The 72,089-nt window shown below is 47.3% G+C and overlaps 1 protein-coding gene across 2 annotated transcripts; it reads right to left on the reverse strand.

The window, feature by feature from the left end:
• Positions 1–28,540: 28,540 nt before the first annotated feature.
• LOC109740982 (homeobox-leucine zipper protein HOX16) lies at positions 28,541–30,713 on the reverse strand. 2 transcript variants are annotated; one of them, XM_020300053.4, is made up of 4 exons: positions 30,102–30,713; positions 29,826–29,965; positions 29,496–29,735; positions 28,541–29,393 (listed from the first exon to the last, which is right to left on the reverse strand). In XM_020300053.4, the coding sequence occupies exons 1-4, from the start codon at positions 30,211–30,213 to the stop codon at positions 28,863–28,865; spliced, it is 1,023 nt and encodes a 340-aa protein (XP_020155642.1). In that variant the 5' UTR covers positions 30,214–30,713; the 3' UTR covers positions 28,541–28,862. The 2 variants fall into 2 exon arrangements, with proteins under 2 accessions (XP_020155642.1, XP_073358388.1); XM_073502287.1 differs by having other exon boundaries at positions 29,826–29,973; positions 30,102–30,699.
• Positions 30,714–72,089: the final 41,376 nt, after the last annotated feature.

Here is a 72,089-nt window from a genome sequence, read left to right on the forward strand (position 1 = left end):
CATCCATCTGCCAGATTTCATAAATGCAGCTAATGCTAACATGATTCCGACGGACCTAAGCATCGCTACGGATGAGAAAAACTCATCGTAGTCAACTCCTTAAACTTGTGAAAATACTCTTTGCCACAAGTCGAGCTTCATAGACGGTAACATTACCGTCCATGTCCGTCTTCTTCTTAAAGATCCATTTATCTCAATGGCTTGCCGATCATCGGGCAAGTTCACCAAAGTCCATGCTTTGTTCTGATACATGGATTCTATCTCGGATTTCATGGCCTCGAGCCATTCGTCAGAATATGGGCCCACCATCGCTTCTCCATAGCTCGTAGGTTCATTGTTGTCTAGCAACATGACTTCCAAGACAGGATCACGCATTACTCTGAAGTAGTGCGCATCCTCGTCGTCCTAGGAGGTTTGGTAGTGACTTGATCCGAAGTTTCATGATCACTATCATAAGCTTCCACTTCAATTGGTGTAGGTGCTACAGGAACAACTTCCTGTGCCCTGCTACACACTAGTTGAAGCGACGGTTCAATAACCTTATCAAGTCTCCACCATCCTCCCACTCAATTCTTTCGAGAGAAACTTTTCCTCGAGAAAGGACTCGTTTCTAGAAGCAATTACTTTTGCTTCCAGATCTGAAATAGGAGGTATACCCAACTGTTTTGGGTATTCCATGAAGATGTATTTATCCGCTTTGGGTTCCTTATTAGCCTGAAACTTTTTCACATAAGCATCGCAGCCCCAAACTTTTAAGAAACGACAACTTAGGTTTCTCTAAACGGTGTCGTCTCAACGGAATTGGGTGGTGCCCCTTTTAAAGTGAATGCGGTTGTCTCTAATGCCTAACCCATAAACGATAGTGGTAATTCGATAAGAGACATCATGGTATGCACCATATCCAATAGGGTGCAGTTATGATGTTCGGACACACCATCACACTATGGTGTTCCAGGCGGTATTAATTGTGAAACACTTTCCACAATGTCTTAATTGTGTGCCAAACTCGTAACTCAGATACTCATCTCTATGATCATATCACAGACATTTTATCCTCTTGTCACGACGATCTTCAACTTCACTCTGAAATTACTTGAACCTTTCAATAATTCAGACTTGTGTTTCATCAAGTAAATACACTCAGCATCTACTCAAATCATCTGTGAAGTAAGAACATAACGATATCCACTGCATGCCTCAGCACTCATTGGACTGTATACATCAAAATGTATTACTTCCAATAAGTTGCTCTCTTGTTCCATCTTACTGAAAACGAGGACTTTCAGTCATCTTGCCCATGTGGTATGATTTGCATGTCTCAAGTGATTCAAAATCAAGTGAGTCCAAACGATCCATCTGCATGGAGTTTCTTCATGCATATATACCAATAGACATGGTTCACATGTCTCAATCTTTTCAAAAACGAGTGAGTCCAAAGATCCATCTACATGGAGCTTCTTCACGCGTTTTATCCTAATATGACTCAAATAGCAGTGCCACAAGTATGTGGTACTATCATTACTTTTGGCATGAACATGTGTATCACTACGATCGAGATTCATTTTAGGTGCAAGACCATTGAAGGTATTATTCAAATAAACAGAGTAACCGTTATTCTCCTTAAATGAATAACCGTATTGCGATAAACATAATCCAATCATGCTCAACGCAAACACCAAATCTCGATGGTAGAGGGAGCATGCGATGCTTGATCACATCAACCTTGGAAACACTTCCAACACACATCGTCATCTCACCTTTAGCTAGTCTCCATTTATTCTGCAGCTTTTATTTCGAGTTACTAACACTTAGCAACCGAACCGGTATCTAATACCCTGGTGCTGCTAGGAGTACTAGTAAAGTACACATTCATATAACGTATATCCAATATACTTCTGTCGACCTTGCCTGCCTTCTCATCTACCAAGTATCTAGGGTAGTACTGCTTCAGTGACCGTTCCTCTCATTACAGAAGCACTTAGTCTCGGGTTTGGGTTCAACCTTGGGATTCTTCACTAGAGCAGCAAACCACTTGCTGTTTCATGAAGTATCCCTTTTGCCCTTGCCCTTCTTAAACTAGTGGTTTTACTAACCATCAACAATTGATGCTCCTTCTTGATTTCTACTCTCGCGGTGTCAAACATCGCGAATAGCTCAAGGATCATCATAACTATCCTTGATATGTTATAGTTCATCACGAAGCTCTACTAGCTTGGTGGCAGTGACTATGGAGAACTATCACTATCTCATCTGGGAGATTAACTCCCACTCGATTCAAGCGATTGTGGCACTTAGACAATCTGAGCACATGCTCAACGATTGAGCTTTTCTCCCTTAGTTTGCAGGCTTAAGAAACTTGTGAGAGGTCTCATACCTCTTGACATGGGCACTAGTCTGAAATCCCAATTTCAGTCTTCGGAACATCTCACATGTTCTGCGACGTTTCAAAAACGTCTTTGGTGCCACAATTCTAAACCGCACTGAACTATCACGTAGTCATCAAAACGTGTATGTCAGATGTTTCGTAACATCTACAGACGACGCTGAGGTTCAGCACACCGAGCGGTGCATTAAGGACATAAGCCTTCTGTGCAACAATGAGGACAATCCTCAGTTTACGGACCCAGTCCGCATAATTGCTACTACCAACTTTCAACTAAATTTTCTCTAGGAACATATCTTAATCAGTAGAACTAAAGCGCAAGCTATGACATAATTTGCAAATACCTTTTTGACTATGTTCATGATAATGAAGTTCATATAATCAAATTATTCAATGAACTCCCACTCAGATAGACATCCCTCTAGTCATCTAAGTGAAACATGATCCGAGTTTAACTAGGCCGTGTCCGATCATCACATGAGACGGACTAGTCAAGATCGGTGAACATCTCCATGTTGATCGTATCTTCTATACGACTCATGCTCGACCTTTCGGTCCTCCGTGTTCCGAGGCCATGTCTGTACATGCTAGGCTCGTCAAGTCAACCGAAGTGTATTGCGTGTGTTCCGAGGCCATGTCTGTACATGCTAGGCTCGTCAACACCCGTTGTATTCGAACGTTAGAATCTATCACACCCGATCATCACGTGGTGCTTCGAAACAACGAACCTTCGCAACGGTGCACAGTTAGGGTGAACACTTTCTTGAAATAATTATAAGGGATCATCTTACTTACTACCGTCGTTCTAAGCAAATAAGATGCAAAAACATGATAAACATCACATGCAATCAAATAGTGACATGATATGGCCAATATCATCATGCTCCTTTGATCTCCATCTTCGGGGCACCATGATCACTCGTCACCGGCATGACACCATGATCTCCATCATCATGATCTCCATCATTGTGTCTTCATGAAGTCGTCACGCCAACGATTACTTATACTTCTATGGCTAACGGGTTTAGCAACAAAGTAAAGTAATTTACATGGCGTTATTCAATGACACGCAGGTCATGCAAAATAATAAAGACAACTCCTATGGCTCCTGCCGGTTGTCATACTCATCGACATGCAAGTCGTGATTCCTATTACAAGAATATGATCAATCTCATACATCACATATATCATTCATCACATCTTCTGGCCATATCACATCACATAGCACTTGCTGCAAAAACAAGTTAGACGTCCTCTAATTGTTGTTGCAGGTTTTTACGTGGTTTGTAGGTTTCTAGCAAGAACATTTTCTTACCTACGTATGTCCACAACGTGATTTGCCAATTTCTATTTACCCTTCATAAGGACCCTTTTCATCGAATCCGTTCCGACTAAAGTAGGAGAGACAGACACCCGCTAGCCACCTTATGCATCTAGTGCATGTTAGTCGGTGGAACCTGTCTCACGTAAGCGTACGTGTAAGGTCGGTCCGGGCCGCTTCATCCTACAATGCCGCCGAAACAAGAAACGACTAGTAGCGGCAAGAAGAATTGGCAAACTCAACGCCCACAACTGCTTTGTGTTCTACTCGTGCATAGTAACTACGCATAGACCTGGCTCATGATGCCACTGTTGGGAATCGTAGCATAATTTAAAATTTTCCTACGCTCACCAAGATGCATCTATGGAGTCTACTAGCAACGAGGGGAAAGGAGTGCATCTACATACCCTTGTAGATCGCGAGCGGAAGCGTTCCAATGAACGTAGATGACAGAGTCGTACTCGCCGTGATCCAAATCACCGATGACCGAGTGCCGAACGGACGGCACCTCCGCATTCAACACACGTACGGTGCAGCGACGTCTCCTCCTTCTTGATCCAGCAAGGGTGAAGGAGAGGTTGATGGAGATCCAGCAGCACGACGGCGTGGTGGTGGATGTAGCGGGTCTCCGGCAGGGCTTCGCCAAGCTTCTGCGAGAGAGAGAGAGGTGTTGCAGGGGAGGAGGGAGGCGCCCAAGGCTGTAGGTTGCTGCCCTCCCCCCCTTTATATAGGCCCCCTTGGGAGGGGGGCCGGCCAAAACCCATCTAGGGTTGGGGGGCGGCGGCCAAGGGGTGGAAGGGGTGCCTTGCCCCCCAAGGCAAGGGGGAAGTCCCCCCACCCTAGGGTTCCCAACCCTAGGCGCATGGGGGGAGGCCCATGGGGGGCGCCCAGCCCACTAGGGGCTGGTTCCCTTCCACTTTCAGCCCATGGGGCCGTCCGGGATAGGTGGCCCCACGCGGTGGACCCCCGGGACCCTTCCGGTGGTCCCGGTACAATACCGGTAACCCCCGAAACTTTTCCGGTGACCGAAACTTAACTTCCTATATATAATTCTTCACCTCCGGACCATTCCGGAACCTCTCGTGACGTCCGGGATCTCATCCGGGACTCCGAACAACTTTCGGGTTTCCGCATACATATATCTCTACAACCGTAGCGTCACCGAACCTTAAGTGTGTAGACCCTACGGGTTCGGGAGACATGCAGACATGACCGAGACGCCTCTCCGGTCAATAACCAACAGCAGGATCTGGATACCCATGTTGGCTCCCACATGTTCCACGATGATCTCATCGGATGAACCACAGTGTCGAGGATTCAATCAATCCCGTATGCAATTCCCTTTGTCAAACGGTATGTTACTTGCCCGAGATTCGATCGTCGGTATCCCAATACCTTGTTCAATCTCGTTACCGGCAAGTCTCTTTACTCGTACCGCAATGCATGATCCCGTGACTAACGCCTTAGTCACATTGAGCTCATTATGATGATGCATTACCGAGTGGGCCCAGAGATACCTCTCCGTCACACGGAGTGACAAATCCCAGTCTCGATCCGTGCCAACCCAACAGACACTTTCGGAGATACCCGTAGTGCACCTTTATAGTCACCCAGTTACGTTGTGACGTTTGGCACACCCAAAGCACTCCTACGGTATCCGGGAGTTGCACGATCTCATGGTCTAAGGAAAAGATACTTGACATTGGAAAAGCTCTAGCAAACGAAACTACACGATCTTTTATGCTATGCTTAGGATTGGGTCTTGTCCATCACATCATTCTCCTAATGATGTGATCCCGTTATCAACGACATCCAATGTCCATGGTCAGGAAACCGTAACCATCTATTGATCAACGAGCTAGTCAACTAGAGGCTTACTAGGGACATGGTGTTGTCTATGTATCCACACATGTATCTGAGTTTCCTATCAATACAATTCTAGCATGGATAATAAACGATTATCATGAGCAAGGAAATATAATAATAACCAATTTATTATTGCCTCTAGGGCATATTTCCAACAGGTGTGCCCCTCCCCTTGGCCCATAAGGCCCCCCAACGCTTGCCGGGGCCTCCGAAACACCTTTCGGTCACGCTGGTCATAGCCTGGTACCCCCGGAACAATTCCGGACTCCAATACCCTTCGTCCAATATACCGATCTTCACCTCCGGACCATTCCGGAGCTCCTCGTCATTTTCGGGATCTCATCTGGGACTCCGAACAACCTTCGGTAACCACATACTATTTCCCATAACAACTCTAGCGTCACCGAGCATTAAGTGTGTAGACCCCACGGGTTCGGGAACCATGTAGACATGACCGAGACGTTCTCCGGCCAATAACCAACAGCGGGATCTGGATACCCATGTTGGCTCCCACATGTTCCACGATGATCTCATCAGATGAACCACGATGTCGGGGATTCAATCAATCCCGTATACAATTCCCTTTGTCCAACGGTATGTTACTTGCCCGAGATTCGATCGTCGGTATCCCAATACCTCGTTCAATCTCGTTACCGGCAAGTCTCTTTACTCGTTCCGTAACGCATGATCCCGTGGCTAACTCCTTAGTCACATTGAGCTCATTATGATGATGCATTACCGAGTGGGCCCAGAGATACCTCTCCGTCATACGGAGTGACAAATCCCAGTCTCGATTCGTGCCAACCCAACAGACACTTTCGGAGATACCTGTAGTGCACCTTTATAGCCACCAAGTTACGTTGTGACGTTTGGTACACCCAAAGCATTCCTACGGTATCCGGGAGTTGCACAATCTCATGGTCTAAGGAAACGATACTTGACATTAGAAAAGCTCTTAGCAAACGAACTACACGATCTTGTGCTATGCTTAGGGTTGGGTCTTGTCCATCACATCATTGTCCTAATGATGTGATCCCGTTATCAATGACATCCAATGTCCATGGTCAGGAAACCATAACCATCTATTGATCAACGAGCTAGTCAACTAGAGGCTTACTAGGGACATGTTGTGGTCTATGTATTCACACATGTATTAGGGTTTCCAGTTAGTACAATTATAGCATGAACAATAGACAATTATCATGAACAAGGAAATACAATAATAACCATTTTATTATTGCCTCTAGGACATATTTCCAACAGATTGGAACCTGGGATTTGCAGACACCACGACCACGGCCCTTCCAACTGTTACATCAGATCATATGCTCTTTGCAGTGGATTTCTGCAGAGCGGCACCTAAGTGCCCCTTCTTCAGATTCGAAAATTATTGGCTGCAAATGCACGAGGCACGTGAGCTGATCAGTACAAGTTGGCAAAAGGGCAGTAGAGTGTTTGCTTCAGCGTCCTCTCTTATTAACTTCAAGTTAAGGAGACTTAGGGCTGCAGTAAGGAAGTGGAACAGGGCCAAGAAGCCACTGCACCTCACTCTTGACAACTGTAAACATGTCGTCCAGTTTTTGGATGCAGTAGAGGAAAAGAGACAGCTATCCAAGCTGGAGTGCACGTTGAGGAATCACGCGCGTGAGAAAGCACAACAGCTGATTCTCTGGCAGACTATGGCTTGGAGGCGTCGTGCAAAAATTAGAGGCTGCACCTTGAGTGATGAAAACACAAGGTTCTTCCATGCCGCGGCCAACCAGCATCACAAAAAAACTAAAGTGCGACTGCTGATCAAGGAAGGGATCCAGTTCTTTGGTGAACAGGATAAGATGCGCATCGCAACAGACTATTATCAGGAACTGCTCGGACAGCCATCCCCATCCTTGCCAACGATTGATCTATCAGAGCTCTATGTTTTTTCTGATTTAAGGGGAGCTGTTGAGTTTCTTTCAAGAGTTCCATGAGCTTGGCAGCAACCTGAGTGGCATTAATATTGCCAACATTGTGCTAATCCCCAAGAAAGACAGCCCAACTGACATTAAGGATTTTCGGCCAATCTCACTGGTGCATAGCCTGCCCAAGCTGCTTACCAAGGTGCTCGCTACACGGCTGCAACGCCTCATCCCAGCCATGATTCATCCACTACAATCGGGTTTCTTGCCGGGGAGGTGCATTATTGAAAACTTCGCACTAGCAGCAGAGTTAGTGCAGCAAGCATCCAAGAGAAAGAAGCCTATGATCGTGCTGAAACTTGACTTTCGGAAGGCTTTTGACAACGTCAATTGGGAGGCTCTACAGCAGGTCTTTGCAGCCAGAGGATTCGGAAGTCGTTGGAATCATTGGCTTTCCCACATCTTCACCACCAGCTCCTCTCAAATCCTCCTTAATGGACAGCTAGGAGAGAAGATATACTCCAAGTGTGGCCTCAGGCAAGGCGATGCGATATCGCCGTACCTCTTCATACTACTGGCGGACGTTCTACAGCAAATCTGCCACAAAGAGCACCGAGCTGGTCGGCTTCAACACCCACTCGGAGTAGAGGGACCCTTCCCCGTTCTTCAATACGCCGACGACACTCTTCTGCTGATACAAGGAAATACACAACATGCTAGCATCATCAAGAGGATCCTTGACTCGTTCTCAGCCTTCACAGGCCTCACAATTAACTTCCAAAAGAGCTCCTTTGTTCCCATTTGCATTGATCCGACGGTTTGCCAACAGATTGAACAAGTGTTACAATGTCAGTCTTCTGCCTTCCCATGCACCTACCTGGGATTACCCCTATCCGCACACAAGATTACCCATGGACTGCTAATGCCTGTTATTCACAAAGTAGACAGACGTTTGTCAGGCTGGTTGGCCACTTTTCTATCATGGGCAGGACGGCTCACTCTGATTAATGCCGTTTTAGCGACGATACCCAGCTACTTCATGGGCTGCTTACTATGGCCAAAACAGTCTATACAGCAGCTTGAGCAGATCATAAGGGGCTTCTTATGGCAAGGAAAGAACCAGGCAAAGGGGGGACAGTGTCTTCTGGCATGGGACTATGTGACTATGCCGCAGCAGAACGGAGGATTGGGAGTACGGGATCTCGGAGCACACAACAGGGCAATGATATGCAAAGCAATGACGAAGATACTACAATCCAGCAACGTACCGTGCTACCAGTGGTTCGCATCAACATACTGTCGTACAGAACTGCCACTTACGGTACATAATGCAGATACTGCCATATGGCGATGCTTCAAATCCTCTCTGCAGCTAGTTATTCAGTCAACCAGGTGTGAGCTCGGAGATGGCAAGACAGTGTCTTTCTGGTTTGCTCATTGGATGGAAAATGGCCGACTTTCCCAGTCCTTTCCGACCCTTTTTACTTTCTCCAAAGCCAGGTACTGCACTGTCGCTTCACAGTACGCCAACGGCCATTGGATGATACAGTTGCATCCCAATCTGTCGTACACCGCGTCACGGGAGCTGGACACACTAATTGATCTCCTGGTTAGCATCTCACCACCCCCTAATACGCCGGACATTAGGAAGCCAGTGGCGCTGGATAACAAGCTATCAACAGCCTATTTTTATAGGCTACTCACTTTCAGAGGCATAGATTGCCCCTTGGCTCCTTATATCTGGGATCGAATTATACCCAAACGACACCGTGTCTTTCTATGGCTGGCCATCAGGGACAGGCATAATACTACGGATAACATGGTGAGGAAGCAATGGACAAGGATTGTAAAACACAACGGATGCGATATGTGTCCAGCAGCCGAGACCATGCACCACATTCTGCTCAGATGCAAGCTTGCACAAGTTGTTTGGGCCAAGGCTGGCCTCCTGGATTCGGCTACATCTGCTGAAACTGCTGCAGTTTTCATGGCCTCTGAGGTAGCAAGAGAAACTTATGGAGCACTTTGGCATGTTCTCTTTGCTGCAAGTGCAGTGGCGCTTTGGGATGCCAGAAATGCACGAGTCTTTCATAGCGTTTGCTGGACAACTGCAAAAGTTCTCACTGAGATTGCTCAATTACTTATGCTATGAAAGCTGAGAGCACCAGAAGGAAATGCAAGGGAGATGATAAACTATTGGGCTAATGTAATGCTGCAACAGTAGATATAGCTTAGACCACTAGCCCCTGTCTCTTCTTCCTCCTTTTTGCTTTCCTCTTCAGGCTTGGCAATGGCCTGCTGCACACTCTGTGCAGAGCTTACACCGCCTTCATGTAAAATGACTCCGGTCTATCAGGCTACGGCCTGTTTTGAATGCATAAGGTAGAACAAGATCTACCTTTTCTTTCAAAAAAAATATGCATTTGTATACTACGGTGTTGACTTGTAGTCAATAAACTGTAGAGCATAAATAATTCAAAGTAAACTTAGATCAATAGATAAATATTTTTTTCATCTAATAGTTTTTACGATTTCTTGAAGCAAGCCTGCAATTCATAGGGCCAGAGGGAATCTCTTGACAGGAGGTGTTCAACGAGTATATGTTAATCGGTCACCTCACCACACCATGATTTATAGAAATCTATCTATCCATCGCAGGAAAATAATGGTCTTTGCTCTGGGGGAAAAAGGTTTGATTCTCAAGTACCATTGTTCTTTATCCTCTTTCCCATATTTGTTTAATGTTCCCGCATATAATCTGCTAATTAAGTTCATCCTAGTGCCTAGCACCACCTCCGGTCTGGTAAAGGGTGTACTGCTAGTTTTATGCGTGGGTAGAGCCACAAAATATAAATTGCTAGCTAGTATCTTTTCAAATATTACTTTTCAGAATACACCTTTTATGATTCTGTAAAAATATTATACTCCTGTTTTGCGAATGTAGTATCTATAGATCTTTTTTATAATAAGTCAAACTTATGAACTTTGACAAAGTTTTTAGATAAATAAACTTAATCAAAGTTTGTGAAGTTTGGCTTTAAAAAAATAATCTATAGACACAATATTATGGAACGAAGGAAGTATTATCTAAATTAATTGCCAAAGCTATATTTGGAAAACTATGTTGATGTCCATCCAAAGTTTATCCTTATACACATGTGTGTGTCGAGCAGGAGGGGAAGATTGTTAAAGTCGGATAACAACTAAACATGAATCAAATGCACACAAATAGTTGCTTACTATGCTTTGTGTCGATATAAAGAAGGACGAAACGTGATTTATCAGATCAGGATAGCGATGAGAGTTAGAACATCTTCAATAGCTCCCTTGTCAGTAGAAAAACTATTGTGTAAGGGGAGTTGAGTATAATATAGACCTCAAACAACTCCCGTAAACCCGATTACAGGATTCCATATATTCCCCCAAACTTTCCTCATGTTCACAGGTTAACCCTTCCTGTATAATTAATTTGACGGGCTAGACTGCCTGAAATTTCACCGAGGGGAGGGGGGGGGGGGGGGGGGGGTACCCTCGCGTAGCGTCCGCCTCCCCACCCCGCCGTCATGCCAGGCCACCACCGTGCCAATGCATTACCGTACCGTGCCACCTCGCCGCACCAGCTGTCGTTGCCACACCTTTCAGTCGCCCCGCGCCACCACACTGTTGAGCATTTCTGGGCGGGTCATGGTCAATGAACTTTGTATTATGTTTTATTTGCAATGATTTGGATCAATTTTGTTTGGATTTGAACTTGAATATGAAATCAAATTTCATACTCGTGGATTTGAACTTACTATCAAGTATGTGTGTTCGATATAACATCGTCTAAATTATTATGATGTTACTATACACATGCATGTATGATTTTTTATTGAAAAATAGGGAAAAGAGGATTTTTAGAGAAAGACGTTTACGGGAACCGAGAAAAGTAGTCATCAACAACTTCCGCTAAATTATACAGACATCCCGTAAAACAAATTTTAAAAGGTGTTTTTTACATGAGCTATTGGGGATGCTCTTAGAGCATCCACGTTCACTAATACATGGTGCTAGTAGAAGTTACAAGATGTTTGTTTATCGATCTTCCATCCATAGTGCTAAGTAGAAGTTACAAGATGGAAGAAATAGTTATGGTTTCTAAGACAGTGTGGAGAGTTAGAGCAACCTTGTCCATTCATGGTGCTAAGTACTCCCTCCGTAAACTAATATAAGAGCGTTTAGAATACTAAAGTAGTGATCTAAACACTCTTATATTAGTTTACAGAGGGAGTAGAAGTTAAAAGATGAAAGAATCAGTTACGGTTCTACCTGATCTTCCAAGATAGCGTGGAGAGCTAGAGTATCCTTTGTCCATGCATGGTGCTAAGTACGTAATGGGTCACGAGGTTCGTCTTAGGGATGGTGGTGAGATGCCTACACCTCAACAACCACGCTGCGCGCACGTTGCACGTAAATTTATTCGACCGTAGATCTTTCCGGGCGCACTTGTGTTGCTGAGCATCGGAGAGACTGAATGAAGAAGGAAAATATCAACGGCGCAGGACGTGGCGTATGGCTTTGGAACGAGAAAACAAAATCCCCACCTATTCCTATTCCTGGGTGCGGGTACACGGAAAGGAGTGACCAAGACGTACGCAGAGACGCCAAGCCGCTTTCTCCCCCTCCCTCTCCCTGTAGTAGAATCGCTTTGGGCTGGGCTTTTGCCTCGCCTTTCCCGGTGGTCCACTGACCGCGGAGAGAGAGGGTGAATGCTATTCCTCGGGGCCCACCGCCCGTCGTGCTTCCCGCGCTGGCCACACGGGATATCTGGATCCGGCCCCGTATCGTATCGCGCGTGAGAATGCCTCTGCCGCCGGGAGAATCGCCGTCGACCAAGGGGACTCACTCGGCCCGGCTCGATCGTGGTCGAGTAATATTTGGAACCGTAGACCTCGGGCGACCGCCTGCACCGCTGAACAGTCTAGGACTAGGAGGCTCGCTTTACCGGCAAAGCGCCTTTGGCACTGTGCCTAATGCTGATCTCCCTCTCGTCGGATCCCAGCATCATTCCAGCGGCGAAGAAAATGAAACCGGGCAGGCAACTGGCAGACGGAGATGAAAGCGAGGGAAGAAAGGCGACGCGCAGAAGATCAGGTGGCCGCGCGCGCGTATCCGGCGGCCCATGATGCCGCCCTCGACGCGACGGCGGTGGGGCCCGCGCACGCATACGTGGTGCACGTAAGACAAGACGTCCGTGACAGCCTGACAGGCGCCCCGGCCGCCGCTGGGCCGGGCGTCTCCTCCTCCGACGAAATGACGACGCTGCCCTCCTCCGCTCCGCGCGTGTCCCGTTTGCTGCTACACGACTGACGCCGTTAGACGCACGTGCGGGCGCCGAGGATGATCACACGCGCACGCGCACGCGCACCTCCGCGGTCGATCGCGTGCAGACGGACGACACGACACGGCCGGGCCTGCGTCATCCTTTTTGACAGCATCCATCCATGCCGTTATTTTTCTCGGGCTCGCACCGGTTTCCACACGGAAAGCATGCAAAAGCGCGAAACGTGCGTGACGATACGTGGGTGCCGTTCTCTTCGGTCGGAACGGCCAAATTGGCTACCTCTTCCCTTCTTCTTCTTTGCGATGGAGAGAGATGCTTGCTGAATCGAATTCTCTTGCTCGTACTGCCAAATACGGTTGTTTTCATGTGCTAATATATACAGCTTGTCGGAGGAACCACGAGTGTCGCCATCGATACATTAGGAGTAGATATATGCTATTAATACATTAACCGGAATGCTCGGTCTGCCATGGCCCACGTGGACTGTGAGAGCGAGCCTCTCTCATGGAAGGTGGCTAGGCTACCCAGTAGAACAACAGGCAGTGGATACATGGTACACAGTATACAGCAGAATACAGTAATATATATGCGGCGAGGCAGTCATTTTCTCACACGGAGTAATTTAATCTCCGGAGCAAGGGATGTCTATTGGGTGGGTTGAACACCCGTGGACGAATGAAACAATTGCCTAGCTATATTACCGTGAAAAGAATTGGTCGCTACTGCTTGATCCAAGCCCTACCACGCACGATGACGGTGCTATTAGCAGTTTACTAATGTGCTCGAATTTAACTACGATCTCTCGTCAAATATGCGATTCGACTGGATTTCTCTGAGATGCAGAATAATTAGTACTCACCGTGGAGTATTTTTACGGACAAGGTGATACTCCCTCCATTCTATCTATACCACTACATAGTGTAGGAATAGCTATGAATGTAGGCCATTCGATCTACACATCCAATGGCTAGGATGTGGCAAATCCCTACAGCCTGAGCCGTTGATTTCGGCATCCAACGACTGAAAAGCGCACCACCTACCTAACTGTGTCAGCGTGCTCGCCTTCCTCCTGCTCTACGGCCTCGCATCACCGGCCCTGGCCACCGCCTTTCTGCCTCCAATTGCTTTGTCGTCTCTCCCATCGGCGCCTGCTCTATCCCACGCCCGATTAAATGAACCATCATGCCACTTATGCTTCGCTATCTCATGATCCACCTATTCGGCGCTACCTTGCTTTGTTGCCCAAGCTTTATTCCCCATTGGTATTGCACGAGCAAAAATTTCACGCTGCCTCAGCCATCCGCTTCCCCACACGGCACTCTCGCATGTCGTCAGGTCATTCAGGAAGAACGTGCGTGAAACCGCGGATCAGCAAAAGCCCTGGTGGCCGGGAGGAGGCCAGAGACTACAGGATCAGCCAAAGCCATGGTGTCCGGGAGGAGGCTGAAGATGGTTGCCTGGGAGGCCCGCGAAACTATACTCCTTTGAGCGGCGGCCGGTGATAATGACGAGGTGAGGAACAGCAGTGATGTGGTAGAGAAGGTTGTGCGGCGGATCTAAGATACAGAACTGGTCAACTGGAAACGAGGAGAAGCGACGACAGAAGAGACGGGATAGTTCGAGAGATGCGTAGATGGATTTGCTCAGCAATAGAGCTGGGTATTCATGGGCCTGCTCGGGTGGGCCAGTGGGCCATATTGGAATTCATAGGCCTGAATGAATGCTCACGGACCCCTAAAAGAAATCTCACGGTAGGCTAATGTACAGTAGATAACGTGACCTGAGATCCTCAAAAAAAAAAAAGATAACATAACATGAGCCCCTAAAATAACGATAACGTGACATGATTCAACCCAAAAGAAAAAAAACGTGACAAGATTAGCTCCAATACAAAACGTGAGATAATAGCGGAAATGGCCAATGGATCTCAGGTCCCATTGCACCCGTGATGGATTTTTTTTTCAAAAATTATGTAAAAAGTAATCAAACAAATCTGAAACTTTTTTTGTAAGAAATATGACTTAGTTTAATACTGGCGTGAAAAGTTTCGCAAAGGAATGACAACCATGGTATTCTGGAGAAAAAAAAAATTGATACTATATAAAAGTTACTATTCATATTTTTCGGACTTGTGATTTCTTATTGCCGAGGATACCACGATGGTCATTCCCCCGTGAAACTTTTTACATAGGTATTATGCTAGGTCATGAAGCTTGCCAAGGAGCAAAGGTGCATTCTTCAAAGCCAAGCAGATATCATTCAGAACATGAGGAAGGCCATGAAGGAAGTGGAGGGGGAGAGGGACCTACTAAGGCAAGAGAAGAAGAAGCTGGAGTATCTGATTGCTGATCTGCTCAAGGCTGGGCATGCCAGCAAAGATAAACTGGAGAGGATCAAGGCAATTATGAATGAGTGAAGTGGTTGGTGTGTGGGTTAAGTAATTAGTAGGCCTATATATATAGATGGCCTTGGAATGTCATGCATGATAGGTACTTAGGTGTATATTTTGGGAAAGTTTCATGTGCTTTTAGAAGGGTATGAGGGAGGGAGGTACTGTTATGGTTTAAGAACTAGTTGGTTTTATCTATGATGTAATGACTATTATGTTAAGACCTACTATGCTAAGTGAGTACTCATGGTAAGTTAAGTAAGTAAGAATGTTTTATCTATGATGAGGCTGTTTTACTCTGCATATATCATGTGTGGATAACTGACAGTAATGACATAGTTGGAAGTAGCAAGTAACATATATAGCAATTAGCTTAGATAGTCTGACAAATAACTTAACATATGTAGTAAGTAGCAAGTAGCAAGTAACATATATAGATAGTCTGACATAGATAGATAGTACTGCCATTCATAGTCTGACATAGATAGGAACTAGTAGTAGATAGTGCCTGACATAAATATAAATAGCAACTAGTAGTAGATAGTGCCTGACGAAACTGAACCTAGGAACTTACTGAACTTACGAAAGTTCAGGACTGACGAAACTGAACATTAGTGCACTGAATTAACTGAAGGCAGCACTTCACTCCTCCTTCTTCAGCTTCTGCAGGCGCTGGGAGCGGCGCACCGCAGTCACGGCCGCCCTCTTCTTCTTGGCCGGCGCCGGCTCCAGCACATCTTCCTCGCCGCCATCTTGTTCTTGCTTCACGACGACGCCGTCTGGGAGATCGGCGACCTCCGGCAGCGCATCCACGTGGATTGGGAGGTTCCTATCCCCCTCCACGGCGTCGAGGACGGGAGCCAGCAGCTGCACTCCAGGCTCGTCGCCGGAGAGGACGACGACCTCATCCACCTCGTCGTCAGAGTCGTCAGAGGGCTCGTCCTCATCATCGTTACTGGACTCGCCGTCAGAGTCGTCAGAGGGCCCAAGGACCCATGGATTGCGCCTCTCCCAGTAGGCGTTGTTGATTGGGGCTGGGAGAGCGAGGACGGCGTCAGTGACGTGGTCCGCGGCGGCCGGCGGCGTGGTGGATGAGCGGTACATCCACCATCGGGCGCGCTGCTTGGGGTCGGGGGAGCGCTGCACCTCGCGCATCGCCCACAGCAGGTCGCCGGCGGGATGGTGCGGCCGGCAGGGAAGGCGCGCTGCTTTTCAGCAGCTGTCATCACCTTCACCAGGCCGTGGGCGTGGTTCCTCATCATCTCAAGACTTGGGAACCAGCGCGCGATCTCCCTGTACTGCGCGCGCATCTCCTGGTTGTTGCCGGCGAGAGCTTCAATGGCGAGCTGCCAGTCCATGGCGACGGCGGTGGGGGTGGTTGTCGGCGGCGATTTCGACAGGAGAGAGGGGGAAGTGGAGTGGGCGGTGCGAGCGGCGAGTGGGCAGAGAGAGTGGTGGGTGGACACGTATTAAAGCCGTAGAATCTGAAACGTCTGGTGTTATACAACGCTGCCGGCTAACAACATATAATAAGTTTGGCCGATGCTAGTCAAACAAATCACAAGCACTAGCCCATTGGTATTGAACGCATGGTTACAACCAACTGGTCCTGGGTTCAAGCCCTAGGCCAGACTTTTTTTGTGCAGATTTTTTTTTCTAAAATGAATTTGGCAGTAAATGGCAATGTAACTTCTGAACTGTTTAAATGGCAATGTAAAACAAATAAAACAAGTTAAAACAATTTCAAAATGCACCTAAACCATACATTCAACATTGTCCACAAGTTCACATGTCTGAATTTAGTAGCACAACACACATTTAGTAGCAGAACACAAACTTAGTACCATACACTCAAACTAAGTAGCAGAACACAAACTTAGACACAGAGTTCAATAGTTTCCACTAGCATTGAAATAGGATGCAAACTTGCTAGGAGGTTTCCTCTTCCTCTTGCCTGCCAATATCCCTGGTTCTCCAGTGGATGTTCTTGGTGCATTGAATGTTCTTGTTGATGTTGATCCTCTTGGAGCTCTTGTTGATGCTGATCCTGTTGCAGGTGCTGGTGAAGACCTGGCTGCTCCTGCTGAAACTGTTGATGTTGAACCTCTCTTATTTGCTGCTGTTTTTCTGTTCCTCATTGCTTTAGGAGGTGGAGCAGATGATGCTGGCATCTGTGCAGTTTGCTGTTGAGGTGGTGGTTGTGGAGGTGGATGTGTAGCACTAGAGGAACCCCTAAAAATTTCTCTATTCTCCTGCATGACAAAATTAAATTAGTTAGTAAATAGATCAGAACTAAAATAATTAAACAAAGAATGCATCATTTTTGAATGACCTGATGTAAGTTCTTTCTCATCTCAAGACTAGGTTTTAGAGCTTTCCCACAGTTTGTATATCTGTGGCCTTGTAGACCACAATTGCTGCATGTAATTGTTCCCATCCTGCTTGTGTCCTTTGGTGCAGGCACCTCAAACTGGCCCTTTCTCCTAGTTGTCTGTTTCTTGCCTGCTTTTTCTTTGAACACTGGGGGCTCAATATCCTGAGTATGGGTGTCAGGCCAGAATTCAGGACCAGGGACAGGGTACACTATGTCTTTGTATGCTTCAATATATAGTGGTTTTTTGAAAAATTCATGCACATAGTCCTCTGGGTGCATGTGAAGTTTGCTCATTGCTGCTATTGCATGACTGCATGTCACACCTGTCATGTCCCACCTCCTGCAGTCACATGATTTAGTAGCTATGTTCACACAATACTGATTTTCAGCACTAGACACTTGCCAGATGTCAGGACCAGCCCTATGTGCCTCACAAAATTTGGCATATTTCTTATTCTCCTCTAGTTTCTCTGAATAGTTGGGTGTGATCATCCACCTGGTGTTCTCTGTTTTTTCCCTAGTCTTCTGCCTTTTGATCATCTTCTTAGTCCTAATTCCTTCAAACATAGTCCTAATTGGTTTGGCCCTAACATCAAGGATCATTTTGTTAAAAACCTCACTAAGGTTGTTCACAACAAGATCAGTTTTGCAATTGTAATCCATTGCAGACCTACACCAAGTCTCCTTTGGAATTTTTTTAAGCCACTTCCAGGCATCCTCACACTCTGATTTAAGCTCTACCATTGCTAATTCATGGCCATGTTTGGTGAATGAGTAGCTAGCCTGATCTACTAGCTTCTTTAGTTCTGCTCCTCTGAAACCAGCTGACTGAAAATTTGCATATATGTGCCTGAGGCAGTATCTCTGAGGGGAATCAGGGAACACCTCATTTATAGCCTTAAGAAGACCCTGATTGTAAATTAATAACCATGGTCATGAACAAAAAGAAATAAAGCTACTAATAACAATATATATCTGAACTACTGGCTAAGATAGGGTGCATACCTTTTGCCTGTCAGAAATAATGGTGTAGGTTCCAAATTTGCTACCACTTCCAATGCAACATCTTAGCTGGGTTAGGAACCATGTCCAACTCTCTGAATCTTCCTTATCAACCACACAAAAGGCTATGGGGTAGATGTTGTTGTTGCCATCTCTTCCTGTGGCTGCAAGAATTTGCTGTCCAGTAGTTAGCTTGATGAAGCAACCATCAAGCCCTGCATCCATACCCAAATTAGCTACCATAAATTTACAACAAGATATTTTGAACAAAATGCAGTTATAGATTTACCTATAAAGGGCCTGCAACCATTAAAAAATCCTTGCTTTGATGCATGCAAGCAGTAGAACATGTACTTAAATCTAGGAGTTGGGGCAGGGTTTTCTGGGTCCTCAAATGTTGTAACTACACACCTGCTACCAGGGTTTGTGTCAAGAACTGCTTGTAGGTAGTCCCTCAGTCTATAGTACTGCTCCTTCTGGTCACCTTGTACAACCTTAATAGCCTTCCTCCTAGCCCTATAGGCCACACTCTTTGATACATCAACTGAAAAATTGACTTTGCTGTTTTTAATAAGTGAATCCACAGGTGCTCTAGGATCTGCTCTAAGAGAAGGCTCAACTGCTTTGGAAAGCCACTTAGTAGTAACCTTTGTGTTCTTTGCTGATGCTGGACAAGTGTGCTCCATGTTACACTTCTTAATGCAAAATGTTCTTTCATGAGCTATCCTGGAGGCACACATGTAAAATTCACATCCATGCTTTCTATGTGAACACCAAACAATAATTCTTGTTGGAGTGTTCCTGTGGTAGTGAAAAGACCTCAAAGTCCTTATATGAAAATCTCTTAATGCTTCTCTGAACTGGTAAACACTATCAAAACACAAGCTCTTGCACAAGAGTAAATGTGAATTGGGAATTGAGGGGTCAAAATATAGCCTTTCCTTCATCTTTTTCTTACTACTCTTTGTCTTTGGCTTCTTCGTGAGGTATGGTAGTTCAACTTCATCTTCTTCTTCCTCATCACTTATGCCTGCATCACCAGCAAAACAAAACTCATCTGCTTCAGGAAACCAATCTTCAAAACGTTTTATCTCTACCTCATTGTGATATCTGCTAGTTGGACCAGGATTCTTCACATGTTTCACAATAGCATTAGTTTGCAATGTTGTATCCTCTTCAGAGGCACACTCTATTTCCATTTGTTGAACAGCTTCAGCAGTCCCATCTGAATGAACTGAATGCTCAGAACAAAATTCAGACACTTCAGTGTCTCCTTCAAAGTGATCCAAATCTGCCTCTCTTTGAATCCTGCTCCTCTCAAGCCGAGCCTTTCTATCATCTTTATGCACAACCATTTTCACACAGCAGCTCTCTTGAGTGTTCATGTAATTCTCATTAGCCTGTGTACTAATTCTAGGTTCAACATCTCTCACAACCCTTATGTTCACAACCTTGACATGATGAAAATACTCCAACATTTCATGAACACTAGCTTCATTACCTAAATACTTTACTCTTTCAGATCCAATTCCCTCCTCCTTCACATAGTACATGTAATCACTCTCCCCATAACCTTCACTAGCAATGAGTGATTGTAGAGTAAGCAAAGAAATATCTGACTCAACTATGCCCCTTTTCACAGGGTTTCTTCCTTCTAAATGAAACCATATATCCCACTTCTGGTCAGCCAAACTGCACAAATAAGTGCTCATGAATTGAATTGAAATTGACTGAGCTACAACTGCAATACAGTTTACTACACATGTCCAACTAACAGAAACAAACACATCTTACTAATCTGCCAGATTGAAGCAGCTAACCAAAGGCCCAGCAGATGATACTTGCATACCTGCAACCCATTGGCGATGACTGGGAGAGCGGTGCCTCCGGCTGCTGCGAGCCAGCCTGCGTTGAGAAACTGGTGCTCCCCAACCAATTATCGACTGAGCCGCTGGCCATCGGTGGAGGCGCGGGCGAGGCAGCAGCGTCCAAACTTGTGTCAACGCCGCCAGCGTCGCCGCCGCCAACGTCGCCGCCGCCAGCGCCGCCACCCTCCGGAATCAACGACGACATGGCGGCCGCCACCTAGTTCAGAGAGAGGGAAAGGAGGGAGAGAGTGAAGCGAGAGGGGAACGAACCAGATCTTGACCCGCACCCGACCGACAGCCGCCGTTCCGACAGCGGACGGGCCGTTAACGGCCGTCAACGCGCGGCGGCCGTCCGTTGCCAGCGTGGCAACTGATTCGCGGGCCCAACCGGTCAGATTCGGGGTTAGCGCGGGCGAAGCGAGCGCTTACGCGAGTTGGTAGTTTTTTGCCATGGTTTAGGACAAATTTGATAGTTTTCCGCATAAAAACGTAAACTGATAGTTTTCTGTCACATGTGCGTGAAATGTGATAGTTTTTGGTTAAATACTCAACCCATGGCGGTAGGTGAGCCGTTGGAAAGAACAAGGGCCCGACGCGACGATACAGTTTTCGTAGGGAAGGTAGAACAGTGCGTGAGAAGTTGCGAGAGGCAGACCACGCGTGCGGTGGCGAAGGATCGAACGGACCCGTGCACTGAAACCACTGCTCAAGCCATCCCGTCAGCGTCAGGCATCACCCACGGCCACGGCAACTGCGGCGTCCGGGGCTGGGTGCGGCCAGCAATGCGATGCGATGCGAGGCTGGACCGGGGGAGGGAGGGGGAGACGGTCCCTACGCCGGTGCGGGCGTCGGATGGGGGGACACGGAACATGGCCGAACTGACTAGTGGTCCACTCGCTGGCGCCCCCACCATCTGCTCCTGTTCCTCCGCCCGCCCGCCCGCCCCATGGCTCCGGGAGTACCTATAGTAGACTAGAAAACGTTTTAACTTCGTACTGGCGATCAGTCCTTCACCGGTTCATCGATGCAGAGCCCGCCTTGTCTGGATGCCCGCCGAGCCGAGCCGAGCCGCCGACGCAAACACGACGCACCGCTGCGACTATCGGCGCGCGCGGTTGCGTCCACGGGATGGTGATCCTGCATGCGTTGCGTTGCCACCGCACGCCAGGCGGACAGCGAGCGCGGCGCTGCAAGAGCCAAAACCACACTGCTGGGATCACGACTCGGAAACCGGACAGCCTGAGGATGCAGGCGAGAGCAAGCAAGTATTTGTTCTCCTTGCCGCCCCGGTCGCCTCGTCTCATCATATCATCTCGTCTCATCTGCCCCCTCCCCCACAGCGACACCGACAATACATCACGTAATCAAGAGATCGCTTAGAGCAACCCAAACACGCCAACATAGACAGACCATGATTTTGTCCGCTTTTCGTTCATTTGGGTTGGCTGCCCCAGGGCGTCTGCCTTGCTTCTTTTTGGGGGGTCGGCTGTGCACCCAACACGCGTGACCCAATTCATGTCCGCGCAAAAAATTTAAAGGTCCGCTGGCATAGATCATTGCCGTCGCCCAAAGTTCATGTCAACACCATGCCAGCGGCCGGCATATAATGCCAGCCTAAAAAAACCCACCACACAGTTCATGCTGGCGCACTTGCCAGCACATAAAAAAGGGCGGGAATTCGACCACGCCATCTCGGCCGTGGTCATGCCAGCACACTTGCCGGCATACAAAAAGAGAGGGCGTTGGTTTCCTCCTGCTGTGCAGTGACGGTGAGGGCGGCGACGACCGCTGCTTCATCCCTTGCGTCCGCCGTGTGCCTCCGACCCTTCCTCTCGGCCGACTGCACGGCCCGCTCCTCGGACGTCAGCTTCTTCTTCTTACGCGGCGCGGCGGTCTTGCGGCGGCGGGAGCTTGCATTTGTCGGAGGGGGCGGAGGTGAGGCCGGAAGAGGCGAGGGAGGCGAGGCCGGCGACGACATCGAGGGCGTCGTCCATGGCGAGCGGCCGAGAGATTTTAGGAAAGTGAAGGAAAATGATGGACGCTTTACCATCGATTGACGGGCCGACTTTTCTGTTCGCGACGATCCAGACAGAACCACGCGGACGAAATGGGTCGGCGCGTTGGAGTTACTCTTATCACCCCCGTACCAATGGATCGACGTCCGTCTCAGCCCAGCCGTGCTTCAATTTTCATGCACACAAATCACTGCGCTAGATAGCCTGGCCCCCCTCCTCGCCAGTCTGAATTTCTGATAAGCACGTTGGAGCTAGCACATGTCTCACTTGCCTCCCTACTAGTATATTTTCAGTCGCCATCTGAAAAATGAATTCCATTTCCCTTCCTTTCTTCCCGCGACACGAACACGACCGATCGCAACCGCGGCAGATGCTTTCGGATCGACTGTGAGGCCAACCTCCATCCCCAGCCTAGCTAGATTTTTCTTTCTTCCAAAAAAGCGACGATTAGCACGAATAGAGCAGCAGCACGACCGACCCGGTGTATGGCACACATTGACACGCCATTACGGCCAGGGCCCCCTAGCGCAAGCTTTGGTAGCACCTAATCTTTTCTTTCCTGCATGCAACGTCGCCGTCGAGGAGGAGGGGTGAAATCTTGGCCATGCTTTTGTCTAGGCGTGAGTGGGGGCTGCAAGGGACCAAAGGTGCTCCCGTGGCCAATCAGGGGAAAATGTTCTCGTCATGAGCCTGTTAGACTTGGGCAATTAACTACCACTCCTGGTGAGGACACTAGTTTATCCGTGAGATAATCCAGTCATGGACTAGCTATCTTGATGCCAATTCTTCTCCTTCTTCTTTTTCTTCTTTTGCGCATGACAACAATTCAATTCAACAGACGCAAAAAATTAGGGCTCTCCATGCACTTTGTTATCATAAGAGTATAAATCCACATATAGTATTGTATTTTTCCACTTAGAGAACAACTCATGTTTGTGTGTATGCTCCCAATTAAGCACTGTCGGGTTAAGGTGACTTTGTTATTCTTGGGAAAATCCTGGCGACAGCGTGAAAGTGATGCATCACCTTAGAAACAGTGAAAAGCTAAAAAGGCAACGTACGTGTAGGCCTTGCTCAGATTAGCCGCCGCCTCCTCAATTAGGGCTCCTCTGCCTCTCACCGGCGCCGCTGCCGGTCCACCTTGTCTCCCGTGGCCTTAGGGTCATGGGAGCTGGATCCCCGCCTTTGCCGGCGGGAGGGCATCATTTTTTAATGTGTCTTCGAGATTTGTTAGGGTTTGTGTCCTGCTTATGAAGACGAGACGGCGGCGGCTCACTGAAAATGGAATAAGGTTCTCCCCGCCTAGCCCGCGTTTCGTTGGTGCGTCTAGCATCGTCGGTAGGTGTGTGGTTGTCTGTCTCCGGTGGATATGTCCTTGGTGGATTTTCTCGGATCTGTTCGTTGTTCGTCTACGTCCACGTGCTTCCAGGTTGGATCCTTCCGATCTACGCTACTCTTTCATCGGCGGCGGTTGATGTTTTGGTGCATTGGTCCTATGGGGCCTTATCACGACGACTTCCCGATTGTCTACTACAACAAGTTTTGCCCGGCTCCGGTGAGGGAGAGGCGATGATGGCGGTGCGCCTTCGGCTCGCTTCAGTGCTTGTAGTCGTCGCTAAGTGGTCTATGGATATGGATGTATTTTTTGTCATTTTTTATGTTCGTTGTACTACCATGATCGGAGATGAATAGATTGGATGTTTTCCGAAAAAAGTGAAAAGCTAAGGACATGGAAAAGGGAGTGGGAGAAGAGGCTAGACACGGTTTATTTTTCTTTCCTTGAGTGGATGAGGTTGTGACAAAAAAATGCTTCTTTTTACAAGAATATTTGTGTGATAGATCAATCGACGTACTGTTCAGCAAACTTTAAATCATTGTCTACAAGTCTGACCAAAGAACGTGGTTCAATGTAAATATTGACACTCAAGTGTGGCATGTTTACATGAACAAGGTCATCTAAACGTATCACATGGTCAATAGTTTGCCTTGACCAAGGTTAACTACCTATAACTTTCCTATAATAAATGTAAAATTGAGCATTTCTTGTTGTAGGTTCCTATCTGTGCCAACACAGCTAGGAAGAAGACATGAAAGCAAGTTAAATTTCATGCCCCTGAAAGAAATTAAACTGCATATAGCTTGACTTGCGCCGATGGATGCTTTAAGTAATTTAATCTAGCTTTTTGTATATGCACACTAATGATGTAGCGAGTATACTTAATTATGCATATTGTTTTTTTAAAGGTTGAGTACATCCTAGATACATGAGCATACACTCACACAGTGTCTACTGAACATGTCCAAAGTCACGGACTGGGGGCACAATACACGACGACCCTCCTAACCATGTACTACATGATTGGTTCTCAATACACATGCCCTTTGATAGGAAACTTCTCCTTTTCTCTTGATTTATCTTATTACTCTCACCTTACCAAAATATAAGACGCGCAATGACTTTTTTGGTCTTCGTGGGCAACTTTGACTATAATTTTCACCTATTGTATGCTTATAAAATTATTATAAAGTCACATAAAATAGAATTGCTTTACAAGACAAATACAATGATACTATTGATACATCTTCAATCCAAGTAATTTGGTATATATAAATGATCAAAGTTATGCATCAAAGACCGTGCAAAGTCAAGCACGCCTTATATTTTGAGGAGGAGGAAGAGTAATTATTTTAGAAGCAAGTCACTCAAGTGTGGAGGTTTACATGAACATGGACATGGCTATCCAAACGGATCAGCAGGGCCAGTTAATTGTTTGCATTGACCAAGGACAACTATCTATACAATTCTCGTGATAATGCGGTAATGTGCATTTCTTGTTCTGCGCTCGTATCCGCAATTAATTTTCTGTCAGTGTCTAGACAGTGTATCGTGCATTCCTTTTGTGTCTAGACGCGGACACGAAAACACAAAAGGAATGATTATCAATTAATCGCATTATGCAATAGATTGATCGATTCAGTTTCATCAATTAATTTCCACACAAAAGGAATGATTATCCACATTGGACTGTTTTTTTTTAATTTCATCAATCAACAATCAAGGAAATGGATGCTGGCTTGGAACGTAATAATTATACTCATCTTATCACTATATACGGAGTATCATCCAATATATAATAGTACCTTCTATTAAGTCAATTCAACAACTAAAATTCCGACTGAAAAACACGGCTGAGTGTCAATATTGCAAGCATGAACTCACGTGTGGCAGGTTTACGTGAACACGATTATCCAAACAGATCAGCAGGGCCAATTGTTTGCATTGACCAAGGCTAACTACCTATACATTTCTCGTAATAAATGTGAAGGTGCATTTTTTGTGTGTGTTCCTCTCTGTGTCTAGACAGTGTAGAAGATTGGAAATAAAGTTAAACCGCATACCCCTGCCTTGCCTTCCATCGATAGATACTTTAAGTAATGTGTAGTCTAGCTTTATGTATATGCACACTAATGAAGTGGCGATTATACTTAATTATACATGTTGCATTTTAAAATGGCGAGTACAAAATTGATACATAAAGCATACAATCACACAACGTATACAGTAATGGCTAAAGTCAGAATGTGGCTATAATGTACCCAGAAATCCTATTCCTACGCACTAGTTTTACAAACAAAAAATAAAAAATACATACTGTGAGAGGGGGAACGACTACCTAGAACAAAACATGGGAATAACCGTCGCCGGATTGAACTAATACGTGCTCCCTCCATTCCATAATATATTGCCTATAAAATTTTGCAAAAGTCAAACATTACAAACTTTGATATCATATTCATAAAAAAAAGTAGGTACATCTAGAATACCAAATGCACATTGAATACATCATGAGTTATATTTTCAGAATATACATGTTTGGTATTGTAAACGTAGACAGTTTTCTCTATACACTTGGTCAAAGTTGACAAAGTTTGACTTTCACAAAAATCTATAGGCACTACATTATGAAATGGAGGGAGTAAGATTTTGTAAAAATATTGCGTAAAAATATCATCGCTCTAATGTATCAACCTCTTAACCATCTAACCAACGGTGGGTTCTCAATTATGAATGTTGTTTAATAGGAAACCTCTTGATTTCCTGATGATCTATCCTAGTAGTGGTTTCAATTTGGACTGCAAGTGTGCGTTGTAGTGCAGATACGTGTTGTATGATGCATAGCCAAAATTAGGTCAAGAGGATGATCGCTTCATAAGTGAATAAAGAAATATTTTCGGAACACCGTGACGCCAAGTTCGGTTTGAACCTTGAATTATTTCATTGTCCATATTAAACCTAAAAATTTCAAAAACCGGTCAACAACAACCATATATCCAAGTTTCAATAGTATTTTCTTTTGTTAATAGGCTTTGAAATAGGTTACCGGCTTACCGTCCATGTTATTTTGTTGAATTTGCAAGGTTCACAATTATCGAAAAAGGCTTTCACCCCGCTTTATATATAAAGCAATGATCCACAACAACCCGGTACAAACGCACGCCACAACAACACACGCACACACCCAAGGCAAGATATATAGATGCTGATCGCAGCAACACCACCCCTAGCACTACAAGAGCAACTGGGGGCTCAACCGGGAACACGTCACCGCGAAGAAATGAAGCCGCATACGACAAACCGTGTGCTCCAAGGCGGTGCCTTCAGGAAGGATACGAAACCGGAGCGCCGCCACCGCCCAATCCGAGGATCAGAGTTTCCTCTGGAGCAGCACGACGGACAATGAGAGCCGCGGCGACGCCTTCAAGAAGGGAGCGAGCTTCGCCGCGGCCGGTCCGTCCGAAGATAGAACATATTTTCACCCCGGCCAATACTCACCGCCACCGAACCCCACACCCCGGCTACCACGCCGCACACACGGCCATGGCCACCGGGCAGCACCAAGCCACGGCCTCTGCCCATGAGCACCGTGCTACCACCACCAGGGCCGCCGCCCCGGCATCCAAGACGTTGACACCACCTCACCCGAGATCCGCCGCTACCCCAACCAAAGAGACGGGAGGAAAGGACCTGCCTTTCACACCCCTGAGCGGCCCCCAGCGCCGAAACCCAAAAGGCCGGCCAAATCAGGCCTCCATCGACCCGTCCTGCAGCACCGGGCGCGAGATAAGCTCTGTCCAGCGGCATCGAATGCGAGACGAGGTCGATCCTGCTGCACTGTGCGCGAGACGAGCTCGGTCCTGCTACACCATGCGCAAGACGAGGTCAGTCCTGCCGCACCGGGCGCGAGACGAGCGATGGACCACCGCTGGGAGAAGAACAACCCTTCGACGGAAGTAGTGCCCGAACGACGAGGAGAGAGAGCAAAGGCTGTCACAAGTCCCCTACGAACGAGCCGACGTCGGGCCATGCCAGCCGCCGCCGCAGTCGACCTGCCCAGCTGCCATGGAACCATCCATGGCCGAGGCAGCAGCCACCGAGCCACTGCCCAACCCGCGCCGCCCAGCGAGCTCAAAGCGTCGGAGCCGCCTTGCACGCACCCGCGCATCCACCGCCACTGCGCCGCCACCCCGACTAGCCGAGGGGGGCCCGGTCAGGGCAGCCCCCGCAGCCCAAGTCGTCGCAGCCCGCGCCGCCGCGAGGTCAAATCAGGAGGAGCCGCCGCGGCCGCCGTCTCCAACCTCAGGCGCGCACCACGACCACCTACTGCCACGATGCCACCACGACCTGCCACAGCCATGGCAGAGGCGATCACCTGCAGCCCGCGCCGCCACGGGCGACGGCGAGGGAGGAGGAGGGGGCGGCGGCGGCGAGGGATAGGGGGCCTCCGGGTCGCCTCGCGGGAGACGACGCGGAGGAGGAGCTGCTTGTTTGCCCCAAGGTTCACAATTCTCCATAAACACAATTGTTTTCAACATTTTCTGGACTTCGAAAATGGAAAAGCTACTTAGAAAACAGTGCCAAGGTTTGGAGGGTGGTTTCTTTATTCCAAAGGTCCGAAAAATATGACATAATTTATGAACGTGGGAAATGGTATAGAACCTTTCCATAGTACTATTCCTTGCATCTATGGCCTTTTCATATTTTTGGAGAGGCCAAAAAAAAAAAAACCATGAGCGCACGTACAGTAGTTGAGAACGGGGCCAGCTTTTGATCTTGCAAAACTCACACGACATTAGCAGTAGATGATTAAAAATCTCATTTGACATGATGTACTGTGCCATAAGAATGAGGCTCTGACTCCGTTCACTTATTTCCCGTACATCACGACAGATTTTACCACCGATATATTACCCTAACTCGTAGTACAATGCATATGCATACAACTTGGTCGATCGTAGTGACCCAAGATTACAGCGGGAAGCATACAAGGAGAGAAAACAAAACGCCACGATTTCTTTTACTGATATACTCCGAAATTGATCGATTCCACGGCGCACGCACGCACGCTTCTTGATGCGTGCGCGAGCCTAGTTCCACATCCAGTAGCTGATCTGGCCGTCGTCCTGCTGATCGTCGTCGTCCGTGTGATGGTGGCCGTGCCCTTGCGCGGCGGCGAAGAAGACGGCGGCGTCGTCGGGGTAGTAGCTGCAGCCCTCGTCGCTGCCCGCGCCGTCGTCCTCCTCCGACTGGATGCCGCCCGCCACGGGGCCCATCACGCACTCGTGGTACTCGTCGCCGCCGGCGCCCCCCGGGAAGCAGTACGAGTCCACGCTGCTGTCCACCACGCCGGCGAGACCGCATCCGCTCCCGAGCAGCGCGTCCCTCGCGTCCAGCACCGCGCTCCCGCCGCTCCCCGGGCTCAGCCTCTCCTCGTCCTTCACATGCAGCTGCTGCTGCACCACCTCGAACGCCTCCGCTGCCGCGGCATGTTCCTCGGCGTTGGCCAAGGAAGCCTTCGCCTCCGCCGCCGCCTGCTCCGGCTCCAAGGCGTCGACGGCTGCACCGAAGCTGCCTTCCGGCGCCTCCTTATCTTGCATCTTCTCGGTCAACGTTACCACCTGACGGCACAAAGATGGATGGATCTCCCAAATCAAACTCAGCGGCGGAAGCCCCGGTGCCCGGCCGGTGATGAAGCGTGGTTGTTGACTTCGATTATTTACCTGTGACCGGAGCCGGTGGTTGTCCTGGAGGAGGGCGTCGTGGTCGGCCCGGAGGGCGTCGAAGGACGCCTTGAGGCGGTCGAAGTCGCGCTCCAGCGTCTTTGTCTTCCACCGGGCGCGGCGGTTCTGGAACCAGACGGCCACCTGGCGTGGCTGCAGCCCGAGCTTGCGGGCCAGCTCCGTCTTCCTCTCCGGCTCCAGCTTATTCTCCTCCTCGAAGCTCCTCTCCAGCAGGTGGACCTATACACGTACGCGTGGCGCGCATGCACCATCAGAATTAATTCGGATGAACAGAGCATCATCTTCACCACTGTAGCAGCGAATTGTCACCTGCTCCGGGGTGAGGCGCCGCTTCTTCTCCGGGAGCTGCTCGTCGTAGTACTCCTCCTCGAGCATGTCATCCGGCGAGGTGAAGAAGGGCCGCTTCACGCCGCGCCCTTCTTCCATGCCGCCGAGGACCGGTCTCACCCCTTCATCACTCAAACATGGCAACCCCAATCAGTACACCAATCACTCTCCACTCTCCACACAATCAAGAAGGCGAGACCTACTAACGAACCAAACAACCGGGATCGAGAAAACTAGTAGTGGATGAGAATATAATACCTCGATGGAACATGCCGGCCGCGCCGGCGATGCCGCCGGCGCCGCAGTCCATGAAGAGCATCTGTCCGTTGCCGGAGCCCGACGTGTTGAAGATGAGCCGGCCGGGCTCCATCGCAGAGAAAGCTTCAAGAAGTTGCCTTGGTTGGTTGTCGATCGAACGGGGGGCGGAATCAAATGAAAAAGACGTATATATACAGCTGCTGCGCGGCGGAGGGGCTCTTATAAGAAGCAGGACGAGGAGGCGATCATGGCGGCGAGCTTGTGGCGGAAGAAGCTGGTGCTCCACAGAAGCCGCGTGGGCGTCTTCATCGGCATAAGCGAAATCCCCATCATACACGCCCCAGTCCCGAGGTCCCGAGAGATCTCCTCAGCCCTGCCGGGAGGAGACCGCTCAAAGGAAGAGCAGGCAACCTAGCTACACCTCTCGCCGGAGAAGACGCAGCCGGAGCGGGACAACTCGGCCGGCCGGAGAAGAGGTTGGTGGTGGAAGGGAGCCCAAGAAGAAAAGGAAATCTTTTCTTGATTTTCTTATTGAGGGATCACTATTTTTCTATTGCGCTTATAGTATTTTTTTTCTTGTGGAGGATACTGATCGGCTAAAGTTTGAAGAAATGGGGAGGAGGCTTCTTATAGGCGCCGGGGCGGTGTGGATTGACGAGTTTGTCCCTTGGTGGCAGCGGTGGGTGGGACGAATTGGCGGAGGATCGAGACGGAACCAACGGAGCTGGACGCCGGGTGTCTGATCTTGATATTCTGATGTGATCTTTTGCTCTCAAAGGTAAAAAAATGTGCTCCTAGTTATAGGAATTACAAGGTGTTTTTCTCTTTTCATGTCGAAACCTAGAACTTACAGTGTGCTCTTTTTCCCTTCCGGAAAAGACCTTACATGGTGTGGAGGTTGGAGAAGGCTCTCTATGCTATCAAGATCTTTTGTGGATGGAACCATGTTTTTTTCTCATGTGTTGAGTTTATTCTTGTGATAATAAAAAAGACACACGCTCGTGCGTACGCAAGTATATGGGCACCCACACTCACCAATAGAGGCATGCCAGCGAATCAAATTTTCGTGTGGTGAAGATTAGGGATAAATATGTTGAATATACCAGCATGAGGTCGTATTCATCCGGGTAATGTTAGACCTACGTAATTTTTGTTACGTGTTTTACGTAAGCAGCAACGTGGATCAGTATTATTGGACCGGGGAGGAGCGACAGGGCCCACCCACTGAAATTAGGGGGGGGGGGGGGGGGGTGGGGGCGAGAAGAGTAGATTGGAAGTTTACGTAGGGAGTTTGTAGCGGGTTCGTAGGTCTAGCATTATGGGTATTCACCCCATTGCTAGAGTCTAAGGTTTGTGTAGCTTGTGCATTCAATCTATTTTTTTTCATTGTTGGGACTATCTATCAATTATGTTTAGCTAAATAAGTACCTTAATTACAAAATCTCTCTCTTTCTCTCTCATTTTTTAGTTATTTAAGATTTGAACGACATGCTCTAACTTCTATATGGATCTAGTAGTATCAATTTTGGTGGCGTCAATGTCGATTCTCTTCTCATTAAAGCGTTTCGTCAGATCCTAACACGACATATATGTTATTCGAACCTGGGTCACCCCCTTTCCCTTACTTTGATGATGGGCAATGTAGTAGTTGCTCAAGAAACCAAACACATGTTCCTTGTCGTCGAAGAACCACAGAGCAAAGCCCGTTACGTATTCAACTACAATTCCAAAACAATTAGCTATTTGAGCCTTGGTCTGCACTTCAGGGTGTTTCCCCCCTTAGAGCATCTACAGTCGGACTCCTCAAATTGACCGGGCGGGCGCGGGTACCACTGACCAGACAGGAGAGAGATGCAAAAAGTAGCAAAAAGTTGACCCAACCGGACTCCTCATATCATCCCTATACGCCCGGGCTGTCCGCGAACCCTCATATCCATCTGAAATATGGGGAGGATATGAGGGCTCGCGGACGTGCCCGGTCAGTCCGCCACATAGGACGCGTCCCCACCTGGACCATCTCTTCTCTTTCTTTATTCATTCTTTTCTTTCTCTCTCTTCATCTCAACCAATCACATGCACATGACAGGACATATGGGGAAGAAAATGAGGAGTGTGGCCGGATAAATAGGGGTTCAAAACAGACATGACCGGTCACTGACCGGACGCATCCACGGGCTTTTGAGGGGTCGAATTAGAGGTACGTAGCTGAAGATGCTCTTAACTTGTACAACTTCCATTATCCAAACTGTAAAGACATGAACTAGGTTAAATCTAGCTCGGCAACAGCATAAACAGAGCTAGAAACTCTACCAACTCTCTTTGCGATTGAGCTACATACCCTTTTTTTAGGTACATATATCCTACTCATGCATGTCATGTATCATTGTGCTAACCTGTGGTCAAAGATAACCTTAAAAAACGTATTAGGCCCTATATAAGTATATAAGTGGAAGGGGGGAGTAATCAGTTCAATTATGTATTAGTACAAGTTTTCAACCATCTATGCCATAACTATACTTTTGATGACAACTTGCTGTAAAGAAAACTATTGATCCCAACAATCAGCAGCCCTGATAAAAACCAAGTGGAGCAGCACATTCAGCGAACGAAATGGTACAGATACTGAATGCAGGAAACAGTACTCCATCTGCTAAAAATTATTCGGCACCCCGTAGTGTGGCCGCACCAGATCCAAGAGGAGCGCCAGGTGTCCGGTAGCCAATTGGTGACGGGTCCATGCCGCCCTGTCGGGGTAACGCTGCCTAGCGAGTCCACGGAATCCGTATCATCCAACCGGATGGAGTCCACGGGTAAATAGGCCTTGACGTCCGGACGGCGAATGACCGTTTTGCCCCCCAAACCCAGACGCCGCGGCAAATTTGCTTGCAGCCCCCGATCGATCCCGGAACCGGACGCCGCAGCACGTTAGGAGCAACCATGTGGCCAACCGTGTGGTGTGCTCACCGGGAGACATGCAAGTGTGGTAGGACAACGCAGGGTCTGGTCCATGTGGGCGTGGACACGTGGTAGGGCACCACGAGATTCCCTCGGGCCTCGTCGATCCATTCCGATCCCATGCATGTTCTGGCCAGGTTTCCAACGATTTTCGGCATATAATCCCATGTGGAAACAATTTTGTGCAGGGGAACTCCATGTGGAAGCTCGATTTGCTGTGTTTTCCGCGTATACTTTCGTTTTGTTATTCTACTGGTGTTTTTGTTAGAACAGTCACGGATCTATTATGAAAAAAAAACTGAAAGTACAAAGCACCTCAAACATCGGAAATGCCAAACGAAGACCGAGCTCCATGAAGGACCGAGCTGCACGGAGCTTCGGTGGAGACGTCAAGTCATGCCTGACCGACAGGTGCTACGCTTTGTCATGCCTGGTCGGCAGGTGCTACGCATGACAGATCTTCCAAGAACTTCAAGCTGTGTCGGCTGGTGGTACTTGGCAGCATGGCGCTGAGGTGTATCACTGGCGACCGCGACGTGCTCAGCTGTTTACGCGCAGGGAGGAGGTGCCGTTGGGCGCCGTGGTGGCGTCGACGATAGCTAGACCGAGCAAAAGGTTGATGCATCAATACAGTTCTGAAGATGGAGCGGTGGCAGTTAGCGACGGCGGCCTCTGAGAGCACGCCGGACCAGTGTGTGCCCCAGACCCGGCAAGTGGCTAGGTTGGGGTCTCAGGTCTTAGATGTTAGGCTTGACTGCGATGTCTGTTTGGTATTAGGCCCAGGCTATCTGCGCCCCTTCATCAACTGGATAGGTGTAGCGACATTTGTTGCTTAGACGGCGGCTTTAGTCTTACTATTGTATGACTTTGTAAGGTCTTGTGAAAATAATTAATAAAGTGGTCGTATGCATCGCCCAGATGCAGAGGCCGGGGGTCATCCTCCTTTTCTAAAAAAAATGGAGGCCTTTATTTAAAAACTACAAATTTACAATTTTTTGTTTCAAAAATTTCTGAAAACAAATACACATATACCTAGATACATAATGTACAAGTGTGTAAATTTTCATAACGAAGTACATTAAAATGGAAGCTACACAAAAAAGACAACTCTGAGGCTTCTTAGTATATGTACTGTTCATCTTTAAAGTCCATGATTTTGTTTTTTTTGTGCAGCTCGCAATTCAAGGTACTTCATCCTAAAAAAATTTACACATACACTTTACATCCTTGTATACACGTGTATTTTTTCAGATTTTTTAAACTAAAATTTATGAATTTTGATTTTTTTTAAATAACGGGCTCCAAGGAGCTCGGTCTTCAAAATACCCTACTCCTCAAAGTAAGAATTACATCAAGGATCCCGTACCATCGGATGAGCAATGTCGCCGTCAGAATGAGCCGTGGATGCATCCTTGTCGCCGCTCCCATATCGGAGCCGACCAGCCTGATTTGCTCTCAGGCGAGAAGTCTTCGTGGACGTGCCCATAAGGACCAATGTCCTGGAGCCGTTGAATGGTCATTAAAACCCTTCGGTATGAAGTGTGTGATACCAGATCTTGCTCGTGCACGTACCGCGGAAAAACCTAACCTCGTCGCTCCAAGGACACGCCAGAAATCTACGTTGGAGCTTCGTCGATTCCGTTGTGGCGGACGAATTAGAGGAGGATCGAAGCCTCAAAGTCCCACTCAAAGATGAAGCGTGCCCCTGCGATTACTAAAAAAATTCTGAACTAAACTACTAGCTGGATGCAAGGCACCAGAATTCCCCTCGCCGCCACCCGGCACAGAAGCGGCAGGTAGAAGGAAGGAGAATCCATGGATTGGCCGATGGAGGTCGAAGGGGAGAAGAACTTTGCCCTGGTACCTACGCGTGAGGGAAAGGAAAATAGTACTGGCATACGTAATCAAACTAGTCTATTTTACTTGTGTGATGCAATGAGAGAAATGACATAGCTCGACGGAAGAAACTGGAAAAATACAACTCTACCCAACCATCCTATCAAGGCATCGTGTTTACCGATGATGTTCATCGTTCAACCATCGTCCTAGTCCTATTGTGTAGAGTGGGGCACTCCATGACAGCTCAAGGTGAGGCTGCCAAAGTCTAGAGTTAGCTAAGACGCGGCGTATGCTACTTGATTCGATCAACAAATGATGTGAGTATTTTACGTATCTTGCTAGAGCTAAAAAATTGTGTATATCATGTAGTCTTGTGGTGTACATGCATGAGAATCACATGCAGACCGGACGACAACTTAAACTCCGTTGGTTCCATGTTTGGCACGATGACGTCCATGGGATCCCGAGTAAAATATGTTCCCACCTAACCGTGATGTGTGAGCATGTCCATGCTTTGGAAATTTCACCTTTTTTGAGCCATCTCATAGTTTTGTTTCGCACGATGCATAAGAAACTGCAAATGGGGGTACCGTTTGGCAAAAGTTCAAAAGTTTTTATGATATACAGTATGTTATCAGTGGATATATTTTGAAAATAAATACTCCCTCATCCATTTCTCCGAGAAATAATCCGTATATCCATTTCTTCGACAAGTATTTTCGGATTGACGGAGTATTAACTAAAAGGCGGTAATTAAGACCATTCAAATTTTGTTGACCGGTCTTGGCATCTTTCCTCCTCAGTGACTTGGGTTGTACCTCCCTTCCCTCCTCGACAGCTCCCTCCCCTCCCGGTCACGCAGGAGAAGGTAGCGCTGTGGCTTCTTGTAGCGCATGGTGGTGGTGTCCAAAAATGGGGTGGTGTCTCCACATGATGCTCATCTCCTATGCTATCCACGGCAGGATCGTGCTAATGAACCCTCATCTAGTATGCTATCCTTATATTGTTTAGATAGCTTGGTGCTAATATAGTATTTTTATCAAGGAAAAATGGTCCACCCCCTGTCTAATTTGATTTTGACAACCTTGTGACTGGAGACAAGGATGATAAGATGTTAACCCTTTGCATACCGTCGGATCAAAATCCATAGGCACAAATCCCTCTCATTTCTTCAACTCCTCATATCCGTGATCCCGTCTTCTTTGTTACAATGCCATTGTGCTCATTCTACTTTGGGCTATTGCGGAAACTACCCCTTGCTCTCAAACCGCCCTCTCATATTTGCGCGTTTGCACATGTTGATCCTCCCTTTTACCGTTGTCTACTCCCTCCCTCTCGGCCACCGTTGACCATCCAACTAACTTCATAGTGAGGGGAGGGCTGTGGTTCTTGTTCGACGTCGTTGAACCCCTCACCCTAATCATAACCTTTGTCCCTTCACCACACACACACACACACACACACACACACACACACACACACACACACACACACACACACACACACACACACACACTTGTGAATGTTGAAGAAGAATTGTAAGGTTCTATTTGTATTTTCTTTGCTAAAAATACCACAGGTGTCAATACTCACAAAACTTCACACCTGAGTAGAATGGTTAACCAAGTTTGATACCCAAAATTTCAGAATCTTTTGAGTTTTATAGTATTTTCTTTGAATTTAAAATTCATGTCAGAATCTTTTGAGTTTTATAGTATTTTCTTAGAATTTACAATTCACGTTAGTGTGCGTGGAACCATGTTCACCTTTGTATTTTCATGAAACCCAACTTTTATATAGTAAAAAAGAAGAGAGCGACTTTGGTAATCTAACTAACTATGAGCCTATCCATGTAAATATTAATTTACTTTTTGACTCCTGGGAAATTTCAATCACATAACGAATTAAACCACCGAATAATAGTTAAATTTCAAGCATACTTGTAAACTGCTAACGACATCTCCAGCGTTGACCCACCAATTTGCTCCCGTATCCGTCCGTGGACTGGGGGGGGGGGGGGTAGTTCGCGGACACAGATGCGGGAGGCGCCATCCAACGCTGCCCGCATACATTTCAAACACTGTTTCAACTAACCAGACAAATTCATGCAAACACGAAGGATTTTCATATAAACCGGAGCACCTTCATTACAATTTGGACATTTTTCATCAAAAAGAGCGGCTGGGCCCTAAACCTATCCTACGGCAGCGCTCGTTGTTCACATCCTTGGTGTTCCACATCAGCGACCACATCCTCCATACGCCATCTCCATGAGCGGCGGCGGGGTTCAAGACCCATGCAATGGAGGTGCGGCATCCGGCGAGGAAGAGTAGAATATGGGAGACTGATACGTCTCCAACGTATCTATAATTTATGAAGTATTCATGCTATATACATGAGTTCTACATGGATTTGGTGCACTTTTATATGATTTTTATGGACTAACATGTTAATCTAGTGCCCAGCGACAGTTCTGTTTTTTGCATCTTCTTTGTTTCATAGATAATCCATACTAAACGAAGTCCAAACGCGATAAATTTTACAGTGATTTTTTTGGAACATAAGAGACCCCCGAAGCTTCATGCAAGGACCAGAAGACCCACGAGGTGCCCACAAGTTCACATGGCACGCCCTGGGGGTGGGGGGTCGGGAGTGCCATCTGAGCTTGTGGGTCCCTTGTAACTCCTTTTGGGGTGATTCCAACGCTGAAAATCCTATAAATTGAGAAACCCTCAGAAAGAAACCCCGATCTTTTACTTCGCCACCGCAGCCTCTAATCCGAAGCGATCTCATCTGGAGGCCTTTTTCGGCGCCCCGTCGGAGGGGTAAGCCATCACGGAAGCCATCTTCATCATCCTTACTGCCTCCATGGTGATGCGTGACTAGTTCATACTCAAGGCTGAGGGTTTGTACCAGTAGCTATGTGTTTGAGCTCTCTCTCTCTCTCTCTCTCATGTTCCTGATTTGGCACGATCTTAATGTATCATGATCTTTATCAATAATATAATCGGATCACATGATGTTCTTCCCCTCTATCTCTTTTGTGGTGAATTGAGTTTTGCTCGTTGAGGTTTCGTTATGTCGGATTGAATGTTCTTGGATTTGGGATCACTTGATGCATGTCTCACTCGCGAATACTCGTGGTGACATTGGGGTATCTAGGTGACATTATAGTTGATTGATGTGTATTATTTGGTGTTGTCATTATTGGGGAACGTAGTATTTCAAAAATTTCCTACGATCACGCAAGATCTATCTAGGAGAAGCATATCAACGAGCAGGGAGAGTGTGTCCACGTACCCTCATAGAACGAAAGCGGAAGCGTTTAGTAACGCACTTGATGTAGTCGAACGTCTTCGCGATTCAACCGATCCAAGTACCGAACGTACGGCACCTCCGCGATCTGCACACGTTCAGCTCCGTGACGTCCCTCTAACTCTAGATCCAGCTGAGGCCGAGGGAGAGTTCCGTCAGCACGATGGCATGGCGACGATGATGATGAAGTTACCGGCGCAGGGCTTCGCCTAAGCACTACGATGATATGACCGAGGTGTGTAACTGTGGAGGGGGGCACCGCACACGGCTAAGACAAATCTTGGATGTCTATGGGGTGCCCCCTCCCCCGTATATAAAGGAGGTGAGGAGGAGGCCGACCGGCCACAAGGGGCGCGCCCAAGGGGGGGGATCCTACTCCAAGTAGGTATAGGTTCCTCCCTTTCCTAGTCCAACTAGGAGAAGAAGGAAGGAGAGGGAGAGGGAGAGGGAAAGAGGGGCCGCGCCCCCTCCGCTAGTCCTATTTGGACTCCCCTTGGGGGGGGGGGGTGCCACCTCTTGGCTGCGGCCCTCTCTCTCCCCTAAAGCCCACTAAGGCCCATAACTTCCGGGGGGGTGTTCCGGTAACCCTCCGGCACTCCGGTTTTATCCGGAACACTTCCGGTGTCCGAATAACATGGTCCAATATATCAATCTTTATGTCTCGACCATTTTGAGACTTCTCGTCATGTCCGTGATCACATCCGGGACTCCGAACAACCTTCGGTACATCAAATCACATAAACTCATAATACGAATCGTCATCGAACGTTAAGCGTGCGGACCCTACGGGTTCGAGAACTATGTAGACATGACCGAGACACATCTTCGGTCAATTACCAATAGCGGAACCTGGATGCTCATATTGGCTCCTACATATTCTACGAAGATCTTTATCGGTCAAACCGCATAACAACATACATTGTTCCCTTTGTCATCGGTATGTTACTTGCCCGAGATTCGATCGTCGGTATCACCATACCTAGTTCAATCTCGTTACCGACAAGTCTCTTTACTCATTCCGTAATGCATCATCCCGCAACTAACTCATTAGTCACATTGCTTGCAAGGCTTATAGTGATGTGCATTACCAAGAGGGCCCAGAGATATCTCTCTGACAATCGGAGTGACAAATCCTAATCTCGATCTATGCCAACTCAACGAACACTATCGGAGACACCTGTAGAGCATCTTTATAATCACCCAGTTACGTTGTGACGTTTGATAGCACACTAAGTGTTCCTGCAGTATTTGGGAGTTGCATAATCTCATAGTCAGAGGAACATGTATAAGTCATGATGAAAGCAATAGCAACAAACTAAACGATCATAGTGCTAAGCTAACGGATGGGTCTTGTCCATCACATCATTCTCTAATGATGTGATCCCGTTCATCAAATGACAACACATGTCTATGGCTAGGAAACATAACCATCTTTGATAAACAAGCTAGTCAAGTAGAGGCATACTAGGGACACTCTATTTGTCTATGTATTCACACATGTACTAAGTTTCCGGTTAATACAATTCTAGCATGAATAATAAACATTTATCATGATATAAGGAAATGTAAATAACTACTTTGTTATTGTCTCTAGGGCACATTTCCTTCAGTCTCCCATTTGCACTAGAGTCAGTAATCTAGATTACACAGTAATGATTCTAACACCCATGGAGTCTTGGTGTTGATAAGGTTCTGCTCATGAGAGAGGCTTAGTCAACGGGTCTGCAACATTCAGATCCATATGTATCTTGCAAATCTCTATGTCCCCTTCCGACACTTGATGACGGATGGAATTGAAGCGTCTCTTGATGTGCTTGATTTTCTTGTGAATTCTGGATTCCTTTGCCAAGGCAATTGCACTAGTATTGTCACAAAAGATTTTCATTGGACCCGATGCACTAGGTATGACACCTAGATCGGATATGAACTCCTTCATCCAGACTCCTTCATTCGCTGCTTCCGAAGCAGCTGTGTACTCAGCTTCACACGTAGATCCCGCCACGACGCTCTGTTTGGAACTGCACCAACTGACAGCTCCACCATTCAATATAAATACGTATCCGGTTTGTGACTTAGAGTTAGGCCTGGGCGTTCGGTTCCCCCCAACCGATCGGTTCGGTGCTTCGGGTTTCCACAAAAATCGGTTATTAGATTTTGTTGACCAATCAGTTTCCTAAATAAGCACTAACCGACAAAACGGTGCACGTACACTTCGGTTCGGGTCTCGGTCAAGACCGAACAACACCAATGTTCTGCAAGACCAACTTCGGTCTCAAAATAAAAACATAATCACAGTCTTGAGGGTAAGTGACAAAAGGAAAACCAAGCATGCAACAGAGATTCAGACATCCATGCTATATCGATCAAGATCAATTATAGCAAAAATACACGCTAATTACAAGCTGTAATTCATCCATCACCTCATCCCTCTCCACCCCCGCTGTTGACAATTAGAGCCCCAGATCCATGCGCCTACCCACTCCCTTCTTTATTCCATCACATACCAACATTTCCAACACGGATCTGTGCATCGGGCTTGAGCAGAAGAGACAGCCGCTGCCTGGCCGGTCATCTTCCATCTCCACGAAAAGGAGCACTGCCGTCGGATGGATAGGAGGGTCGGGGCTGAGAGGTGGAAGTGGACCGCGCCGCCGGCCATGGGGATCAGTAGAAGTAGAAGACATGGGGTGGCAAGATTGCGAGCTGTAGGAGTGCGTTGTAGGCGAGGGGCACCTTCTGCTTGGCGTGGATGCGGAGGCCGAGCTGCTGGCCGGAGGTGGAGTCGGCGCCGCGCAGCCGCAGGAAGGTCTCCATCGCCACCGGCGGCAGCGGCAGCAGGTGAGGAGTGAGAGAGAGATGGATATGGTTAGTTGTTGCGGCGGTCAAGAGAGTAGCGGGCGGCGGCTAGGGATGCAGTCGAGGTGCCGGTGCGGATGCGGATGCGACAGGGATTGGGAGAAGGATTTATGGCTCTCGAGGCCGAGTAGTTGGGTTGTGGGCTACGGGCTATGGGCCTGTGACTACGTAGGTTTCTCTCGAGTCCATCAATTTCTTCGGTACTTCGGTGTATTCGGTTACTCGATACGTACACCCGAATTGACCGAAGAGAGTTCGGTTTTTCAGATTAGCTGACCGATTTTATGGCTGAAGAATTCGGTTTCGGTGACTTCGGGTTCGGTCATGGTTAGTTCGGTTCGGTACTTCGTTCATTGGTTTATATGCCGAAATCATTTACAACGACGTAACCATTTACAACGAGCTCTTTGTCACCTCCATAAACGAGAAACATATCCATAGTCCTTTTCAGGTATTTAAGGACGTTCTTGACCGCAGTCGAGTGATCCACTCCTGGATTACTTTGATACCTCCCTACTATACTTATAGCAAGGCACACATCAGGTCTGGTATACAGCATTGCATACATGATAGAACCTATGGCTGAGGCATAGGGAATGACTTTCATTTTCTCTCTATCTTCTGCAATGGTCGGGCATTGAGTCTCACTCAACTTCACACCTTGTAACACAGGCAAGAACCCTTTCTTTGACTGATCCATTTTGAACTTCTTCAAAATCTTATCAAGGTATGTGCTTTGTGAAAGTCCAATTATGCGTCTCGATCTATCTCTATAGATCTTGATGCCCAATATGTAAGCAGCTTCACCGAAGTCTATCATAGAAAAACTCTTATTCCAGTATCCTTTTATCTCTACCTAATAATAAAGCAAATAGGGTTTCTGGTCGTCCGTCAATACCCTCAAAGTTGCTATAAATTTCCCGCTATGCCACCCATAAGTCAAGAAAATGATTCGTTTTTTCTTTCAAAGTCATCGTCGTGCACACTTCTTTAATAAGAAAAATACCCCACATATATCACACACGCACTAGCAGTTCAGTGGTCGAAGCGTCTCTGCTCCATTGTGCAGACGAGGGTTCGATCCCTAGGGTTGTCCTATTTTCCTCCAACTTTTTCTCACGCACCTCTTTCCTCCCACATACGCGTTCATGGGAAAAATATTCGACAAATCATAGAATGTTTATGAATTCAAAAAATGTGCGAGAAATCATAAATTTTCCGCAGTTTTATTTTTTTGGTGATTTACAAAACTTTTCGCAAATTATAAAAAAATCACAATTTTTTAAAATTTGTTCCCCAATTATAAAAAAAGTTCATTCATACAAAAAAGGTTTGGTAACTCAAAAACTATTCATGAATTCAAAAACTATGCATGCATTTCAAAAAATGTTCGTCTGAACAAAACAAATGTTCATGAATTCAAAAACTATTCATGCATTTCAAAAAATGTTCGTCTCAACAAAACAAATGTTCATGCATTTAAAAAATGCCCAAAATTTTAAAACAAATGTTTGTCGATTAGAAAAAATGTTCGTCGATTCAAAAGTCTTTCATGTCTAGGATTTGGGTAGTTTTTGGAAAATCTTTTTATGTCTAGGCGCTAGGAGTAGTTTGTGGTCCATGAAATTTGTTTTTAAAGTTTTAAACATTCTCTTGCGCGGCACAATGACAAGTGTGCTATGCATTGGCAAGCTCATTGCCTTGGGATTTACCACGTCGAATGCATTGCGATCACATGGACATCGCGTACATCATCAATGAGGGTGGGAAGAAAGATAAGTGGAAACATGGTGAGCCACTGTGTGAAAATAGAGGACGCTCATAATTTGGGGTATTGAGTCATACTTATTTGGCTGGCGTGTAACTTTTTTTGTCTCCCGTTGCAACGCACGGGCATGTTTGCTATGCTATCCAGAAATTCTATATCATTTCCAATCAACAATATGTCATCCACATATAATATTAGAAATGCTACAAAGCTCCCACTCACTTTCTTGTAAATACAGGCTTCTCCAAAAGTCTGTATAAAACCATATGCTTTGATCACACTATCAAAACGTTTATTCCAACTCCGAGAGGCTTCCAGCAGTCCATAAATTGATCACTGGAGCTTGCACACTTTGTTAGCACCCTTTGGATCGATAAAACCTTCTGGTTGCATCATATACAACTCTTCTTCCAAAAATCCATTCAGGAATGCAGTTTTGATATCCATTTGCCAAATTTCATAATCATAAAATGCGGCAATTGCTAACATGATTCGGACAGACTTAAGCATCGCTACGGGTGAGAAAGTCTCATCGTAGTCAACTCCTCGAACTTGTCGAAAACCTTTCGCAACAAGTCGAGCTTTGTAGACAGTAACATTACCGTCAACGTCGGTCTTCTTCTTGAAGATCCATTTATTCTCTATGGCTTGCCGATCATCGGGCAAGTCAATCAAAGTCAGTCCACACTTTGTTCTCATACATGGATAGTCTTTAAACGCAACTCTGAAGATTGGGAACTCGATGAAGGTAAGGAGTCAGGTATAACACCTAAGTTTGATTGTGTTAAATCTTTTATGGATACCGACGTTTTTCGTGAATTTAGCACTAAATATGGACTTGACTCTGAGATAGTAGCTTCTTTCTGTGAATCCTTTGCTACTCATGTTGATCTCCCTAAGGAGAAGTGGTTTAAATATTATCCTCCCATTGAAGTAAAATTAGTTGAACCTATTAAAGTTGAAGAAAAGACTATCACTTACAATGTTGATCCTATTGTTTCTACTGCTTATATTAACAAACCACCTTTCCCTACTAGAATAAAGGATCATGCTAAAGCTTCAACTGTGGTTCGTAAGAGTAATACTAGAACACCCAAACCCTCTGAGCAAATTAAAGTTGAACCTAGTATTGCTATGGTTAAAGATCTCTTGGCCGATAATATTGAGGGGCATGTTATTTACTTCTGTGATGAAGCTGCTAGAATTGCTAGACCCGATATTAAGGGTAAACATAGACCTCTTGGCTGCGGCCCCCTCTCTCCCCTAAAGCCCACTAAGGCCCATAACTTCCCGGGGGGGGGGGGGGGGGAGCTTCCGGTAACCCTCCGGCACTCCGGTTTTATCCGAAACTATCCGGAACACTTCCGGTGTCCGAATAACATGGTCCAATATATCAATCTTTATGTCTCGACCATTTCGAGACTCCTCGTCATGTCTGTGATCACACCCGGGACTCCGAAGAACCTTCGGTACATCAAATCACATAAACTCAGAATACGAATCGTCATCGAACATTAAGCGTGCGGACCCTACGGGTTCGAGAACTATGTAGACATGACCGAGACACATCTCCGGTCAATAACCAATAGCGGAACATGGATGCTCATATTGGCTCCTACATATTCTACGAAGATCTTTATCGGTCAAACCGCGTAACAACATACGTTGTTCCCTTTGTCATCGGTATGTTACTTGCCCGAGATTCTATCGTCGGTATCACCATACCTAGTTCAATCTCGTTACCGGCAAGTCTCTTTACTCATTCTATAATACATCATCCCGCAACTAACTCATTAGTCACATTGCTTGCAAGGCTTATAGTGATGTGCATTACCGAGGGGGCCCAGAGATACCTATCCGACAATCGGAGTGACAAATCCTAATCTCGATCTATGCCAACTCAACAAACACTATCAGAGACACCTGCAGAGCATCTTTATAATCACCCAGTTACGTTGTGACGTTTGATAGCACACTAAGTGTTCCTCCGGTATTCGGGAGTTGCATAATCTCATAGTCAGAGGAACATGTATAAGTCATGATGAAAGCAATAGCAACAAACTAAACGATCATAGTGCTAAGCTAACGGATGGGTCTTGTCCATCACATCATTCTCTAATGATGTGATCCTGTTCATCAAATGACAACACATGTCTATGGCTAGGAAACATAACCATCTTTGATAAACAAGCTAGTCAAGTAGAGGCATACTAGGGACACTCTATTTGTCTATGTATTCACACATGTACTAAGTTTCCGGTTAATACAATTCTAGCATGAATAATAAACATTTATCATGATATAAGGAAATGTAAATAACAACTTTATTATTGCCTCTAGGGCACATTTCCTTCAGTCATAGTACGGTCTCTAGAACTATTCGTGACACATTGGGGTGGTTCATAAGATTGATTGGAAACACAACTTTGAGGTGGTTCACTACCTACACGATCTCATCCTACTTTCTCCTTATAGGAATAGAGACTTTGGAGTGATTCTTTACTACACTTTGAGGGATTGTTATGTGATTTAATCATGTTAGTAATGTTGAGAGATTGCACTATTTAAAGTATGAACCGTAGGCCTTGTTTCTAAGCATTGACACACCATTTTCACACACTTTGTTACTTGCTACCTTGCTGTTTTTATTTGTTCTTATTATAAAAAGGATATTTCTATCATCCATATTACACACCTACCATTAACTTTTCGCCAAACTAGTGCACTTATACAACTGACAATTGTATTGGATGTGTTGGGGACACAAGAGACTCTTTGTATTTGACTATAGGGTTATTTGAGATAGACCATCTTCATCCTACACCTCCCACGGAATCTAATCCACTTGAGCGAATTTTGCTGTTGTGCTACAAAACTCTGCGCTTAGAGGCCCAACAGAGTCTACAAGAATAAAGTTGCGTAGTAGACATGAAGCTATTTCTGGAGCCATTGCCGGGGAGGTAAGTGCTTGAAGGTATCTTCTTTATATCTTGCAATTAAATATTTTGGTTTCTTGTTTATCACTAGTTTGGTTTATAAAAGAAAACTATAAAAAATGAAAGTGAAGTTGCATTAAAATCTTTTAACTTGCTATTTTATTTTATTTTATTTTTATTGTTGCCTATCACTACCAGATTTGATACTTGTAACTGGCAAGAACCAGGGGAGTGACGACCCCCTTGCCTTTATTCGGTGCAAGCATTGTTTTGTGTGTGCAGGTACCGTTCATGTTGTCTGTGTGCCGTCTCCTTATGGTTCGTTAACCTTGGTTCTTTACTGAGGGAAATACTAGATGCTACTATAATACATCACCCTTAATCTTTGGGAAAATCCAACCACTATCACAAGTAGAAGTCCTTCCCCCTGAAGAAACTTCGGATCATCGAAGCCTCACTATCCGGCTCATACCTCCATATAGGGTATACTCGGGCCTGGAGGGGCTGGACCCTGCGGTGGATCATGACGTGGATCACAACCATCAGGGTGATGCCATTGCCGATAAGGACCTTCACTTGGTTCTGGAATGCCCGGACTTCCTCCTGGTTCCCCTAGTCGAGGCCCTTGGCAGTCCAGGAGTGCGACCTCTTCAAGGGAGTTGTCTAGAAGGTGGGGACTCCTTCCTCGTCCCCCGATGGCACGTCGGCCATATAGAACCACTCCTCTTGCCATAGTTTCACTGTTCCAATGAATTTACCCGGCGGCCATTTGACATTGTTGAGGTTGCTCATGGCCCCTCCACACTCTGTAATGTGACGACCATTGGTCTGTGGCTTGACACAGAATAATTTGAGCCAAAGCCCGAAGTGATGCTCTATGCGGAGGAATGCCTCATGGAAAACAATGTAGGATGTGATATGGAAGATGGAGTTGGGTGCGAGGTGGTGGAACTGGATCCCGTAGAAATCTAGGAGGCTTTCGAGAAAGGGGTGTACAGGAAAGCCCAAACCTCAAATGAGGTGGGGGATAAACACAACGCGCTATCCTGCCCGAGGTTCTGGAACTCGAGAGGTGGAGCAGTTCTCATCTCCGACGAGGGGCAAGCGGCATTTTACCTCAACTGGCGATGGGAGGTAGCTACTCGTCTATACCTCGGTGATGTTGCCAGCGGTGACGATGGGGGGCATCCATAGCCCCCTCTGGCTCGCTGCCTTCTCCTCGGCTATCGGAGCGGCGACGCCCTTTCCCTTTCTAGCCGTTGAGGAAGGAAATAGAGATGGGAAGAGGATGAAGGTTGGGTTTTTGCTGTGTTCTCCAGGCGGAGGGGCTTGGGGGATTTGGGTGCTGGAGGCAATGGGGAAGGCGTTAACTGAACTAGATTCATCCTCCTCTCTTTTTAGCCCAGTTAAAAAATACCAGGGGGCATGACGTTGCACGGTAATTTCACTGTTTCCCAACCATGACGAGCATTACATGCGCGCGTCAGTTGAGGGATTTTGTTAAAGATATTACTGAAACTCCAGAGAAATATTCTTTATTGACAAGGCGTGCCAATGGAAACGGCCTCGAGCCACGGTAAACTTGGTATAATAACCACTAATGGGACCTTTCGGCTCTAAAGTGCACAGAAATGGTTGGGTTTTCAGTCAAAAGTCGTCAGGGCACGACCCGATCGACCCACCTATGCCATCACTACAAAATTTCGTTGTTAAGCTACGCAGGCTTGGGTTGGGTCTTCGGATCCGATAAGATAATCACTTCTCGGGGAATTTTGGGTTAGACCTCGTCGGATGTCCAAAGTATATAACCTCATGGACTAAAAACATTGGTTACAGTAGAGGAAGACGCCAGAGAGGGGGAATCAATCAAATGTGCAAAAGACTTTGGATCCGAGGGTGTCCTGAGACATGAAATCAAGATGAAGCATCAAGTTTGTCGAACTCGCCTACGAAGCCAAAGACCCAAGACGAAGCCACTCCAAGGAGTTCAATGTCCTCGGCTTGAAGAGCAGTTCACGGGCTACTGGCGGTGTCCTAGACTAGGGGGTGCTAACCACGTCGGGCCCTCCATAGTGGGTTGGGACGAGGACCCCTGGATCATCAACAAGTGGGCCAAGACTACCATGCCCCTTGGCATGCTCAAGATGGAATTCTCCGAAGACTCAACACATACTCCAAGACACATTTGAATCATCGGCATGTTTATCCTTAGATGTAACCGAACAACATGTAAACCTAGGTACCCTCGGTGTCTATATAAGTCGAGGGGTTTTAGGCCATAGGGTAGAGAATCATACATTCACATATGATCTCGAGGTAGATCATCATGTACTTTGTAATCTATCACAATCAATACAACAGAAGCAACTAGATCTTGAGGTATGGTTTTACATCTTTGAGGGGGCCCAAACGTGGGTAAACATTGTGTCCCTTGTTCATCCTGTTACCATATAGCTAAGATCACCAGCTCGAGACCCCCTACTCGAGATCTGCCGGATTTAACCCCGACACCGGCGCCGGTGAATATGCGGTCGATGATGGACATAGACGGTTCGTAACTGTCCACCTGCCACACGCCCCTGAATATTGGATGGCGGTGCGTAGGACGCGTAGTTGACGACATTGGAGTCCTTGACCGCCTGTGTCGCTAGCGCATGTGCGTCCGTGTTTGGCTGCGTTGGCTCAGTGTTGCGACCGGCGCCTTGAGCACACATGGCTTAGTAGACCACCCGCTGCTCCGCAATGAATTTTGGGTTCCTCGCGGCCGTGGAGACCTCGGGCGTTTCGCTTGCGCGTTGGCCGTAGATTTGGCCCTCCGCCAGCCGGTGTTGCTCGAGGAGGAACAAGTTGTACCTCTGCACCTCCTGCGCTTGCTGGTACACTGACATAGGAGCCGGCACCTGTGCTTGCCCCTTGTTCGGGCCGGCATGCATATGCGTGGATTCCGGCATTGTGTCGTCGTCGGAGACCTCGGGTGAGTTGGGCGGCATGTCATGCTCGATCCACCAGGCGTGCACGGGTCTGCCCGGTGGCTGCAAGGGTACCCACTCCGTGCTTTTTATCTGATGACAGCCTCTCCCACATCGCACTACAGCTTGCAATTATGGTGGATGAGGTGCAAGGGAGGAGAATGTGGAGCGGAAGCATTGTGATGTGGAGTTTAGCCGGGTGTGGATTCCAGGGAGGCCAAGCATTGGGGTGCGTCAATGCACACGGTGCCGGAGTAGGTTCCAGGGAGGCCAAGAATTGGGGTGCGTCAATGCACGGTGCCGGAGTAGGTTCCTCAGTCGGCGAGCCTGCTTAATGGCGGCATACGGACGGATGGTCATTGAACGGGTGTGGTAGATATCCGTCCCGTCACGTACAGTACACGCCGCTCCAACATTGAACACGCACGAACAATGGGGACATGGCACGAGCGCCGCTCTCCGTCGGCGCGTCGCTTCAATGTTATCGGTAGTGAAAGGTCACTTCCGCTCTGGGCCGGCGTCACCACGGAGCGTCCGCTCTACAGCGGCATGAATGCGGACATCTAGCTCCAGAAAGGAATGCACACGGGTGAGGGAGGAAGGTTTTGGGTGGGCCAGGGTAGTCAGGAGCGGGCGTGGCAGCGGTCCGGACACTCGCAAAACCCCCCACTTCATCTCCTATTTACGGGGAAAAGCGTGTTCCGACCGGCTTATGGACCGATGCATAACCATGTTGAATGGCAGAACACGTCCCGACCACATGGTCCCAACGTTTAAGAGCAGTTTGAGAGTCGGCGTTTAAGATGCCTATTGGCACCATCTCCATGGGCTTGTAACACCTCATGGTGGTAGCGACCACCATGACCAATTCTTTCACATTAGCAAGGCAATGGTTAATTTTTTGGCAGGAAAACTTTTGATCTATTCATTCTTCAATCATGGCAGTACAACGAACATCAGAAATAATAAAAATTACATCAAGATTCGTAGACCACCTAGCGGCGACTACTAGCAATGAAGCAAGCGAAGGCGCACTGCCATGATCGCCCCTCCCTCGTCGAAGCCGGGCAAAACTTGTTGTAATAGACACTCGAGAAGTCGCCGTGCTAAGGCCACATAGAACCAACGCACCAGAACAGCAACCGCCACGACCAGAACAACAACCGCCACCGATGAAGAGTAGCATAGATCGGAAGAATCCAACCTCTGAAGACACATGAAGGAAGATGAACGACAATCAGATCTGAACAAATCCAACAAAGATGGATCCGCCAGAGACACACAGCCCACACTTCCACTAACGTTGCTAGACGCACCACTGGAACGGAGGCTAGACGAGAGAATCTTATTTCGTCTGTAGGGAGCAACCGTCGTATCACCTTTTTGAGCAAGACACAAACCCCAAAGAAACTTGAAGAAACATCTCAAAACTGAGCCCTCCCACCGTCAAGGGTCACTACCCACCGCGGCCCATGGCCCTAAGGCCACTAGAGACGAGGCTGATTGACGGCGCCGCCGGCGGGAGGCAGAGGAACCCTAATTTTTCTTTTGAGAGGAGTGTTCAACCCACACCCAATATACTTCAACAATTGCTGGAAATATTATGTTTATTTTTCTTAAAAATATTACATTTATTTCGAGAACGAAAATGTTCGCCTGGTTGCTTCCCGTATAGTATGACAATGCTTTTTTGCATGGTAATACATGTCTCATTTTGATCATAAGGATTATTGTAAGGGCATTTTTATCCCTTAGTTGGTTTTAGTGATTGATGACAATGCTTTTACAGACTAATCATGTGCATCGAATATTTCAGATATATTGACTAGGCACAAGATGATTTGGTTCCCCTCGAAGGCTATGGAAGACGGCGTTTCTCTTCGTTTCTTTTCGGTGGTATTGAGTCGTAGGGAAGCCGTACTATTAAGAGGGGGTCCGCGTTGGAAAGGTTGGGTGGATTCATCACGTACACATCTTCCTTTGCACCTCCTTTCCTCTAGCCTTTGGAGTATCCTATGTTTTCCTTGTCTATGCAAATACTGCTCTTGCTTGCTGAACTAGGGCGTGCGGTAGTACTGCTCCTTAGAGCGGTAGTACCGCAGGACCTTGCGGTAGTACCGCCCGCTGGTGCGGTAGTACCGCAAGGGCCCACGGTAGTACCGCTTCTAGTAAGCGGTAGTACCGTGGTATCTGACTTAGTTCCGCAAGTACGCGGCAGTAAGGGGCGGATTTAAGTTTTTACATCCGCGCCTCGCACGGTAGTACCGCTGCTGGCTTACGGTACTACCGCGTCGGGTTTTTGCATCGACTCCAACTCTGCGGAAGTAGCCACGGATGTAATTTTTTATATCCATGCCTTCCCATCTCTGGACAGCCCCTGCCTTGCGGTAGTACCGCAAGGGGGAGCGGTAGTACCGCGCCAGCAGTACTACCGCCCTCTGCTTTAGTGCATTTTAGGCTGTTCTGGTCTCTGCTGCGTGGGCGGTAGTACCGCGTGCCCCTGCGGTAGTACCGCGTGCCCCTGCGGTAGTACCGCGCCTCAGGTACGGTAGTACCGCGTTGCGCAGGCTGAGTTGGTGGATAACGGTTGGATTTGTTCTTCCACTATATAAGGGGTGTCTTCCTCCTCTAGTTGACCACCTCTTCCACCTCCAAGCTCCATTGTTGCTCCAAGCTCCATTTTCGCCCGATCTCCTTCCCTAGCCAATCAAACTTGTTGATTCTCTAGGGATTGGTTGAGAAGGCCCCGATCTACACTTCCACCAAGAGAAATTTGAATCCCCCCACTAATCCCTTGTGGATCTTGTTACTCTTGGGTGTTTGAGCACCCTAGACGGTTGAGGTCACCACGGAGCCATAGTCCATTGTGGTGAAGCTTCGTGGTATCATTGGGAGCCTCCAATTAAGTTGTGGAGATTGCCCCAACCTTGTTTGTAAAGGTTCGGTCGCCGCCTCCAAGGGCACCAATAGTGGAATCACGGCATCTCGCATTGTGTGAGGGTGTGAGGAGAATACGGTGGCCCTAGTGGCTTCTTGGGGAGCATTGTGCCTCCACACCGCTCCAACAGAGACGTACTTCCTCTCAAAGGGAAGGAACTTCGGTAACACATCCTCGTCTTCACCGGCTCCACTCTTGGTTATCTCGTGCCTTTACTTGTGCAAGCTTATTTGTGCTTTATCTCTTGCTTGCGTGTATGCTTATTGTTGTTGCATCATATAGGTTGCTCACCTAGTTGCATAACTAGACAACCTACTTTGATGCAAAGTTTAAATTGGTAAAGAAAAGCTAAAAATTGTTAGTTGCCTATTCACCCCCCTCTAGTCAACTATATCGATCCTTTCAATTGGTATCAGAGCCTCGTCTCTTTATTAAGCACTTTACCGTCCGAAGAGTATGGTTGACGTCGTAGACGGTGTGGAGGAGCACTCCGGTGTGAATCCTGTCTCGTCTACGGGAGATGGGGGAACCGCAGTCTCTCGTGAGGAATTCAATGTGGCGTTGGACAGATTGAAAACCTCCATGACGACCGAGGTCGAAAGCATGTTTAATAAATTCTTAGAAGGGCTTAAACTTTCCACCGCACCGTTGAAAGTGGGTGATCCCGCTAACAAGGTGATGGATGCTACCTCCGACAAGGGGGAAGCTACTAGCGAGAAAGCTCCTTCTTCTAGTGGTAAAAATGGCACCGGCATCTTTGCCCATGTGGAACCTCCACTTGTCTATGGTGGACCGCTTCCTTCCACTCATTTGAATCATGCCGGCCCGGCCCCTAAGATTGAGAAGAATGTAGAATTTGATTCTTGGGTCTATCATTTTAGGCGTCGTTTAAATGATGTGAACACTAACCTTTGGAGAACCATTGAAGAAGGTTTCATGACCGAAGTAACTTCACTCCTAGAGAAGCCGTGGATAATCAATTCAGTGAGAATGCTCTCTTCATCATCCAAGAAGCAATCCCACCCGAAGATCTTCCTCATCTCCGGCCCTACACCATGGCCAAAGATGCTTGGCACCAAGTGGTTTCCCTCTATCGGGGAAGCGCAAGCATTCAACGCTCCAACTATGAAGTGGTGCAAGATGAAGCCGATGAGTTTGCAAGGAAAGAAGATGAAGAACCTCGTGAGCTTTATCGGAGAGTAACTAAACTCACGGTCTCTCTCCGAGATCATGGAAGTAAGGACACGGATGACAATTGGATCAAGCGCAAATTCCTCAAGGCAATGATGCCCTACCACAAAGCCATGTCCTCCGTCATTCGTCAAAGGCCAGACTTCCACACCTAGTCCTCAAGTGAAGTGTTGGATGAGTTCGTTGCTATGAGCATCTTGGACCAGACCGCCGACAATGCGGTTCTTCGCTCTCAAAGAGTAAAGAAGCCCAACCTTGCTCTAAAGGCCAAGGTTAGTATGGAGGAAGAGGATGAAGAGGAAGAATAGGAGAGCAACCTCGAAGATATGAAGTATGCCTATCATGAGCACATGGCACTTGCTTCAAGGCAATTTTGGAGCAAGAAGAACTCAAGGCCCAACTTCAACAAGAACAATTCAAGTGGCGCAAAGGGCAAGCAACGAGTGAGGACTTGCTACAATTGTGGCAATGTGAGCCACTTTGTTGCGGAGTGCCCTTCTGAGAAGAGGGAAGACAATGGTGGCAAGCTCATCCGAAAGGACAAGGCCAAGTCGTTCCCCAACAAGAGCAACTTCACCAAGAAGACTCCTCCCAAGGCATTGGTGGTACAAGAAGAGTACAATGAGGATGATGACGATGAGGAAGATGGTGAGTCGGTTGCCATGGCCTCCGTTGCCATTGCGACGACTCCACGGGTGTCTCTCTTTGACTCACCCAATGAGAACATCACCGCCAAGTGCCTCATGGCTAAAGCCACCAACAAGGTAACCCACAACATCAAAACTACCATCATTAATCATCCTTCTTCGGATAGCATTGATGAGCATGAGGGGACAAATGTGGAGGAGAATGAGTTTGAGACCTTTATGGGTAAACTCAAGGGTAAATCCAAGAAGCACTTTGTTGCTCTCTTGGAACAACTTGGTGAAGCCAATGACATGATCGAGGCTCACGAAGATACCATCTCTAAGATGGAGGGGCATAGTCATGACTACGCCGATGAGATTTCGGATCTTTCCAATGCTCTTGACGAAGAGCGTGGTCTTCGTTTGGCTCTTGAGGGGTCACACAACGATGATCATGCTAAGTTAAAGAAAGATCTTGATCATGCTCTTGTTGTTTCTCGTGTGCTAAACTCCGAGAAGGCAAAGCTTGGGGTTGATCTTGCTAGACTCAAAGAGGAGTTTGACATTCTCGACAAGGCTCACAAAGTCTTGAAGGGTGTTCATGTTAGCCTCAAGGAGTCTCATGATCAACTCCAAGTGAAGCTAACCAAGGAGAAAGCCACCTTTCCTCATATGGTGTTAATTGATAATGCAAATGCTACTAACCCTTGTTGTGAGCATGTGCATCTTGTTGAGGAGAATGCCAAGTTCAAGGAGCAACTTGAGAAAGGCCTTGTGTCATGCATACAAGGTGAGAAGAACCTCAACGACCTTTTGAGCAATCAAAAGGAACTTGTGGCCAAGGAGGGGATTGGGTTCGCACCCAAGCCCAAGAACAAGAAGAAGAATGACAAGACCAAACGACCTCCTCCTCTCAAGCAAACTTTTGTGAAGGAGGGAGAGGGTGCTTCCAAGGAGAAGAAGAACAATGCGAAGGGTGGCGGTGTCAAGAAGGGCAATGCTACCCCTCCCAACAAAGCCGACAACTTTAATCCTTCTTATGTGTTATGTCGTGCTAATGATGGGCATGTTTATGCCAAATTTGTTGGTTCTCCTCATGAGTATATTGAATGGTCTATTTGGGTTACTAAGACCCTTGTTACTAACATCAAAGGACCCATTACAAAATGGGTACCTAAAACCAAGCATTGATCTCTTGTAGGTGTTTGCTTCCGGTGGGGGATCATGGTTGCTCGATAGTGGAGCTACAAATCATATGACCGGAAGCAAGGACTTGGTGGTGGATGTGCACAAGATTCCATCTATGCCCACCAATGTCGAGTGGGGTGATGCCTCGTCTTCGAAGGTATTGGGACTCGGCAAAGTTGTCATTTCTCATGATCTCACGATCGAGAAGGTCATGCTTGCTGACTCCCTTGCATACAATTTACTTTACGTTCGTCAACTTGCAATCATGGGCTTTGCCACTTTCTTTGATATTGATACCGTGGCCCTCTTGTGGAGCAAGACTCTTAAAGTAGACTTTGTTGGGCATGTCGAGAACGGTCTCTATGTGATTAACTTTTCGGAGCGATCCACTAAGACCGCGACATGCCTAATGGCTAAAGTTTACGTGGGATGGCTTTGGCATCGCCGTTTAGCCCATGTCAATATGAGATCTTTGCAAAGTCTTCTCAAGGGAGACCATGTCCGTGGACTAACGAATGTTAGTTTTGCTAAAGATCGTGCTTGCAGTGCTTGTATCGAAGGAAAGCTACATGAGAAGGCTCACCCTCCCATGACTATCATTTACTCGAAGAGGCCTTTGGAGCTCCTTCACTTGGATCTCTTTGGCCCTCCGTCTTGGGGGTAGGAAGTATTGCTTGGTGATTGTGGATGACTATTCAAGATACACTTGGGTGTATTTCTTCAAGAGGAAGAGCGAGACCCAACAAACTGTCATTGACTTTGCAAATGAAGCCCAACGTCAACACAATGCAAAGATCTTGACAATAAGAAGTGACAACGGCATCGAGTTCAAGAACTACACCTTGGATGAGTTTCTTAGTGATGAGGGGATCAAGCATCAATATTCCGCACCTTACACCCCTCAACAAAACGGTGTTGCGGAGAGGAAGAACCGGACGTTGATGGATGCGGCAAGGACCATGATGGCGGAGTTCAAGTCTCCATACAACTTTTGGGCCGAAGCCATCAACACCGTGTGTCATGCATCCAATCGGCTCTACCTCCGCAAGGGCTTGAACAAGACTCCATATGAGATACTCACCGGTAACAAGCCCAACCTCAAGTACTTTTGGGTGTTCGGGTGTAAGTGTTTCATTCTCAAGAAAGGTGTTCGGTTGTCTAAATTTGAGGCTAGAGCTTATGAGGGCATATTTGTTGGTTATGCTACAAACTCTCATGCTTACCGTGTCCTCAATAAATCCACGGGACTTATTGAGGAGACGTGTAACGTGGAGTTTGATGAGAATAACGGCTCCCAAGTGGAGCAAAGTGGCACTTGTGATGTAGATGATGAAATTCCTCCTCAAGCAATAAGAAGAATGGGTGTTGGTTTTATCCTACCCATTGAGGAACCCCTTGTGGCCGAAGGAGAAGGACAATGCTCCACTCAAGTGGAGGCATCACCAACCCAAGGCCCACACGCTTCCGAAGAACAAAGTGAAGGCCCTCAACCTCATGAACAAGACCAAGGGCAAGATCATGCTCAAGACGGTGCTGACACACCAAGTGATGCCCAAGGTCAAGTTCTCTCCTCCGAGCAAGTTCAAGATCAAGAACAAGCTCAAGAAGGCGCTCAAGATGATCAAGTGACCGCTCCTCAACTCACCACCAAGGAGGAATTGGAGCGTCGTGCCGCCAAGATTGCATCCAAGCTCTCCACCAAGGGTCATCTCATGAAGAATGTGCTTGGAAGCATTCAAAAGGGGGTAAGCACTCATAGACAATTGGCAAACTATTGTGAACATCACGCGTTTGTCTCTTGTGTTGAACCCCAAAAGGTATATGAAGCACTCGAAGATCCGGATTGGCTTAATGCCATGCATGAAGAACTCAACAACTTCGAGTACAACAAGGTGTGGAGATTAGTGCCAAGGCCAACGGGGAACCACAATGTCATTGGAACCAAGTGGATATTCAAGAACAAGCAAGATGCTCATGGGACCATCATCCGCAACAAGGCACGATTGGTGGCACAAGGCTACTCCCAAGTCGAGGGTATCGACTACGGTGAAACCTTTGCACCCATTGCTCGCCTTGAATCTATTCGTTTGTTGATTGCTTATGCTTCTCATCACAACTTTAAGTTGCAACAAATGGATGTGAAGAGTGCTTTTCTTAATGGTCCTATTAATGAGTTGGTTTATGTCAAGCAACCCCCTGGGTTCGAGGATCCCTACTTTCCCGATCATGTGTATCAACTCGATAAGGCACTCTATGGCCTTAAACAAGCCCCACGTGCGTGGTATGACCACCTTACTGAGTTATTACAAGATCGTGGGTTTGAAGTTGGGCTAATCAACCCCACTCTTTTTACTAGGAAGGTCAAAGGGGAGTTGTTTGTGTACCAACTATATGTTGATGACATTATCTTTGGTTCCCCTAACAAAGCTTTCAATGAGGAATTTTCCGCACTCATGACCTCAAAGTTCAAGATGTCTTCCATGAGAGATTTGAAGTTCGTTCTCGGTTTTGAAGTAAAGCAAAGAAGAGAAGGAACCTTCATCAACCAAGCCAAATACACTCAAGACATGCTCAAGAGATTCAAGCTAAGTGATGTGAAGCCGGCGTCCACTCCAATGCCCACCAAGTGCCAACTTGACATCGATCCCAATGGTAAAGCGGTGGATCAAAAGGTATATCGCTCCATGATTGGTTCCTTGCTTTACCTTTGTGCATCTAGACCGGATATCATGTTGAGTGTGGGAATTTGTGCACGGTTTCAAGCCGCACCTAAGGAAAGCCACTTTGTGGCGGTCAAGCGAATCTTTTGATATTTGGCTCATACCCCAAACTTTGGCTTATGGTACCCAAGAGGAGCAAACTTCAAGCTTGTAGGGTATTCGGACTCCGATTGGGCGGGAGACAAAGTGGATAGGAAGTCCACTTCCGAAGGGTGCCAATTCCTTGGTTTCTCTTCGGTAAGTTGGTCTTCTAAAAAGCAAAGTTGTGTGTCTCTCTCGTCCACTGAAGCGGAGTATGTGGCGGCCGGCAGTTGTTGTGCACAACTCTTATTGGTGAGGCAAACTTTAAAGGATTACGGTGTCATTTGTGACAAAGTGCCTCTTTGGTGTGATAATGAAAGTGACATCAAGATTTCTCTCAACCCCATGCAACACTTCAAGACGAAGCATATTGAGATTCGGTATCACTTCATCCGAGATCACATTAGGCGAGGGGAGATCGGGCTCAACTACGTCAACACCCATGATAACCTTGCAGATATTTTCACGAAGCCTTTGGATGAAGCAAGATTTCGCGAGTTAAGGCATGAGCTAAATATCATTGATTCGAGCAATGTTGCTTGAACCCTTGCACACCCCACCACACTCAACTTGTTGTCTAATCTAGGTGTAGGCATGGACATAGGGGGAGTGTTGTTCTCTCAATGAACTCTCCCTCCCCCCATTATGCATAAAGTGATCAACTCTTTCACATTAGCCATTTTTGATGGTACTTGTGCTTCAAAGAGAGTTTTGGTCATGGGCCCAAGGATAATTCTTCGCGGTGCCATACCAATTGACTCAAACATAGGTGGCTCTGGCCACCGCCCTCTCCTTGGAGAGTTTGTGTCTCGTTTTTGGTCTGTGTTGTCTCTTGCCTCTCTTCCTTCGTGCCGAGCTTGTGCTTATGGTGTCCAGTGTGTTAGCTCTTTGGTGTGATCTCTCGCTTGAAGGTTCCGTGCTTCGGTGTTCTCTCTTTTGGTTGAAACTGTCTTTTCTTGAGCTCACGGTACTACCGCGGCCTGCCACGGTACTACCGCAAGGGGGGGGGGGCGGCGCCGTACTTCCGCACCCAGCGCGGCAGTAATTTTTTACTGCCGCCTGGGGGAGCGGTACTACGACCTCGGTGCGGTACTTCCACCCGGGCGGTACTACCGCAATGACGTGCGGTACTACCGTGCGGTCGAGGGCGCGTGGGGGGTTAAACACGAGCAGGGGGAGTTCTAACTCCCCCATACCCATTCGTCTCTCTCCCCACTCCGTCTCTCTCTCTCTCGCTCAAGAACGGCGCCGGAGGTCCTTGCCGGATCTCCGTCTCCGGCCGCTCTCCTCGAATTCCGACCGGTGGGATCGTTCCCCACCACTCCCTCTTGCCATGGAACAAGGTTTCTCCCCAATCCCTCCCTTTTTCTTGTTTGTCTTGTTGCTTTTAGGTTTTGGGGAGATGCAAGTTGTTCTTGAGATTTTAGGCCAAATCTATGCAAGAGTAGGACGTAGGAGAGTAGTTTTGTGTAGTGATGGTACTTGCTATAGTTGTCCCGTGATGGATTTGATCGACCGTAGTACCGCGTGTTGACATGGTTGTGCTCAGATCTCTGTGGCCGTTTCAGATCTGCAACCGTGCGGTACTACCGCTCTTTAGGTGCGGTACTACCGCACGTCCGGTACTACCGCCCTGCTGGTGCGGTACTACCGCGTCTACGGTACTACCGCTCCTTGGAGCTGTACTACCGCACGTGGCGCAACACACGATACTACCGTTGTCTCGAATCCCTCTCGTGGCACTTCTCACGTGCCATGTCTACTTGTTTCACCTGCTTTGCTGTGGTCTTTGCATTGATCCTTCTCACGTTTCGTGCGTGTTTGTTTTGTGGTGTGTGTTTTAGGTGGTGTCTCAGGTGCTCTGGCTTGCCGCTCCAATCCAGGCCGTGACACGGGATCCAAGCGTATGCGCAACACAGAGGCAGCAGAGGGCTCCAATGCCCCCCAACGCAGAACCAAGACCACCGCCACCAAAGAGAAGGAACCCGCCATGGGTATGGATGAGATACCGCTTGCTGAGTTCATCTCCTGGAGGAAGATCAATCCATATGGAAACCCTCGTGCCAACTTTCGAGGGAATGAGCTATTCTGGACCAAGCAGTAGAATCACATTTATCTGGATGTCATCAAGGCCAAGCAAAACACCTATGTGGAGGTGAAGTGGATCAACATGCATCACATGCGAAAAGAGGCGCACCGGGAATACTTTGGTGAGGCTTTAGACCTAGTGGAGCAATTTGGCATTGAGCATATCATCTCATTCCACAAAGACTATGATCCTGAGATCCTTGCTCAGTTCTTTGCCTCAGTGCATTTTCATCCCAATGAGGAAAGGACCATGACTTGGATGACCAATGGTCGGCAGCTAACTGCTACTTGGAAGGAATTCATGACTTTGCTTGGGGTTCCGGATGAGGGGCTCACCACACCCCAAGGTGTTCGCCCTCATGCCAATCCCGAGTCTGCCAACAAGAACAAGCTTATGCCCTTCTATGTGGAGAAGAAGCTCTCCAATGGCAAGTCATCTTGGGTACTCAACTCCTTTCTTGACATCATGCACCGGATCTTCCGCAACACTCTCTTCCCACGCATTGGGGACAAGGACAAGGTGCATGCCTATCTTGTGGATATGATGCTCCTGTGTGAAGATGCTCGCAACTCTCAGACACTACCACTTGATGTCTCACATATCATGTGGCATGAGCTTCGGTTTGCGGTCTACAACCGCAAGGTCCCCATCTATGGACCTTATCTGTTTCAATTGATCTCGACTACTTGGGAGCGGGTCTACCCTTAGGATGAGTTTGAGGCCCCTGGTTGGATCCGGCATGAGCCCATCAACCTCCGTATCAAGCCTCAGTGGGCTAACACTACCTCTCGTGCTGATACTGCGGCTGCCATGGACGTGGATGCAAATGAAGATGAGGAGGAGGCAACAGACGAGGACAGCTCTGAGGGCTACATCCCTCCCACCTCTGAGCCTTCTTGGGCTAAGCGACTGAAGAACAAGATGAATGTTTTGTTCTGTATGCAGGCAAAGGGGCAGTACCAGACCCATGTGGCTTCCAAGGAGACTCGCCGCTGCGACAAGCGGATTTTCAGCACCTTTGGCGAGAACATATCTAGCGGGTCAGAGGTGCACATCACCCCAGAGGCAGAATGGATGCGCAAGCAGGGTTATCGGTGGACCGAGTCTGAGGAGGAGTCCGTCCCAGCTGCAGAGTCTGACAGGGAGCATGCAAGTGACTACTCCGCTTGAGCCACCACTATTGCTGTAGGTGTCCTCTCTGCCTTTTTGGCGTCTCGATGCCAAAGGGGGAGAGAGTGTAGGATTTGCGAGTTGTGTCGTGCTTGGGTCAGTTGAACTTTGTTTATTTCGTTTGCTTTGGTTTGCTTTGGTTTGTGCTCGTGAGACCTTCTATCATATGGTGTAAGACATATGCATTCTATCGTACCGTGGTGAGCTTATTCTATCTTGTGCTTATTACATTATGCTCCTGTCTATCTTGCTTAGCTTTAGCCTTATTGCATAGGGGGAGTGTTGATCCTAGTATGTGTGCCGTCCAGTCCAAAGCACTCATCGAGATAGCACACATCTAGGGGGAGCCCGTCTATACTTTAGAGACTTGGGGTTTGCCCTTGCTCTTTGCGTTATACCCTCGTGCAAATCCCGTATTGTCATCAATCCACCAAAAAGGGGGAGATTGTAAGGGCATTTTTATCCCTTAGTTGGTTTTGGTGATTGATGACAATGCTTTTGCGGACTAATCATGTGCATCGAATATTTCAGATATATTGACTACGCACAAGATGATTTGGTTCCCCTCGAAGGCTATGGAAGACGGCGTTTCTCTTCGTTTCTTTTCGGTGGTATTGAGTCGTAGGGAAGCCGTACTATTAAGAGGGAGTCTGCGTTGGAAAGGTTGGGTGGATTCATCACGTACACATCTTCCTTTGCACCTCCTTTCCTCTAGCCTTTGGAGTATCCTATGTTTTCGTTGTCTATGCAAATATTGCTCTTGCTTGCTGAACTAGGGCATGCGGTAGTACTGCTCCTTAGAGCGGTAGTACCGCAGGACCTTGCGGTAGTACCGCAGCGCAGGCTGAGTTGGTGGATAACGGTTGGATTTGTTCTTCCACTATATAAGGGGTGTCTTCCTCCTCTAGTTGACCACCTCTTCCACCTCCAAGCTCCATTGTTGCTCCAAGCTCCATTTTCGCCCGATCTCCTTCCCTAGCCAATCAAACTTGTTGATTCTCTAGGGATTGGTTGAGAAGGCCCCGATCTACACTTCCACCAAGAGAAATTTGAATCCCCCCACTAATCCCTTGTGGATCTTGTTACTCTTGGGTGTTTGAGCACCCTAGACGGTTGAGGTCACCGCGGAGCCATAGTCCATTGTGGTGAAGCTTCGTGGTATCATTGGGAGCCTCCAATTAAGTTGTGGAGATTGCCCCAACCTTGTTTGTAAAGGTTCGGTCGCCGCCTCCAAGGGCACCAATAGTGGAATCACGGCATCTCGCATTGTGTGAGGGCGTGAGGAGAATACGGTGGCCCTAGTGGCTTCTTGGGGAGCATTGTGCCTCCGCACCGCTCCAACGGAGACGTACTTCCTCTCAAAGGGAAGGAACTTCGGTAACACATCCTCGTCTTCACCGGCTCCACTCTTGGTTATCTCGTGCCTTTACTTGTGCAAGCTTATTTGTGCTTTATCTCTTGCTTGCGTGTGTGCTTATTGTTGTTGCATCATATAGGTTGCTCACCTAGTTGCATAACTAGACAACCTACTTTGATGCAAAGTTTAAATTGGTAAAGAAAAGCTAAAAATTGTTAGTTGCCTATTCACCCCCTCTAGTCAACTATATCGATCCTTTTAATTGGTATCAGAGCCTCGTCTCTTTATTAAGCACTTTACCGTCCGGAGAGTATGGTTGACGTCGTAGACGGTGTGGAGGAGCACTCCGGTGTGAATCCGGTCTCGTCTACGGGAGATGGGGGAACCGCGGTCTCTCGTGAGGAATTCAATGTGGCATTGGACACATTGAAAACCTCCATGACGACCGAGGTCGAAAGCATGTTTAATAAATTCTTAGAAGGGCTTAAACTTTCCACCGCACCGTTGAAAGTGTTGATCCCGCTAACAAGGTGACGGATGCTACCTCCGACAAGGGGGAAGCTACTAGTGAGAAAGCTCCTTCTTCTAGTGGTAAAAATGGCACCGGCATCTTTGCCCATGTGGAACCTCCACTTGTCTATGGTGGACCGCTTCCTTCCACTCATTTGAATCATGCCGGCCCGGCCCCTAAGATTGAGAAGAATGTAGAATTTGATTCTTGGGTCTATCGCTTTAAGCGTCATTTAAATCATGTGAACACTAACCTTTGGAGAATCATTGAAGAAGGTTTCTATCCGCATGACCGAAGTAACTTCACTCCTAGAGAAGCCGTGGATAATCAATTCAATGAGAATGCTCTCTTCATCATCCAAGAAGCAATCCCACCCGAAGATCTTCCTCATCTCCGGCCCTACACCATGGCCAAAGATGCTTGGCACCAAGTGGTTTCCCTCTATCGGGGAAGCGCAAGCATTCAACGCTCCAACTATGAAGTGGTGCAAGATGAAGCCGATGAGTTTGCAATGAAAGAAGACGAAGAACCTCGTGAGCTTTATCGGAGAGTAACTAAACTCGCGGTCTCTCTCCGAGATCATGGAAGTAAGGACACGGATGACAATTGGATCAAGCGCAAATTCCTCAAGGCAATGATGCCCTACCACAAAGCCATGTCCCCCGTCATTTTTCAAAGGCCGGACTTCCACACCTTGTCCTCAAGTGAAGTGTTGGATGAATTCGTTGCTATGAGCATCTTGGACAAGTCCGCCGACAATGTGGTTCTTCGCTCTCAAAGAGTAAAGAAGCCCAACCTTGCTCTAAAGCCAAGGTTAGTATGGAGGAAGAGGATGAGGAGGAAGAAGAGGAGAGCAACCTTGAAGATACGAAGTATGCCTATCATGAACACATGGCGCTTGTTTCAAGGCAATTTTGGAGCAAGAAGAACTCAAGGCCCAACTTCAACAAGAACAATTCAAGTGGCGCAAAGGGCAAGCAACGAGTGAGGACTTGCTTCAATTGTGGCAATGTGAGCCACTTTGTTGCGGAGTGCCCTTATGAGAAGAGGGAAGACAATGGTGGCAAGCTCATCCGAAAGGACAAGGCCAAGTCATTCCCCAACAAGAGCAACTTCACCAAGAAGACTCCTCCCAAAGCATTGGTGGTACAAGAAGAGTACAATGAGGATGATGACGATGACGAAGATAGTGAGTCGGTTGCCATGGCCTCTGTTGCCATTGCGACGACTCCACGTGTGTCTCTCTTTGACTCACCCAATGAGAACATCACCGCCAAGTGCCTCATGGCTAAAGCCACCAACAAGGTAACCCCCAACATCAAAACTAGCATCATTAATCATCCTTCTTCGGATAGCATTGATGAACATGAGGGGACAAATGTGGAGGAGAATGAGTTTGAGACCTTTATGGGTAAACTCAAGGGTAAATCCAAGAAGCACTTTGTTGCTCTCTTGGAACAACTTGGTGAAGCCAATGACATGATCGAGGCTCATGAAGATACCATCTCTAAGATGGAGGGGCATAGTCGTGACTATGCCGATGAGATTTCGGATCTTTCCAATGCTCTTGACGAAGAGCGTGGTCTTCGTTTGGCTCTTGAGGAGTCACACAACGATGATCATTCTAAGTTAACGAAAGATCTTGATCATGCTCTTGTTGTTTCTCGTGTGCTAAACTCCGAGAAGGCAAAGCTTGGGGTTGATCTTGCTAGACTCAAAGAGGAGTTTGACATTCTCGACAAGGCTCACAAAGTCTTGAAGGGTGTTAATGCTAGCCTCAAGGAGTCTCATGATCAACTCCAAGTGAAGCTAACCAAGTAGAAAGCCACCTTTCCTCATATGGTGTTAATTGATAATGCAAATGCTACTAACCCTTGTTGTGAGCATGTGCATCTTGTTGAGGAGAATGCCAAGTTGAAGGAGCAACTTGAGAAAGGCCTTGTGTCATGCATACAAGGTAAGAAGAACCTCAACGACCTTTTGAGCAATCAAAAGGAAGTTGTGGCCAAGGAGGGGATTGGGTTCGCACCCAAGCCCAAGAACAAGAAGAAGAATGACAAGACCAAACGACCTCCTCCTCTCAAGCAAACTTTTGTGAAGGAGGGAGAGGGTGCTTCCAAGGAGAAGAAGAACAATGCGAAGGGTGGCGGTGTCAAGAAGGGCAATGCCACCCCTCCCAACAAAGACGGCGACTTTAATCCTTCTTATGTGTTATGCCGTGCTAGTGATGGGCATGTTTATGCCAATTTTTTGGTTCTCCTCATGAGTATATTGAATGGTCTATTTGGGTTCCTAAGACCCTTGTTACTAACATCAAAGGACCCATTAAAAATGGGTACCTAAAACCAAGCATTGATCTCTTGTAGGTGTTTGCTTCCGGTGGGGGATCATGGTTGCTCGATAGTGGAGCTACAAATCATATGACCGGAAGCAAGGACTTGGTGGTGGACGTGCACAAGATTCCATCTATAACCACCAATGTCGAGTGGGGTGATGCCTCATCTTCTAAGGTATTGGGACTCGGCAAAGTTGTCATTTCTCATGATCTCACGATCGAGAAGGTCATGCTTGTTGACTCCCTTGCATACAATTTACTTTCCATTCGTCAACTTGCAATCATGGGCTTTGCCACTTTCTTTGATATTGATACCGTGGCCCTCTTGTGGAGCAAGACTCTTAAAGTAGCCTTAGTTGGGCATGTCGAGAACGGTCTCTATGTGATTAACTTTTCGGAGCGACCCACTAAGACCGCGACATGCCTAATGGCTAAAGTTGACGTGGGATGGCTTTGGCATCGCCGTTTAGCCCATGTCAATATGAGATCTTTGCAAAGTCTTCTCAAGGGAGACCATGTCCGTGGACTAACGAATGTTAGTTTTGCTAAAGATCTTGCTTGCAGTGCTTGTATCGAAGGAAAGCTACATGAGAAGGCTCACCCTCCCACGACTATCATTTACTCGAAGAGGCCTTTGGAGCTCCTTCACTTGGATCTCTTTGGGCCTCCATCCTTTGATAGTCTTGGGGGTAGGAATTATTGCTTGGTGATTGTGGATGACTATTCAAGATACACTTGGGTGTATTTCTTCAAGAGGAAGAGCGAGACCCAACAAACCGTCATTGACTTTGCAAATGAAGCCCAACGTTAACACAATGCAAAGATCTTGACAATAAGAAGTGACAACGGCACCAAGTTCAAGAACTACACCTTGGATGAGTTTCTTAGTGATGAGGGGATCAAGCATCAATATTCCGCACCTTACACCCCTCAACAAAACGGTGCTGCGGAGAGGAAGAACCGGACGTTGATGGATGCAGCAAGGACCATGATGGCGGAGTTCAAGTCTCCATACAACTTTTGGGCCGAAGCCATCAACACCGCGTGTCATGCATCCAATCGGCTCTACCTCCGCAAGGCTTGAACAAGACTCCATATGAGATACTCACCGGTAACAAGCCCAACCTCAAGTACTTTCGGGTGTTCGGGTGTAAGTGTTTCATTCTCAAGAAAGGTGTTCGGTTGTCTAAATTTGAGGCTAGAGCTTATGAGGGCATATTTGTTGGTTATGCTACAAACTCTCATGCTTACTTTGTCCTCAATAAATCCACGGGACTTATTGAGGAGACATGTAACGTGGAGTTTGATGAGAATAACGGCTCCCAAGTGGAGCAAAGTGGCACTTGTGATGTAGATGATGAAATTCCTCCTCAAGCCATACGAAGAATGGGTGTTGGTTTTATCCTACCCATTGAGGAACCCCTTGTGGCCGAAGGAGAAGGACAATGCTCCACTCAAGTGGAGCCATCACCAACCCAAGGCCCACATGCTTCCGAAGAACAAAGTGAAGGCCCTCAACCTCATGAACAAGACCAAGGGCAAGCTCATGCTCAAGACGGTGCTGACACACCAAGTGATGCCCAAGGTCAAGTTCTCTCCTCCGAGCAAGTTCAAGATCAAGAAGAAGCTCAAGACGGCCCTCAAGATGATCAAGTGACCGCTCCTCAACTCACCACCGAGGAGGAATTGGAGCGTCGTGCCGCCAAGATAACAGAATGCAGCCACAACAATTGAACATCGCATTACAGAATTGATCCAAGAAGTTAACTAAACACCACAACAAGTGAACCAAGCCACAACAAATGAACCAAGCAGTTAACTAAACACCAATTGAACAATATAACATACTCCTAATAGAAGATCAGACAGTTAACCAAACCAAGCATGCTTAACAACTTGGAAATATTGCACCTTGAAGAATTGAACATCACATTTGCAGAATTGAACCAAGCAGTTAACTGAACACCACAGTGCACGACATATAGAACGTATACACTATAGCAGAAGATTGCATCGTAAAAGTAGCTAGCAAACTGAACATGGGTCCTTATAGTGAGCTAATAAGACTAGCTACTCCTCATTGTCGGAGATATCGATGATGATTCGCTCCTTGGACATGGAAGAGGGCGAGGCCTCCGCATCGTGGGTGCCCTCGTTGTAGTGGTGAGTTGCCTGAGCCGCTCCGGGCACCAACCTGCTGGCTCTCGAGATGAGGTAAGCACGTGCACGCTGAGAAAACACCTCGTAGCCTCGAGAAAATGCCACAAACTGTTGTTGAAAGCAGCCAACCGCGTCGCGGCGTCGGCGCGTGAGGCGTCAACAGTGGCCTCGACGACGAGGTGCTCCTCCAAGATCTGGGGGTCGACACAAATGGCAGCCATCGCGACCTCATCCGCGCGTGCGGCCGCGAATTGCTTCTCTGCTGCCAAATGCTCCTTGAGGTCCTGGCTATACTGCATGCACCATGGCTTAGGCCGGCGCTTATTTGGTGGAGGGGTCGGTGATTTGGGTGGAAGGTGTCGCGCTCGCGCCGGCGGTGGGGGCATCTGGGAGATGGAAGGAGGAGGAGGATGGGGGTCGGGTGTGGATTACCTGCCTCGATAGGCGAGACCGAGCAGCGTGAAGGAGGGTCGCCGGCGAGGAGGCGGCGGCGCTGCAAGCAAGGAGTTAAGGTTTCAACTTGGAAAGGAAGGCGGAAAAGGGGGAAATGTGGCTTTTGGTAAGGGGGAGGGGACGGGGAGGTAGATATTTTCGCGGAAGCTGAAAATTTGGAATCGCTTCAGCCAAAAAATTGGCGCGCAAAGTGTCATCAGACACAGTCCCTTATTCAGAGCGGGCTGTGGACTGTAGCCGTCGCACCTTCTCGCATAAGCCGTATGCGCACTGTACTCTGACGGTGCTCCAAGATATTTTGTGCTGCATCTCACACGGTTGGTTATAATAAACTGTGTGGGATCTACTTGATTTTTCGTCTTGATTTGAATTACATAATGGGGTCATAGCGGCCATGGACGGTGTTTGAATTGCTAGAACTTTTATCTGCAGTGATCATGCAACTATATGTGTGTCATAAAAGAATTGGAATTATTCAAGGTTCGTTTGGACATTTTTATGCATTAAGTGAGTTTTCAATGCATTTATGTGCATAATTCAAATTTGAACTACATGCACATGCTCCATTGCATATAAATTGGTTGAAAAATCAAATCTTTGTCCTTGGGTGCATGCTTAAGTCCCATGCAAGAAATGGGAATGAATTTCAAACACCAGGGCACCGTTGATTGCCGGCAAAACATTGAGATGCATGGTTTTTAAATTCTAGTAAATCCAAAACTCATCTAAAATTCATGAAACTTGGCATGCTATCATGGAGCGGCATCAACATGTCATGGTAAATTTTTTGTCCCATTTGGGGCAGGTTTGGGTATATGCTTATCACAAACCAGAGGTTCTCACAAGAAGCATGATGGTTTCGGTAGGGAACGCCCCACCTTTGGGGACGAAACGATATCCATTGCCTCTTATTGCTTTCAAAAAATTTCTCGTGTCAACATAGAACAACATGAGTGTTGTGTTATTTTTTGTGATTTTTTGGGGTTCGTTTGGACATTTTTATGCATTAAGTGAGTTTTCAATGCATTTATGTGCATAATTCAAATTTGAACTACATGCACATGCTCCTGCGCATATAAATTGGTTGAAAAATCAAGTATGTGTCCTTGGATGCATGCTTAGGTCCCATGCAAGAAATGAGAATGAATTTCAAAAGCCAGGGCACCGTTGATTGCCGGCAAAACATTGAGATGCCTGGTTTTTAAATTCTAGTAAATCCAAAACTCGTCTGAAATTCATGAAACTTGGCATGCTATCATGGAGCGGCATCAACATGCCGTGGTAAATTAGTTGTCCCATTTGGGGCAGGTTTGGGTATATGCTTCTCACAAACCAGAGCTTCTCACAACAAGCATGATGGTTTCGGTAGGGAACGCCCCACCTTTGGGGACGAAACGAGATATCCATTGCCTCTTATTGCTTTCAAAATTTTTCTTATGTCAACATAGAACAACAGGAGTGTTGTGTTATTTTTTGTGTTTATCGGGGTTTGTTTGGACATTTTTATGCATTAACAGAGTTTTCAATGCATTTATGTGCATAATTCAAATTTAAACAACATGCACATGCTCCAGTGCATATAAATTGGTTGAAAAATCAAATCTGTGTCCTTGGGTGCATGCTTAGGTCCCATGCAAGAAATGGGAATGAATTTCAAACACCAGGGCACCGTTGATTGCCGGCAAAACATTGAGATGCCTGGTTTTTAAATTCTAGTAAATCCAAGACTCGTCTGAAATTCATGAAACTTGGCATGCTATCATGGAAGGGCACCTGACATGCTGTGGTATTTTCATGTCCTTTTTGAGAGAAAGCGCACTCGAATAATGACAGCCAACAAAGGCATTTTGAAAAATAGCTGCCACTATAATATCTCAAACGTTTGTATAACTCAAACAGTGTGTGTTCGGTTAACCATTCACGTGACGCCACGTGTCTTGGTTTTAATGGCTATAGGAGGTGCCGTGTGGACAGCTGCTTGACTGAACGGGAGGCGTGCGAGCGCAGTCCGGTGCGCAGGCTCACCGGGAAGCGTACAAGTTGTTCAACGTAGGATTTGTGCATCTCTTCAACGCAAACGGTTCAGATTACAGTATGTGAATTAAAGCCAGACTTCGGCGCTAAGCCAAGAGACACCGCGTTGTCAAAATATGCAGCTAAAAATCAATAGCACTATCTAATATTTTTCAACTAAAATTCAGTAATTAAGCATAGATTTCATCTATACTAGAGATTAAGCAGTCGTTCTCACCGGGAAGCGAGACAGCCTTGGACCGCCGCCCGCCTCGCTCCCACTGGTCTATATTAATGGCATCGCCGAGCGGCCACACCCCCCATCCTCGCCACACACACAATTCCTCTCTCTCCGCCCGCATCCTCGACGCCGCTCTGAGTCCTCAAAGCCGTCAGTGTACGAGGATGCCGCCGAAGCGCCCCATCGGAGGGAGTGGCGACGCCGGGGCTGCTAAAGCACCAGAGCACGGCGTGAATATGGAGACCGAGGTTTCCGTCCCTGCCGACGAGGTGGAGAATGAGGCTGCCAACAAGCGGAGGCGGGTCGAGAATGAACCACAAGCGACTCCAGCAGGCCTAGACTTCATCAACAACCTCCCCGATGATATGTTGATAGTCATCATATCCCTCCACCCAATCAAATATCGGGCGAGGACAGCCGCCCTTTCCCGGCGGTGGTGCACCCTATGGTTCCGCACCCCTGTCGACCTCCTCGACGCCCACAAGCTCTGCCATGGCTATCGCCAAAGCTTGGATGCATTCTCCCAGATCCTCAGCAGTCACGATGGCCCAATCAAAGGCCTTATAACGGGCAAGTTCCGTTCCAATGGCAAGGACCGAGCCAAGCTTGACGAGTGGTTCTGATCCTGCACCATAGATAAGCTCGAGAAGCTAAGTTATAATGATGGGCATATGTGCTTGCTGCCAACGTCCGCGCTCCACTTCGCTCCCACGCTGTGCCTCGCCAAGTTCATAAACTGCCATCCCCCCTTAATGACGCGCCCGCTCTTTTTCTACCATGACTGAAGCACCTCGAGCTCGTCGCCGTCCGCATCCCAAAGGATGACATGGAGCGCCTGCTCCGCGGCTGTACTGCACTCGAGTTCCTTCGTCTTCAGGCAATGAATTGGTCGAGTACCTTGCACATCACCTCCAGGACTCTCCGGACTATTTATGTGTGTTGCTGGTGCTGCAATGAGAGATCACATAAGGTGGACCACAATATGGTCATCCAGGACACACCTTCACTTGAGAGATTACTTGTAGTTGATCAACAAGGTCCAACAAGAATCAATGTCATTTCTGCACCGAAATTGAAAGTGGTGGGCTACTCGTCTGTCTTCAACTTTGAGGTACAACAGTCGCCTTATATACCTCTCCTTCTTGATATCAACGTTATTTCTAGTTTTGAAGATGTATGTTCGTCTGTCATCCAGTGAAGCTTCACCCAGACTCTGGGCAGAGTGAAGGTCTTTGCACTAGAATCTGTCGGCCCCAACCTGGACCAAGTTGTCAGTTGCCTAAGATGCTTTCCGTGCCTGAAGAAGTTGTATATCGAGGTGATGTTCCTTTCCTGTTAAATGTTAACCATAAGGGAGTTCAATTTTTTGCACCTTTTCCCTAGTTTACAATGACAATGTACTATGGTTTCTGAAGGAATTTTGGAGGATTTTAGGACATACACCCCCACCCCATATTGGTTGCTTCATTCATATGGTTACAATTGTCCATAAGCATTTCTCCTTTGGATTCATCTGTACTAGTTTTCTTAGGGAATTTTTCATCCAATCCAACCTCTTGTGAAGAAGGCTACATGTTTCTACTCCCTCCGTCCCATAATGTAAGACATTTTTAACACTAGTGTAGTGTCAAAAATGTCTTACATTATGGGACGGGGGGAGTAGATTGTAATCAAATGCCCATGTTAATCATGCCAGATCGAGGATGGCACGTTGGTGCATTTTACAAATCATGCAAACCAAATGTGCGTGTAGCAGTGTTCAAAACTACATGTAGGCACTAACACGTTCTCTTCTTTTACAGTGCATATTAGGCCCGGAGGTGGATGATGTTTATAACGACAATCACATCGAATGCCTGGATCTGCATCTCTCAAATATTACTTTGAACTCCTACCGAGGGACCCCACCGGAGATTACACTCGCCAGGTTCTTTCTTGCGAGAGCAAAGGTGCTGAGGGTACTGAGGTTGAACACGCATTTAATTAGGAAAGATCAATGGTATGATTATCAGAGCCAGATGGTACTGTGGAATGGAAGTGCCTCCAAAAATGCCGAACTTCGTATTGGTAGAGCATATGGCAAAGCAATTGGAAGTAATTGTGTCAAACCCATACATGACTAGTCAGCGGCTGATCCCTTTTCAGAAATGACGCAGCTTGCAATGTTTGAATTTGGGCATTGTAATATTTGAACTTGAACCTTGCAATATTTATGGTATTTGTTATATTGAGCCGTTTATGTTCTCTTGTCTCAACGCAAACAGTTCATCCGGGTGA

The sequence above is a fragment of the Aegilops tauschii genome, chromosome 6 (assembly GCF_002575655.3).
Source record: "Aegilops tauschii subsp. strangulata cultivar AL8/78 chromosome 6, Aet v6.0, whole genome shotgun sequence".
Taxonomy (NCBI): Eukaryota; Viridiplantae; Streptophyta; class Magnoliopsida; order Poales; family Poaceae; genus Aegilops; species Aegilops tauschii.

Bases quoted from the DNA above. Each gene is read 5' to 3' on its own strand.
- LOC109740982 (XM_020300053.4), bottom strand. From the start codon at position 30,213: ATGGAGCCCGGCCGGCTCATCTTCAACACGTCGGGCTCCGGCAACGGA. The intron at 29,736-29,825 runs GTGACAATTCGC...GTACGTGTATAG, and splicing joins GGCGCCTCACCCCGGAGCAG to GTCCACCTGCTGGAGAGGAG. The intron at 29,394-29,495 runs GTAAATAATCGA...TTGTGCCGTCAG, and splicing joins ACCACCGGCTCCGGTCACAG to GTGGTAACGTTGACCGAGAA.